Source organism: Bacillus rossius, chromosome 5, assembly GCF_032445375.1.
Source record: "Bacillus rossius redtenbacheri isolate Brsri chromosome 5, Brsri_v3, whole genome shotgun sequence".
Lineage (NCBI taxonomy): Eukaryota > Metazoa > Arthropoda > Insecta > Phasmatodea > Bacillidae > Bacillus > Bacillus rossius.
The window spans coordinates 59011194-59083282 of NC_086333.1; the positions used below are offsets into that span (position 1 = coordinate 59011194).

The 72089-nt window shown below is 38.5% G+C and overlaps 1 protein-coding gene across 1 annotated transcript; it reads left to right on the forward strand.

Annotated features, from left to right (window-relative positions):
* The first annotated feature begins 41282 nt into the window (after nucleotides 1-41282).
* LOC134531841 (uncharacterized) lies at nucleotides 41283-53041 on the forward strand. The gene is made up of 3 exons (XM_063367822.1): nucleotides 41283-41430; nucleotides 44193-44332; nucleotides 48101-53041. Exons 1-3 carry the CDS (start codon nucleotides 41367-41369, stop codon nucleotides 48431-48433), a joined length of 537 nt encoding a protein of 178 aa, XP_063223892.1. The 5' UTR covers nucleotides 41283-41366; the 3' UTR covers nucleotides 48434-53041.
* Nucleotides 53042-72089: the final 19048 nt, after the last annotated feature.

A 72089-nucleotide genomic window follows, 5' to 3' on the forward strand; every position in this document is an offset into this window, starting at 1 on the left:
TCCCCGCTTGTTTTGTGAAACAGAAACTAGTTGAAATACACGACTTTTTCCGGGCTAGACCACTCTTGGGAGCTGATTTTCTGTCAATCACGTTCTCAGTTGATGTCTTTGTAATATAAGACACATCCCTGCCGACTTTTAAGTCTTGAAAACTTGAAAAACGGGAAATTTTGATATTTAACGCCTCCACCCTCAACCTCCCAGCCCCCCTCCCTTCCACAAAAAAAAATATTTAATTAACGTAGACGAAGAAAGTATCAACATTGCAATAGTCGTTGCCATGGAGACGATGGAAGCATCAACTTGTCATGGAGATTTTCGACCGAAAACGGTTATTTTGATTCTTAACGCACCCGCAACGTCCTTGGAAGCTGATTTTCGTAAAATCCTTTCTTAGCGGATGTCTACATAGCAAAAGGAATATACGTACCATATTCCAAGTCTGTAGGTATTATAGTTCCTGATAATCCGTTATGAATGAGTCAGTGAATGGTATTTCGATATATATAATATTTTTTAAAATAATAAAACTTGCTATTTTATTTCTTTTGTAGAGTATATTTACCAAATGTCTTCATCATCGTAACTTAAAAATGTTTCATTTACAAAAAAAAAACTTTACCACCCTTTTTCATCTCTTTTATGGATGAGCTTTAAAAAATGTATTTCTTAGTGCTCATCTACGTTACTCAAGAAAAATTTCCTCCAAATTTCAAATTGTTATATGTCCACCGGTTTAGGCTGTACGTTGTCTATCAGTCAGTCAGTGATGAGAGTTTTATTAAGTAGATGTGTTGCGACAGAAGTGGCTTTTCTAACGGTAAGTTTTGTCTCAAGTCTCTCTGCATGAAATATATACAGAAAAATTATCATATTCCATACCGTACTTTTCGAATTTTATGACATCACTGATTCAATAATCGCCAGCGGTTTCTTTCATGTAATTTACGGCTGTCTGCAAGAGAAGCCATGCCTTATTTGGCCGGGCCATTCAGCGCTCTTTTTCGTCCGTAATGAACTCTTGTCAGTACCGATCACATAGAATAAAAAAATCTATAGCCTCAACAAACCAACAGCTTGATGACAGAAAAATCTTATATGTATCTGTGATTTGATTCAGTGAAATGATATAAACATTTCTGTGAACGTGTTGTTACCAATTGTTAAATCAAAGGATTCCCCAAGAATCGGTGCTTAAATGAATGAATGCACTAAAAAATAACCACGATTAAACTAAAGAAAGATTTTTTTTCTGAAATAATATTTAGAAATCCACTTACTAAATTAGAGAAATTTTTACATATTTGTGTTCAAATCTTACTTACTTACTTAGAGCATTTTCTACTATTTATAATTTAAATTGAATCCACTTTTGTGGAAATTTATAATGTTTTTTTTTCGGTCACAAAATATTTGTTGGATTCTATATTGACAAGAATATTTTGTATCTAGTTTTTTTTTTTTTTTTTTTTTTCAGTGAAAAAATTCGTCATTGTACAATTACTCCACAGAGACCACAAAGCTGTCTCTTCGGCGTATCTGGAATCAATTATTTATCTGCAACACTTTCAACGGCATTTGGTCGTTTTATAGTTTCTGTCCCGTTACTCGACACGAATCCGACGGTTCTCCACGGTAGTACCAACGGTATATGTACCGTTCAACCACTGTTTTTATATCAACGGGTTTGTAAGCAACTTCATGTTGTTGCCAGTATTCGTAAACAAGTAATGCGTTGAACTTTGGAAGAAAGGAGTGGTCGTGACACTGCGTGAAGCCGCTGTTTGTCCAGCTGATGGTCCCCGCCATTTCTGCGGAATGTCCAAAAGATGGGTTGAAGTGTAGTGATTGCAATCCGTGAGAGGTTTCAGAGGACTGTATTTCACACCAGTCACTGCGTTTAACGACGGTAATTTCAATTCAAACTTATCAACTATCAGCGTGCGTGATCAAGCACCATTTCCACAATGTTTTGGGCGTTGCAGTAAAATTGATTTCATCTACGTTAAAACATGTCATCATCTGACAATCACTAACTCGATGCTTGCAATAACGATTGATAAATTGATACCGCTGGTGCAGTTGTCGTTCTGAAATCCAGCATTCTTCGGTGCGACGCACTCTGCAGTTCGCCACTGATCGAACCGTTCGTGCCCAGACTCTTTCGAGTGGATTCAGGAGTCTGTTGACCACGGTTGTAACGTTCTTTAAGAGGCCACTCCAGTGTTTCAGGGGCACTACGCAACCCGCGTTAACCTCATAAGATTCAATGCTATTTTCATTTTGCTTATAACGTATTAACTAATATAGATTTCGAAATGATGCTTGCTTTATATGTAAGACACCGATGCTCTTATCAAAGCCCCTTTCTTCAAAAATGTGCATAAATTATGGTTTAAACCTAGACAATACACTTATGCATATTAGTAAAGATTAGTATAAAACCATAATTTATGCACGTTTTTGAAGAAAGGGGCTTTGATAAGAGCATCGTTGTCTTACATATCAAGCAAGCATCATTTCGAAATCTATATTAGTTAATAAGTTATAAGCAAAATGAAAATAGCATTGAATCTTATGAGGTTAACGCGGGTTGCGTAGTGCCCCTGAAACACTGGAGTGGCCTCTTAAGGGGCCCGTCTAGTCAGGGGTGTATCTGTGTTAGTGAGGTGGCATGATAAGCGCGACGCTCGCAAGGCTTGAACTGGCGCGCTGTCTTCTCGTCGTGCAGACGACAGCTATGGATTTTGAGCGGTGACCGTAACATTATATGGCGGAGAAATTAAGTTAAAGGTGTAATGCAAGTTCCTTAAATGCTCTCATGAATCTGTACCGGTTGTTTTATGCCTAAAAATTACTCTGAAAAAAAGCCTTTTACCCATTTTAACTATTCTAAAAATACAGTTTAAAATATTAATCCGGAATCAAAACTACTTTTCGGCCCTCAGTGAATTCTCAAATGATTTTCGTAAAGAGACCCCCACTCGGATATCTTGAGCAGTTTTCAAATCGCGTTATTTTTCCTGGAGCTCTGCACCCCGTGTGTGTTCCCGGGTAGGCGAGGGCCTTAACATTAATGCTCGTGTGTATATTTTTCTTTCCAAGGAACAGCTAATTATACAACTTGTGTTAAATGTCATAGTGAGTGAAAAATTTTTCTTGGGTATTCACATTAATACTATCTTGACGTTCGATAATCCGGCAAAACCGCTAATTCGGCACAATCATGGTTCCGAATGTCCCAGATTGAATTATTTAATACAGGAATTTTTTTTCGGAAGGAGTTTGAAAAGAAAATAAGAACTCCTGTATTTAAAAAAATTACGTCAACAAGGACAGTTACATTATCAAAATGCATCACCGCCTTTGTGGTTTGTGATTCCAGGTATTGTAACAGCTCACCTTGCATCGCTCAAAATAAAACACCACCATAACAGAGATCTCGCATTATATTTTATATTCATAAATCACCCCCTCCCCTCCCTTGCGACCGTCAATGTTACTGTACTTCTTTCTATAACTGTCCAAGTGCCTTAAAACGGAGTGAATAGTATCAGAGGGGTAAATAGAATCGATTAAAATATTTTTAATAAATATTCCCCAATGCAAGAATCATTCAAAGAACGTTTGATCATCGGTATTGTAAATGAATAACAACGCCAACAAATAAATATTGTAAAAATAAAATACAAATTTTAATTTGTTTCTTACTGATGACCTAAAAATTAAAAAATTACAATAAAAAAGTTTATATATTTAAACATAATATAGCAGAAAAGAATTAGGTATACATGGGAACTATGTATTAGAACTATCATTATAACTGTTAGAAAAATTTATAATTGTTATGTTATACTAGCTGCCCGACCCGGCTGCGCACGGTTGTATTAATTGTGGGGAGGGGGGGGGGGGGAATTAGACCAACTCTCTTATTTACAATTATAATAGATGAAATAAAATGAAAATTAATTAATTTCGACAAAAACTTAATACAATGCTTTGTAATGTACCGAAGAAAAAACGAATAGCACCGATGGTTTCCCGACTCTCGAGCACGCAACGTTGTCATGGAGACGAAGTGCCCACTGTTTCCCGGGCTTAAACACCAATCAACATTGATGATCAGTTTATTATTAATAATAAATTATTAAGACCATTAATAGAAATAAAAACTATCTTTCTCTCAAGTTGGAAAAAATTACACATAAATGCCAATTTTCATCGAAATCGGTTGATTTGGTGAAGAGTTCACTGGAAACAAACATCAGGACACTGGATTTATATATATTTAGATTATGTTTTAAAAATGTTGAACCTGGTCGCCCCTCTGAGCCCGTTCACCCCGTGTCGCGGTAGTCACGAGGCACGGACTATACGCAGGCCGGCCGGGATCTCGCTGCGTCGCGCGGGGCGCGGGGTGTCTGCGGGGGTCCACGCGCGCGAAGGTCGACCGGAGGAGCGGGCGACGAGCGAGATATATCGCCGGCGACACGGGCAGCGCTCGGCCTTTTTTTACTTTCTTCGTCCGTGTCGTTCGCGCCGGGACAGATGCTTGGACCGGTGCTGGTGGGTCGAGGGGCGAGGCGGCGGGCGAGTGTTGGCCAATCGTCTGCCGGGGTTACGGCCCTCCCGGGTTCTGCCCGGACCGGCGAGTATAGCGTGTCGTCGAAGGCTTCAGGAGACCAGCTACCTATATTATTTTGCTTCTATAAAATTTGATCAACTTTCTCGTGATTTTATTAAAATTCACAACACAATCTTCATTTTTAAACATTTTAATTTTAGGACATTCGTCATAGCTGGTTTTTACTGTATGTTACAGAGAAACCACAAGAACGGACCAATAAGATGAAAACTCAGAAAGATAAGCCAAAATAAGCCGATGTCAAGTGTCAAATTAATAGAGAGCAGGGAGGAGATATCCGTAGGTGTTTAATCTTTTTTTTTTTTACAACTGTGGTCGTCTTCTTCTTTCCTCATACTTTTTGCGCTGTCTTTTCATTTGAAATTTTAGCTTGTTTCTTCTGTGTGTTTCTGTATTCATCTTTCTTTTCCATTCTTACTGTTTCTCTGTGACATTCGGTGGAAACAAGCAATAGTGTATGTCCCTTAAAATGTTTTTTTTTTTTTTTTTTTTTTAAATAAATATTACCTTTTGCAAGAATCAATCAAACAATCGGTATTGTAAGTGAATATCAACGCCAACAAATAATTTTAGAAAAATAAAATACAAATATTTATTTATTTCTTAACGATGTCCTCAGAAACATTTTTTATGATAACAGTTGTATATGTACAGACTAACGATTAATTCAAAACACTGTATCACATTCTCTCAGTACAAATAAGTGTTTTAAATGTAATTATACTTAATAATAATACACACGGTTCTGGTATTGTTTTAAAAAAACGCTCATTAACAACTAAACATAGTCGTACGTACTATAAATTAATATAAAATCGTAAATAATTACTCAATTAAAAGCGCCTATTAATTTAGGAAAATACTTTTCTTAAAAGTTGTGGCTTCGTATCGTGCGGTTTTTCACGGAGGCTTTTGGACATTTCACAAGAAAAAAATTTCCTTCAAATAAAATTAGAATTTTTTATTGAAGCCATCTTGTCGCTCAAGGGATTAAATGTTCCGATTGTGTCAAAGATTTTCCTTTCGAATACATTCTAAAAATTTCAAGGAAGCTATTATTTTTAGTCTCCGTTTTTTAATGGCTTTAGTGTCTACGCGCTGATCATATGTGAATGTGTGGGTGCAACAAGGTATAGAGGTCTGTGAGGTATTATGTATGTCTTGACATGCCAAAAATTGAGATTAATAGTCCAAAATTATAATTATAGCTAAAAGGTGTAACCTTCCAAGATGGCGGGACCTACTGCCGCTTAACGCGTCACTTCACAAGCGGAAACAAATTTGTAGCAGCCATTAAATATCCACTTTAGGCATTCCATTACATAAATAACATGTAAAATGCTTTAACGAAACAAAAAATTGTAAAATAAAATTATATAAAATGGCTATTGAATGAAAAATTGTCGAAACGAAGATGAAGTCGTTCGGTTCGTTCATCTCCTCGATACGGCTCTTTCTAACACCTTACGTTGGAAATTTCATTTCCGTGGCATTAATATCCTCTTTTTTGAATTTTTCTGTCAATTTTTTCCGATAGTCATTTCACATTACTTTTTTAGGGTAAAATTGTACAACCAGATATCTACTAACGTCATTTTCAAGCTCAAGGGCACACATACGATGCGCAGAGCTTTAGAAAAAGAACACACGATTTTGAAAACTGTTTGAATACATCCGAGTGGTGTCTGTTTACGAAAATCATTTAATAATACGCTGAGGGTGGATGAGCTGTTCTTTTTCCGTATTTCGTTTTTGAACTGAATATTTAGGAGGGTAAAAAAAGTCTAAAAGGCGTTTTTTCAGAATAATTTTTAGGCAGTATAAATTCTTGAAAGAAATCTGATTATTATTAAGTAGGGGATACCGGGGTAAGTTGGCGAACGGGGTAAGATGACGAATCGTATGTAACTAATCCAGAAACACAGATAGACGGTTGGCGCACCTGTGACCTTGTGTGTCACCATCTGCACCTACTAGGCAGGTGCAGCGGAATTTTCCAGTCAGTTTGAATGTGGCAGTTTTGAGAGGCAGTCTGTTTCGTGAGCCATTGTTGTAATATTGAAGGTACGTATGTTAAGCTATTACGAGAAAAGAGTCCATTTGTTTTAAATGTTTATATATGTAAAATGAAATGCTGACTTTTGGGAGTATTTTAGTGTATAGATTGTTGAAGAAAATTTGTTAATGTTGTTCGTGATTTTGGTAAAGAAAAAATACGGCTGCTGGGGCAAGTTGACGGGGGCAAGATGACGAATTCGTCATCTTGCCCCTGCAATCGTCAACTTGCCATAGGTAATGACAGTGTGAGCATTATTTTGTATTATATGTGTTATTTAAACCAATGATGTACAGATATGACGAACATTTAAGTAAAATAAAAATAATAATGAAATTATAAAATATTATAAATATTTCCTGTGTTAATAGTCGTAACAATTTTGTTTGATTTTTTTGTAAATGCCTAGGCATATTATAAGCGGAAAACGGAAAGGAGGCGTTGGAGTGACGAAGAGATAGATAGACGAAGCAGAATGAAGAGAAGAAAAATGAAAGAAAAACTAATAAAACTGAAAAACAAAGCTCTGATCATTCTGTAGTAAAACCATAAAGCCTAAATAGCGTTTCTTGCCCTGCATGTGAAGAAGTTTACGTGGAACCTCCAAATGAAGACTGGATTCAGTGTTCCACATGTTCTGAGTGGTGGCACGAAAACTTTTCCAATTATGAAGTCAAGGAATTATATCAAAGTCGTTCAAATATGTTACAATATATCTTCTTTACATCCTGCACGTTGTTTAGTGTAGGATATCTATAAAACTATTGTTTACTTTGTCCATAAATATATATATTTTGGTTTCGTCATCTTACCCCAATAGGTTCGTCAACTTACCCCACTCCTGGGGCAAGATGACGAATGTGCTAACTAATTGGTTTCTTGTCAATAACTTCGGAACTACGCAAAGTAGTACAACCTTTTTACATATTTAGGTAGAAATTAGTATGTACTTCGTATTGGTACCAAATTAGATATTATATATGCTTATTTATCTGTTAAAGGCCATTTCAAAGCTTAACATCGTCAACTTGCCCCGGTCTCCCCTATTTACTTAGTGAGTAGATCAGAGATTTCTGTAAAAGGTTAGATAGCTTCATCGTAGGGAAAAAATTATTCTTACGCTTATTTTTTTTTAAATTTGTTTTTTTTGATGTGATAACGTCTTATAAATCAATGAAAACTGGCTGCACGCACGAAAAATTGTCACGTTCCAACTGAGCCGAGCGTGCAAGAACCGTGCGAGAAAATCTTCTTTAATATCAAACAAGTTAAGGCGGTTTTTTTATTTAAAAGCAGCAATTTAAAAAAATTGATTTATTTGTCCAATTTCGTCATTTCAAATTAACAATTTATTGACATTGATTTGATTTCAGTTTTTATCTATAACTAATTGTTCGTGATTATATTTAAATAAATTATTTAAATTAAATTTGCAAAAACTGTAAATAATATTTGAAAATTAAAAAGTAGATATGCAATTTTTCATCAATGTTTTCTTATGACGTTATCACGTAAAATTACCGTCCGTAAACCGACTTTACAGACAGCCCCCTTTTGTATTTTTTTTAAGGTATCTACTGCTGCCGATATGCCTCGCAAGAGTAAATCTAATCTAGCACGTAGCTCTAGCCAAGCGTGAGCTGCGAAAGTAGCTAGAACCCAAGACTCTGAGGAGCAGACTCGGACCCAGCAGATTTTAGATGCCGAGCGACATGCGTCATCGGTAGCTGCAGAGACGCCTGAAGAATCCCAAAGACGACGTATTTGAAATGCTGAACGGCAGCCAGGAAGGAGAAATGCGTTTACAATGAGTAAATGGGAGTCGTTTGACGATGCCGCTTTTGATTATGACCCATTGATTGATTGATTAAAATAACCATCGATTAGTTCTCATAGGGAGAATGGATGAAAAATGTATACATTGGGAAGCACCAAGTGGAAAGAAGAAACTCCGGGTATGAGTTGTTCTGGTATGTGTGTGTGTGTATATATAAATGCATGTTAGTATATATGGGATTGATGAACTCCGACACCGTTTGACCGATTATCATGAAGGTTGGCACATCAAAGTGTTTTTTTTTCATGGAGAAGGTTTTTATTCTATCCATTTTTTTTTGTAACTCGCTTCTATATGGCGCTGCAACGCATTAACTTCTAAACCAATCAACCGATCGCCATGTGTAAACAGAAAAATCACAGGTCTTAGACATACAAGCAGCAATTGTGTGTCATTTCTCTATGTACACCACACTGTCATATAGCACTATCCATTTTGCTTTAACTCGCAGAAAATATGTCATCCTGTGTTCAGCCCTGGCAATGTCGGGTACTGCAGCTAGTTTTATGTATCCAGATATTCTTTTGGATTCATGTTCAAAGTAAGTTGACTCAGTGTCCGTACATTTATGAAGATAGCCGTAATATTTTATAACCAGCTTACCAGCCTCATTGGTACATTGAAGGTGAACATATTTAAAAGTGTATCGGAATACATTTACGAGGGTTGGAAAAAAAAAATTTAAGCCTGGTTTTTTTTTTAGTCCAAACAGCTTTTTTTTTTAAGGTTTCAACCAGTTTCTTTAATTACGTTGGTTATTTTGGTTTTTAGAATCTTCAAATGAAAGCCATACATCATCCCGCTTCCTGCCACTCTATTGACGAACCAGAAAAGTTATAACATCAAATAAATGAAGTCCAGCATATCTGCACTACTGTCTGGGATTCAACCACACATAAATGGTATTTCTCCACAGGAAGAGGATTCTACAAAGAATGAGGATTAACAGTATAGATGGTAATTCCCCACAGAACAAGAATTAACTATTTAATATATATAGGTATATATATTAATTTTAGAGGAGTATTTAGCCGGGTATGATTTATACCTTATTCAAATAATAACTAGGTTAAAAAAAAAAATTTGTTCGTGTGAATCAAAAAGGGCATTAATGAAAAAACGTTTGTTGTTATTAGGGTTGAATTAGATTTTCAATAAAAAATTAAGATATTCCATTTTTAAAATACTTCTTTTTTTAAAAAAAAACACGGTTCAAACCACTGTGGTTCAAATGAGCCAAAATTTACACAGCAAAATGACGATAGAAACGAAGCAACCGACTTGGCGTGTGGAACCGGGCCCGGGGAGAGAGTCGAGAATCTGCGGGGCCGGCGTCGCAGCTGGGACGGAATGGCCGTCTAGGAAACCCATCCATTGCGACGGCAGTTGAGCAGAGCGGGTCTTCCGCCCGCACACGCCCTCTACGCCCCCCCCCCCCCCCCCCTTCTCAACAAGTTCCCGCCGCGGGAATTGGCAGCGAGTCAAGTCGCCGTCGCAATGCCGAATTCCCCGCAGCCAGGAGCATGGAGGACCCGGGGCCCGGGCGCAGGCGGTATGCGTTGTTGGAATCCGGAGGGGGTTTGACGACATGTTACCGTAGCCAGTCGAGAAAAGCGACATTCAAACGTCCTCATCTAGAAATTTAAAACCTTTTTAAAACCTCGGTTACATGCTCGATGTGATCCTGAAAACCATTGCTATAAATAATTACCTGCCAACCTTGCTTCAACTTAAAAAAAAACTCACTGTCCCGGATTCAGAGTGTTCCGGCAAAAACTTATGCACTGTTTAAAAAAAAAATTACCCCTTAAATTTACAAAAGAAACGCTGGCTTAAAATTGTCCCGGAATCTTCGTAAATGTGTAACATCCTAGCTCTCGGTGTAGACCATTTGGTAGGAGTGATTTAGCGAATGGGACGGAAAGTCGCATGGGACGGAAATGCGTAACCACGGCGCTGCTATCTGCGGCTGATGGCGCGAACCAGAGTTCAAAAAGCCAAAGTAAAACTTGATTGTATTAACTGTTTATTGGGGTTTAACAAGATGAGCAATATTTTGATAGATTTACTTGTCGAAAATCATTGCTATTCTGGCAACGAATTCTACCGGCGGTTGCGGAAACTACGTGTGATTCGGGTCCAGAAATGTAGCTGAAAACACAATAATCACTCTCGGTATTATTTTTAAGAACATTAGGTTATATTTCGTGTTCGAGTTTCGTATTATGGTTATATTTTCAGCATGCAAACATACGAATTTGCTTCTTACCGGGTTTAAATGTTACACATCTCTGGCGAGTAATGAAATACTCGCTCACATATTTTTTTTTTTTCCCACGTACCTTTTGCCTACCATTTGGTTTTCAAGTATTACGCAAATTTCATACACTTACATTAAAAATGTTCTACTATAACAAATTTATCTTATACGTTATATTGGAAAAATAATTACAAAACATTTAAAAAACTACAATTACATTACAGTAGTTAACCTAATTTTCTTTGCATTGCTTTTCTGAAACAATACTCTCCATGGAATTTTGGTTTTGGCTTAATTTTGGGTAAGTATTTCCACAGTTACTTGCTTTGGTTGAAGATAAACTCGCTAGAGTCATGTTAGAATAATAACTAAAATTATCCAGCAACAAAACTCTCATTAATTCGACCACCATGTTTATCTTGTTTACAACAGAACATAAATATAGTAAGAGGTAATCTGGCTTAAGTTCTACGAATATCTAGTTATCGTGGATAACGAAGAATTCTTTGTTGAAAACGTTCGTAATTTTACTGTACAGATCCCACCACAAGTTTAAGAACATGAGTAGATTTAAGATGAAAATAAGTATGATATTCTGCTAAAAAAAATACTTATCAATTTTTATAATAAATAACATTTCCAATTGAAGTATTTTAAAAAAATAATTAATAATTTCTAAATTTACTTATTATGTGTTTAACAAAACTTAATTTAAAGTTTGGAAAAATCATTACCGCTGTAAATTGTTTTAATGTTGTTTTAATACTAAGGTTTGTATGAATTTTTGTATATTTGGGCAAACTTTTATCTCGTAAAAACATACCTCTCACGAGAATACTGTGATTTTTTTTCCTTTAAATCGTAATTAGTAAAGAAAATTCACGTAAACTAATTTCGGTTCATTGAACATTTATTATTGCGTTGATTTTCCTTCTTTTTATGGAAAATCAATTTAATAGTAGTTTTTATTACTAAGCAATCTCTACCAAAACTGAAGAGCGAAATATCTGTGGGTGTTAAAACGTTTGGTGGAACCTGGAAATTCTAACAAGATCCCAAGGAAACCTGTTGGAATGAAGAAAATGAAGAAACGGGTACTCTGAAGAGAATGGTCCCGGGTGACTGTTCTCTGAGGCGACATGTGCGCGTCGTGTGGCTCCGTGGTTCGAATCCACTTCCAGCTGAGATCCGAGTTCTGAGCACTGATTGCATATCCAAGTGGTTCAAGATTCCAGTAGCACCTGCACCTTAGGTCTCTACTTAAACCCAATCTCTGCAATGATCTCAAACATAAGTTAAAAAAATATATATAAGAAAGCTTTTTTCGGGTCCGCGCCGTAGATTTTTCGTGAAAACGTCGAGATAAAATCGTAACAAGTGTTTCGCATTAATATGTAACTTAATTATCAATCGTCACTATCGCGATACTGGTGCGTTGACGTCTCAGAAAAAAACAAATAATGAGCGACAAACACGTACAGATTTGATCTATCCGTTGTGGGCTCAACCATTGCTGACACATTATTAGTCACGTAGTTAGCGATTCAAATCTTGACGGCCATTTTGTCACACAAGAAAGTTCGACTGACTATCACTGTAACGAGCGAATACACGTTTTCGAAACAAAACTTGAAGTAAACAGCTAAGTACTTATAAAAATAAGCGTAACAATATAAAAAAGTAACAGTTCGAAATGTTAGAGTTACAAGTGAAAAAAAAATCTTCCTAATAAATTTTCGAAAGTGAGTGGCCACAAGAAAATTAAATTATACCATCAAATAGTGCATTTATTTTTCTCTCTTTATGATGTAAGATTTGTCATTAACAAAAACGTATGTAATGACTACTAAACCAGTGTACTTAATACGTTAGCATTTCGTTGTTTTTTTTTTGTGATCACACAATTTGCATGCAAAAGCAGTAAAAAAAAGGCTGATTGCTAATTTTGTTAAATGTCCAAGGTGGTGTTGCCTTTAAAGTGCTCGGGCAATAATCTTTCTCAAAAACAGGAAAACTCTTCTCGAATTGTAAATGACCTAAAATCAAACAAAATACCTCATACATACCTGTATGTATATATGTATATATATTCAAAAATATAAAATATAAATGTAATTTTTTATTAATCAGAGTTTTTGTTTTACTGATAAAAAGCTCAGTTGCTTGCACTAAAAAATGTTCTGTCACAAAATAAAATGGCACGCATCGAGTGAGGTGATATGGTTTTCGTTGTTGTAGTTGCTGTTGTGGTTGTCGTAGTTTCCATAGTTGTTTTTGTCTTTGTTTCTGTAGTTGCTGTATAGTTTTTCTATGTTGTTGTGGTTGTCGTTGCCGTCGTTTTTTGTTTTCTTTTTTGTCTTGTTTGTCGTTGTTGTTGCCATCGTTGTCATCGTAGTTGTCATTGTTGTGGCACTAAAAAAAAATCGTACGAAAAACACATTGACGCGCAGGATTTTAAAATTGTTGTAACCGGCCAATCAGTTGGCCGCTTCTTGAATGGAGCCTCCTGGTTGGCTGGCGGCTGACTTGCGCACGAGCCGATTGGTCCACAGCCGGCGCAGGGCAAGTCGAGCGCCTTTCGTGCGGCAGGACGGCACGAGAGCCGGTTTCCCAGGAGAGCCATCAATGGCCAGTTGTGGAGGACTTGCAGAAACTCCCCGACCACGCTTTCTTTTTTTTCTTTTTATTTAATTTATGTTGGTGTTTTTCTCCGCCGACTGGAGGCTCGCGGCCTCGCTCCCGAAGCGCCCGCGCGCGCGGGGCTGGCGAAACGGCGAGCGAGATGGCGACACTGTCACCCCGGGGTCGCGGCTTCGCAGCCGGCGCCGCGCGGCGAGAGCTGCGGGCTGGCCGGTCGCCAGGTGTCGCGTCGCGCGACACTCGCGGGTTTACAGTTGAGTAGATATAAGCGATTTGTAAATTAGTAATTAGTCCTAGCTACTAAGTAATAGTCATCAAAAATATACATTTCTAAAATAATAATAATAAAAATTAAAAAAATAATGTTTATAGTTATTATTTTTGTTTTATCTTAAGCACTGCACGTCCATCCCTGAGTTGGGTGTTTGCATATTTCGTAACGAAATGCCTAGTTTGTAAGTCATTTATCTTCTTTTTTTTCTGTCTTAGTTTCTTAGTTTTTTTAGGTGCTGATTGGCGGCGGAGTGAGTGGTCAGTGAAACCACTCACCACCACCAAGGGCGCTTGCGTCCCTGGTCAAATATTCCAGATACAAATAAAATTCAAAGCGGACGACGAGTCCAAGTGCCCAACCCCCGCATGGTAGACTCTTTTCTACTCTGTCCAACACTTCATCCAGACCATCCTCATCTGTCTCCTGTAAATTCCTACACGTAATGCATGCCAATTTGCATCCCGCATGAATGTGCCCAGGGTTTTCCCTGTGTCTATGCAGGTTTTACCTGGGCCCAACCATGATGCATGCGAGACTCTCCCTGCATGGCTAATCCCAGCATGACTAGGCGTATAAGGCTTCGGCCTGAGACGCACCTAGGTCCCTCCCTAACCCGGACCCCTTCTACATATGCACTTAGTTTTAGTTAGGTTAGAAAAAAAAATCTCTTTCCTCCTCTCTGTGGCGCCTGGGCCACCCATCGGACACGGATCGCCCGGAACGATCCACGATCGCGTCTGATCTTACACAATGCCCGGAAACGTAAAAAAAAAAATTCTGCCAATGAGGTTGCAATTAAAGATTACAAAGTAGCCTATTAATTTAATTTATATTAATATATCAATCTTGGAAATCATAACACTTGTAGAATTTACTTTACTAAGAAAAAAAATTGACAAAGTTATAATAGAACAGTAGGTATTCTTGAATTTGAAACGATTTTTAACGTATTTAGAACACAATAAAAACATGGCTACCACCGCAGCCAAGTACTCGACTTCTGTCGGTCGCACGGAGCGACGTAAACGGACGATGCGCGGCATCGCCGAGCTGATCCGCACGGGTCAGCGTGGCCGTTGTAGACACACTGACTGTTCCGTGGGATCCGTCTGCGTTTACGTGATCCGTCTCTGTTCCCGCGTCACTGTCGGAAGGGCCTCGAGGATGCCGGGCGGGCGCTACTCCTCCAGGTCGCTGCGCTCTGACCCCGGACAGTAGAATTTAAAAAGAAAAATTTCAATTACTGACTAATATGGTCGGTTGTTTCAGCAGTAAATTTGCAACTGAAGAGTTGAAATCACTGGGGGGAAAAACCAGCCAAAACAACAGTTAAACAAGTGAAATTCGGTCACTCCCTTAGAATGTAAAATCCGCTGATTCAAGCAGAGCAGCCTTAACATAATTGTAATAAAATGCCACTGAGGTAGAGCAAATTCAACTTTTTTTAAATTTAGACTGTGTGGCAACCGATAGACGTGTCGATTTTTTGCGACAAAATAATCAGCAAGAGAGTGTAAATTTATTTTACTTAAAAGATCTTCAAATTATAACCGAAACATACATGTTTCACGATATTAATTTGGACCATATCATTCTGTATCGTCGCAAAAAACTGTCTTTCCTTATCACATACAGTGAGCTTACGAATGCCTTGAGTTCACTTCGCGGGTGAGCAGGGGGTTTTGGTTTGAGGAGGATGGGGTGGGGGGGTGTGAGAGGAAAGACGGAGCGTCAAACAATCAAAACTGACTCTCTTTGGCCTTTTCCGTCACGTGATGACTCTGGTGTCTACATATAGAGTTTGTCGAGTTCGATCCACGTTAAGTGATAATTAGTTTCCTTTTCGACAGTGAATCTTTTTGAAAACTTGCAAGTGTGCAAAACAACTGTTAATGAGATCAGTATATCGACCTCAGCCGGGTGCAAGTGCGGGTGACGCCCGTCGTCGGGAAGAAGAGGCCTCTGTGTCCGGCGCCGAGCGAGCGAGACGGTGTGGGGGCGACGCAGAGTTGGCGCAGCTGGGCGAGGGACCACACCAGTAGGCCTACGTCTGCTCCACCGCCTTCCTTACACTCCAGCGACTCTCTGCCGTCGACTCTTCACGTTCAATCAACGGCCGTGTGCGCCAGATCCTAACGTCATAACGAGAACAGTCAATATATTACGGTTCTGAATAAGATTTTTAAAAAATAAAAAAGTGGTTTATGTTTTTTAGTTACAGGATAGTTTTTTTTAGCGTTAAAATCCATACCCTACACCAAATTATTATATTCGGTGACTACAAATGTTTGTAACGCAATCATGAATTGCCAATTTAATAATAAAAATTTAAGATAGATTTTAAAATATTTTACTTTCAGGGGGAAAAAAAATTTTCCGCGATTTAGGCTATGCGTTATAATAATAATTTTTTACTTTTACAATTAGTATAGTCCGATTAAATATTTGCCACAAAAGTCGTATTTATATATATATATTTATTCACAAAAGTAGAGCCCGTTTGATTTTATTTTGGATCGTTATCAATGGTAGGGTTATTCGTGATTGCGTAAAAGTAATTTGTAGTCACAGTATCAAATAATTTGGTGCAGGTTGGAGATGTTGAAACTTTGGTCAAAAAGGCCTATTACTCACAAACCACCAAAATTTAATTTTAACTTTGTTATTTTTTTTTATTCAGAGCCTCTATTAACTGGCCTATCACCTGTTCTTGGCTTGACGTTCAGTTCTAGGATATCTGTACATATTTTCATTCGTATGATTGCTGATTGGGTGAAATTGTTTTAACGTGTTGATTTAAGGTTTCTGTCGAAATACAGACGTTCTATAACTTATCTATTTTTTTGTCCTTGGTCAGCCAAGGGCAGAAAGAGCTTCCTTGCTGGGCGGAGCTAGTAAGAAATGAAATCACGCAGACACGAACAAAGTGTTTTTTTTTTTTTAAAAACTACTTGGTTTTCGAGTTTGAAACGCGTCGAAGTGGTAAATCACGCCGATGACGCTTCGTTCTGCATTGCAGAAGGCAACTCCAGAGTTGAAAAATCTACGTGCCTAGCCCACAGGAATGTATTTTTAATCAACGAATGTATTATAGTTTGAAAACAAATATCTTTAAGGGGCCCACCTAGTCAGGGGTGTATTTGTGTTAATGAGGTCGGATGGTAGCTGCGACGCTCGCTGGTACTTCTACCGCGGTAGCGCTTCTAAGCACAAGGCTCTGAACTGGCGCGCAGTCTTCTCGTCGTGCATATGCAAAATATGAGATTTGAGAGATAACAATAACATTATATGGTGGAGAAACAAAGATAAAGGTGTTGTGCAAGTCCCTTGAGTGCTTTCAAGAATCTTTGCTGGGTTTTTCATGCCTAAAATTTATTCTGAAAACACACGTTTTAGCCATTATCCCTCTTCTAAAAAAGTATACTTAATATACTAAATACAGAAACAGAACTTATCATCCGCCCTCAGCGTATTATTAATAGATTTTCGTAAACAGTTTGAACTGTTCAGTTTTCAAATCACGTAGTTTTTTCTGACGTTCTGCTCACCGTACGTATACTCAGGTAGACTGTGAGGGTGGGGGGGGGGGGGGGGGCCTTAAATGAAAAATGTTGGTTCTTGGATATTAGTTACAAAACATTGAGTCATCTAACATTACAAATTACCTGTATCTTTTTTCCGGTTGCTATATTTAATCCGTCATTTCTAAATATTTCTCAAATTTCTCCCTGAATATATTCAAGTTTCCTTCAATTTGCCTGGTATGGGCTTATTCTATAATTCTCCTGAAATTTCCTATTTCTCACGTGAAAGTATAATTTTTCCTGAACGTTTTCGAATGCTTTGAAGCCTTGCAGAAAACTCGGGAAGCTTTAAAAAAAAATTATTTGAAAAAATATTTCAATATTCGCAAACGTTTTCTCACAGAATTGTGCTATGAGAAGAGTTAAATGACAATTTGTTTTTAATTTGTTCATTCAGATTTGTAAATTTTTGAATAAAACGAGCTTGTTTAGTTTTATAGACCAAATATGCAATATTTTTATTATCTTTGCCATCGCCACAGACTCTGAATTGGAACTTAACGTCAAAAGTAATATCATCGTCCTTATTTAAATATTTCTTGAACAGTTACAGATACATTTTGAAAATAAATGAGGGAGGATATTTTTTTTCAGGCCATGCTTGCCATTGCACAGAATTGCACATTAAAAAAATATTCAAACTTAAAAAAATCCCTTTCGGCATAGCCTACAGGCATAATAGATTTCGAAGTACATATTTATTCTAGAAATAATTTGGAAACTTCTATAAACTCCTGAACTCCTGGAACTTAATGTAGCCTACATAACATCCTTTATATTCACCAATATTTAAAAAAATATATATTTAACACTTTCTTATATTCCATGCCACGAAAATATTTTGAATGTTTTTAACTTAATGCATCCAGCATTAAATGTCTTAACGAATTTTATATTATGCCTTCTAAGGTACTTATGCAATTATTTTTGACCTCAAAACACTATTTCTCATCCCTTGCACTAATACATGATGGTATAATTTTTTTTGTACAAAGGTTAAAGATAATATTAAGATGTTTATTAATAAATTCAAACGAATTTGATAATAAGTAAGTTTTATTTTTTTTAATTTGAACCCCTGTTTTACGGTTATAGTTCGTTTCATTAAAGATTGTTTCACCCAAATGTTTTAGATAATGTTTAGGAATTATACAATAAAAATCATAGTGGATTTGATAGTATATTTTTTTTAAAATGACATCTTGTCTTTCAAGCCTTATTTCCACTCCTTGCAGTAATGATTTTTGATATAAAATTTATGTTAGACAAAAGTTTTTAATAATATTTAAAATGTAAAAAAAAAAAAAAATTTGATAGACTACATGGTTTGGAAGTTTTCTTTTATTATTTCAACTCCAGGTTTTTTCAACCCCATGCAGTAATGGTTTATTTTATCAAAATTGTTTTAGGTAAAATTATAAGATTTACAAATAATTTGGACAGATTTGATAGTGGACCTACTAAGGGAGTTATGATTTTTATTTTTATTCCATCCCTTTTCCAACCCCTTGCAGCAACGATTCATCTAATCAAAAATTGTTTCAGATATAATTTTTAGATAAAAATTATAAGATTAATAAAAAATATCTACGAATTTGATGTTACGCCTAAGAAGGGAGTTATGATTTTTTTTCTCCTCCAGCTCTTGTATTTTCAATCCCTTGCAGTTATGGTTGGTCGTATCAAAAACTTATGCAGACAAAATATTTTGGTATTACTCCTATAAATTATAATACGTTCAAACCGATGGATGTGATATTTTCTATATCATGGGAGTGAGAGCGACTATTCGGTTTTTCAAAAAACCTTCACAATTTCTACCCCTTTGTTCAGATATTGTACATTAACACACTCGACCGAGATTTTACACTAATGGATTTTATGTATCAGTTTGGAAGTGATTTGTTAAAAATTACAAAAGCTATCAACTCCACAAAATATTATTAACCTTTTGAGTTGGCTATGTTTTTTTGGGGTCTATGGATCTTGAAATGAAAAACTTCATATAAAATTTCCGAAAGTCACACCTTGGTAATCATGGTTAGTATTACTTTGAAATCTACCTAAATATGTGCGTGGAGTCCACGCGCGACAGAAGTGAAACTTCTTGCCTATTATATTATTAGGTTATAGAAAACATGATTCTGTTTGCCTGAGGTTGCAGATCAATAAAATATATGCAAGTATACGAGCGCTAAATTATTCCATTGCGAAAGTATGCAAGTGTATAAATCTGCAAGTGTATGAGTATGAAAGTGTGCAAGTGTATAAGTATGCAAGGTTGCAAGAATGCAATTGTGTAAGTATGCAAGTGTGTAAGTGTGCAAGTGTGCAAGTATGCGGCGTCGTTTGTACCTCTCCTCTGCCGTCTCCTCCTATACCGGTTCCCCCACCAAGTACCTAACTATTCCCCTCATGCGATCGGGATTTTCGTAACGATCGAGAATTGTAGCACGTCAGCAAAGAAGTTTCACTTCAAAAGCTCGTAAAGTTCCGCATAAGGATGCCACTCGCCGCGATCGACTCGGAAGCCTCCCTAGCGACTTCAGCACAATGGTAAACATGTTGACGACCAAACGGCTGCTTCTCTCGCGCGCCGCTCTTGGCATTTAACCCCCACCCCCTTTCCCCTCCCCCCCCCCCCCGCCCCAAATCAAAACCAACCATCGCACAACTGACGTTACCAGAGGGCGCTGTCCCTCGTCACATCGTAATTTTTTTTTTTGTAAATGGAACAAAAATATTTATGTAAAATCACAGATATTTGCACATTTATGCTTTTACTTTAAAACAACTGTATCACTACAAAACAGTTTTCGCAGTGATACTGGGTATTAGTAAACCGTTCGCTGAATAACTTCCCAGTATTAACAACACAATGCATGATACAACATAATAAATAACAATTTTTGAAATTCGATTATTTTTTTCCATTGTTTGAAAAAAAATTATACTTGACTGAAACATCACTCTAGATAAATAAATATATAAATATTTGTTTGCACGAAATAGCTGATCTCCGAAAGTTCTTCACCGATTGCTTTGAAATTTCGACACAATGTTGCATTCGTTTACGCACGTTATTTTTTATATAATAAAAAAGTATTATTAAAAAATTTATAAGAAACTAGATAATGCCCGGCATGCGTTGCAATGCCTCAATCAATTTTTTTTTTTTTGTAATTTTTTAAACGTATACTAAGCATCTCTCTTTATCTCTCTAATTCTCTATCTCTCTATGTATATCTCTATAACTCTCTCTATCTTTCTATTTATATCTATATCTCTCTATATATCTTTCTAGCGGACCCGACAGACATTGTCCTGCCCAAATGTACTTTTTGTGAGATATGGATATGGCGGTAAGTATTTCTACGCTGGACATTTTGTATCTTCTCATTATACATGCACCATGGAGCGTCAAACTTATCACTACGCCTCACTAACAAAAATACATCCCAGACTAGGCGAGAATCTCAAATAAAAATTTGCTGAAATTTTAATATTGTTTATAGAATATTAAAGATAAATATGTGATGAATTTATTTAAGATCTTAAGCAAAACCCTGAAATTACGTAATAAAAACAATTACATAAGATTACTACCTTAAGTGAGAACATTGGAACATGCTCACGGGTTGGTAAAAGTTCAGTTAAGTTGGCCAAATATAAAGAATATAAATATTTTTTTTTCACACAAATACTTATTTTAAATATTCTGCAGTAGATTTGGGAACAGTGGCCTTATTCGGAGATTTCCTGGCGATCAGGGCGTCTACACGTGTTTTTCCCCCCTGCCCGAATTAGTTTAGTCCTTCAACGTCTCAAACGTCTCATTCAAGAGAGCTTCTTTCTGTTTGCCAGGATATCGATCTAAGCTGCTGAGATTGCAGAGTTTCGAGTAAAAATTACATCTGTGAGAACGTCGATCCTATAAGTACTTCTGTAAGACTTGCAGAACAATATTCTCAAATAATTGTTCTCGCAAGTTTAAAGTGAGCTACGACTTTCTTCAAACATTATGTTTGAGCAAACAACAAATTTTTTGTTTGGCGAGTTTATTAGAAGATAAAACTTGCTTTGTGATTAAAATATTGCAAAAACTTTCTTAATGATAAATGTAAGCTACTTTTTCCATTTTCTATTTAAAAGTAAAAGTTTGCAACTATCAACGAAATGTTAAGTGTCCAAAAACAATAAAATAAATCAAACTAAAACATTACTGGCTATTATGACAAAACTTTTGATTTATTTAGTTTGAACAAAATATTTGTTTGGATTTTTTTTTCCTTTGCTATAAAAAAATGCTTTTACAGTGCTGGGTTCTTTCCAAGCGTTGGCGAAACACCGCCAAGAAACCTGTCTAAATGGAAGAAGCAGAGGAAAACCAAACAAAACAAAAAAGTTAACTTGAACACTTGCGCAGCACAGCAACTTTATAGGCTGGGATCTCCAGAGTATAAAAGGTATATGTTGTCCCACCTTCGCGGTTGTGATTTTAGCATGCCCACCGCCTGGTAAAGATGCAGCGTGTAAAGGCCTTCACGAAATAAAAATATATCTTTGGACAGTTGACTTTACAGTTTAACTTTACATTTTTTTCACCTTCCTCATATTTCCTTCCTGAACACCACGCAACGCCACACAATTGACCTCGGAAAGGTAAAGTTGAAAACTCTTGACTTTACGGTTTCGAAAAAGTTGAAACGTAATATGTAGGTGTCAACGTGATATTTATAAACCAATCAAGATCATCTGAAAGTGTCTGGATATGAAAAGCTTCTAAAAAACCATTGCATGGTTTCATACAAAGAAAAAAAAATTTGTACTTTTACAAAAAATTCCCTTGGAAACCATTTGTCGAGAAAACGTTTGTGACACTACAAGAAATATACCGTTAATTTGTTCAACACGCGGCTATGGTTATTTTGCATATCTGAAATATCTTTTCCGAAATAATGCTGATTATACATTATAAAAATTGGCACATCATTTAATATTTTAATTGATGTTCAGTTAAGCATAAGTGTTTTAAAACATGGAAAAGATAATCAAATATTCAGTAATAGGACTTTGTTTTGTTTCATTATGCTTATTAACTTGCGCAGTTGATACTGGAAAGCTATTCAAGGAACTTTGTTCAAATACTTTTAACTATTGGAGGTGCTGGGACAACTCAGAGCACAAATGCCCGGGTGATAATCCGACCTGGAACGGGAACAAGCAGCCTTAAACCAATACCGCACTTCCCAGCGGCCTCTTCTTCGGCAAATCCTCCAGCTGACAAGGGTCGAACCGCAGGTGGGGAACTTGGCGGACGTCGCCTTGAGCAGGTTGAGTTTACCCGGGTGCTCCCTTGACACCCCCCATCCATTCATTCCGCAAGTTTTCCACTGTCACATCGTCGTCTCCTTACAGTCTGGTCCCGACGTCGACCAGACGTTCAGTCATAACTAGAGACCTGCAAAATTCGCGGATTGATTGACCTCTAGGATAGACTCCACAGTCCTTTAAATACTCGCGGAAATGACACCTGTTCATTGGCTACTGACGCGTGAGATGTCTCAACTAGGCTGTCCGTAATTCGGCACTTTCTTGGTTTAGTGTTTCCCATTGGCTCACAGTTCCCCAGATAAAATGTGGGCCAATCGCAGAAGCGGTACGAAGGTATATTTGTTTTGATGCTAGCCTATCGCGAAATGAATCCGCGAATTTTTCATGTCTCTAGTCATAACTCACTGATGGAACCATTCGGACTCACTTATTTCCGTGTTATATTTAAAGTGGCCATTTTTTTTTAATCACAGACGTAACGTTGCACAATTATCACGGTATAGTTGGTACGGTAAATAAAGATACTTATAGACACACTATACATTTTTTTTTTTGTAAAATGCAAATAAATATTCATGTAGAATTACAGAAGTCCAATGATTGAATGCTCGATTATATCTTTCCGTGGTTTTAAAAAATATATGCTTGAATGAAACGTGCATTAACGTATAAAATTATTCGCCACTTTTTTGTAAGAAATACTCGGTATTTCATGTATCGAAATACAACCATAGCCATGTGCTGTACAAAGTTACAGTATATCTCTTGTAGTACTTATTTCAAACTATTTCTCGGCAACTGGTTTGCAAAGGAATCCTTTTTAAAAAGTACTGAACGTTTTTAGTGTTTTTTTTGTAGTAGTAACGCCAGAAAAAAAAAAAGAACTTGCGCCTTGGTTACGATATTTTTCCGTTGCCTAAAAGTTTCCGTGCCATAAATCTAAAACTCTGTTTGATGAAGAAGCCGGCGAGAATGTTGAGGTAACGTTTAAGTAGCCAGACCGTATATTCTGGGTGGGCACCTCGTCGTTGTTTAAAACTGTCGCCCACCTTAAATCTTCGTCTCCTTCGCCGACGTGAAGAACAAACAAGATCGCGCCGTTACGTTCTTAACGAGGTAAGGGCCAATCGAATTCTATAGTCTTAAAATTCCATCGAGTATTAAAAATATTCCAAATATATTATATTCAAGGAAAATATTCGAAGCAGAATAATTCGAGGGAAATTCGTAAATTCTAACACCGACACCTGTGTAATTGACTGGAACCAGTTGCTACTTACCTCTGGAAATCTTTGTTTAGTACTTCAGTGAACATTTTTGACACAGAAAGAAATTCTTTACGCCCAAAGCATGTAAATATTCTTTTTTTTTAGTTAAAAATTTAATAGGTTCAATGTTTCTTCAAAACTTAAATTTTTGTATTTTTGCTCGTGTTTTATTTTGTTCCTAATTCTTGAGATCTTTACTCAGATTCGAAGCAGTATTTTAAGAATAGCATTTAAGATTCTGATTTAAGAAAAAAATAAAATTTGACGCAGAGAAAATTGCTGAAAACTTAAAATTCGTTAGGTTTTCACCAATTTTCTCACTTGTAACGTAATATTTTTTCAATGGTTTCACTTTTAATAATCAATTTACATTATTACCTCAATTGTTTGCTACAATCTTAATTATAAACGAAGTAGTAAAGACGTTAAGCGCTATTTCACATCCCAAAACGCTTGTCTAAACCAGGGGTAAATACAACCCCTTAAGTAAATGAAATTTTTGGACAATGAACAATTTATTTGAGTTTCGTTTAAAATTCATGTATTTTATAACCCAGTATGAAATTGCAATGCACTTTCATTACAAAGGAAAATAGTATAATATATTATACTAACTTTAAATTATATGACTGTTACGAACAACACAACGGTATCTGACAATCTTCGTTGATTTCACTTCAAGATCTGTCTGACGTGAGTTGAAACTTATATTCTTCGATTGTCTTCCTTCAGCAGTGCCATCTCTTTTAAGCATGAAGCAGTAGTCCACCACCATCTTTACATACCACCTTCCTTGGTATCTCTTTTCCATGTCCTTTATGTCCTGGTGAAAACGTTCCCCTTGTTCTTCACTGACATCGCCGAGATTCGCAGGAAAAAAAATCAATGTGTGAATGTAAGAAGTGACGTTTAACAATCATGTTACATATTAATTTCATGAAATCCTACAACATTTCTTTAGCCATTCTTTTGTACTCTGGATGTTTTTTGTTATCTAAAACATTGGTCACCACTTCTTGAAAAGAACCCCAGGCCTTTCTTTCTACAGGATTCATATTATTTTCAAGCATACGGTTTTTCATTAATTTTCTGATCTGCGGTCCCACACAGACCCCTTCTTTCAGTTTTGCATAAGCTATTTTCGGAATTTTTTTTTTTTACCAAATACTGGAAGCAATTACCTTCTTTTGGAATGCTTTAGTGAACTGCTTCATTAATCCGCATTAATTATGTTCTGTGAACCGGGTTGTAGGGTTTTTCTTTTGGGCCAGTCTGTCTGCTTCCAGTGTTTTCTTTGGTTCTGCTGTCCCATTTACAAATAAAACACAGTATTTTTGTAGCCATATTGTAGACCAAATAGCATACCAAAAACTTGAAATCGCCGCAAATTGTCCAAGTATATTTTTCATATTTCACATATTTTAGCATAACTTTGAGATTTTCATATGTTTCCTTGAGATGCGCTGAATGCGCAATGGGTAAAGAACCAAAGAAATTTCAATTATTTAAAATTACACCTTTGAGACTACTTTTGGACGAGTCTATAAATAACCTTCACTCACTTGAATTGTAATTAACGTTAAAGAAATACATTAAACTCTCAATATCACAACAATAAACCAGAGAGTCTTCTTCTTTAAAGAATTTTATTAATTCCTTCTCTCGAGTCCTATACCAAAAGAACGAAACTCCAGGTAGTAGGACATTTTTTTGCTTTCAATCTTGATTCCAAGCAATTATGCAGCATCCTTTGTCAGATTTAAGTCACGAGTTATCGTTAAGTTCATTTTGAGTGAATAATTTTGGCGCAGAATTTTCTTGGGACTTGTGATTATCAGCATTAACACATTCATTTTCTGAAATGTTCTCGTGTAGCACATCAAGAACGGGAGGTGGAACTGGGATAGGAAGAGATTCACAATGTATAACTGATCATGTGGCCGAAGGAATAATCGGATATTGTATGTCCTTCTAAGTTTTTGCGTTATGACCTTCAACGTTAACCATACAGAAATAACAGTGGTCAATATTATTCTGTGGCTCTCTCCAAACTAATGGAATTGCAAAGGGCATTATTTTTTTTGCACCATTTTTCCACAGCCTCAGTCCCTCGACACATGTACGACATACCTTGTGCGGTGCCCAGTTTTTGTCTTGATCAAGTTTTATGGCGAAGTAAGCATAATAGACATTTATCACGAAACTACTATGTCTTGTCTTTGTTTAGAAGTTACGTAACTACCAAAAATATAACAGAATACGTTTGGGTTATTAAAAAAATTACGGGAACTCATTTCTCAAATAAAACCTCACACTACAGCATTTAAACAATGAATTACTGTTTCCCTCCTAAATCCAGCTGGGTGTAACAAGTGCTTCCAACTATTCCCTCTTACCAAAATAAAATTTCCCCTTCGCAATGAAAATTCCTTTTGTAAAATTTACGTTTAAATAAAAAATGAGTTTCCTCAATTTGCAAAAAAAAACCGTACGTGATAGGAAAAAACGGATTGCAGGTCTGGAATCAGCACAAAAAAAACTTTAGGAACACCTAAGATCAGTGAATCATAGAAAATCATGTTGCACAGTGTAATGAGAGACTGTAAAAAATACCTTTACAGCTAGAAATACATAATTATAAAATATATTATCTCAGAGAGACTTCAGTAGTTATAAGGGGTCCGTGAAATTACTCGTTGGAATTGTTTTAAATTTTATATATATATATATATATATATACTAGCTGCCCGACCCGGCTTCGCACGGCTATACTAATGGAAAAAAATAAAGCCACATCTCCCATTTACAGTAATGGTAAATAAAAAAAATTCAGTGAAAATTTATTACAATGCTGTATAATGTACCGATGGTTTCCCGACTCGTGCACGCAACGTACAACTGATGTACCCGTACTTCGCTACGGCAGTCTACATGCAGATCACTCTTGCGCCGCTCATTATACATGCCCCTCCTTGAGGGTACGCCACTTCCGCGCGATGCCCGTTGCCATGGAGACGCAGAAGGCATGAACATGCAAAATCCTGTTCTCATGCAGACAAAGTACCCACTGTTGCCTGGTTTTAACATCCAATGGGATCTAATTTTCTGAAAATGTCATCCTGCGTAACATAAGGAACATTACTGTGAAGTTTCAAGTCTGTAAAATATATATACTTGAAAAAAAAGGGCAATTTTTGATATTTAAAGTACTTGCAAAATTTCAACGGTGATGAGGACTGCACTAACAATGAAATAGCCGTTGCCATAGAGACGAATGAAGCATCAACAAAGCAACAGCCGTTGCCATGGTGATTTCCTACCAAAAACTGGAAATTAAAAAAAATTTAGGGGTGGACTACCCCTAACATTTAGGGGGATGAAAAATAGATGTTGGCCGATTCTCATAGATACCGGATAAGCACAAAAAATTTCATCAAAATCGGTCAAGCCGTTTCGGAGGAGTATGGCAACGAAAACTGTGACACGAGAATTTTATATATATATATATATATATATATATATATATATATATATATAAACACAACTCAGCTGACAGATGGCCACTAGTTCTGCAAATTTGTTTCAGAAACAATACATTCAAACAATTTAAAATAAAGCCAAAGAATATTATTTTGATTAGTTTCAGATCTCGTCAGGAAGGACAAAGCCAGCATTGACCATGGAAATGAGGAAGGCCTGCTACGAGATAGGAAGGATCAGAAGGTGCTCACAGTAGTTCCTTTCACGGCCGCGAGGGAGGAAAAAGTGTTTACCCAGCTTCCTGGACGACCAAAATTAGCCTCTCCCGACCGCTCCTTGTTCGGGGTCGGACAGCCGAGTACGGGAGGCTCCCGGCGCCGAATGAGTCCGTGCGCAGCCGGGGAGGATGGCCTCGGCGGAGCTCCAAGGACACAAACACACACACGCACACATGTGGCCAAGTGCAGAGTCTCGAGATGGCATCGCGCGCTAATTGCAGCTTCTTGCTCGTGTAGTCATGCGGGGCTGGTGTGCCCGCGCAACCTCGGCCAGTCTAAGGCCCTTCCGCAAACTGCAACGTCCCAAAATGTTTGTCCAACGGACACTGATCACCGATTGGTCCACTTGAAATATCTGAGTTGCGGAAAATGTAAAAAAAAAAAAAAAAAAAAAAAAAAAAACATTCACAGCTAGAAATACATAAATAAAAAATATATTATCTCAGTGAGACTTCAGTAACTAAAAAGAGTCAAATGCAACGAGTAATCTCATGGTTTTCAATTTAGAAAGAAGAAAAAGATTTAGCCAACTCGTTCATCCGAAGTTTTATTTTAGGAAAACTGATATGCAACCACAATTTTCGCTATTTTAAATTTAAATTATTTAAAATAAAGCCAAAGGATATTATTTTAATTAGTTTAATTTCGTCAAGTAGGCCAAAGTAAGCACTAAACTTGAAAATTAGTAAGACCTGATTCGAACTTGAACATTTTTTCCCAAACCGTAAACTTTGATTGCAGCAAAGAAGAACACTCGTGATATTTGCTGTTTCATAATAGGTAAACAAAAAATAACGGACATTTTGTTGGGACAAAAATTTGATCAGTGCTGTTCGTTTGTGATTGGCGCTTTCCAAAGGCCAAACACACGAATTCATTTTTTAGCAGTGTGTTCAGAAATTCATTTTTTTTATATTTACGTTTTGCTTTACAAGAAAAATAAACTTTATTGGACTACCGCAACTTCCACAAGCTAAATGCACATTCAAAACTTAGCTGCGTTATTTATAAATCGGTAGATTCTGACATCGGACATCGCAACTGTAGACAGGGAAGTTTCCCGTGCGACAATGTGACGTCATTCTCATTAGGATAAGGACACGGGCCACCCACAGGTTCGGACTATCGTTGACGGGCTTTCACAGAGCTAGGTTTTTTTTTTCTTCGTTTTTCTTGAATCGTAACGGTCGGTCGAATATATATTTCAACGACTGCGCTTTCATTAGTAAGGACTGGAAAATATCGCGGGCTCAGTTACCTCTAGGATAGACTCCATGGTAAGCCCACGCTGCCTTTACTGACATTTGGAGATTTTTTTCCCAACATTCGGGGGGTAGATCTCCCTATCACTAGGGATTGAAAATACTCGCGGATTCATTTCGTGATAGGATAGAATTAAAACACGTATACCTATGTCTGCTTCCAGAAATTGAACAAATTTTATCGGGACGATTCTTGGACAGTAAGGAACTTCCACCCAAAGAAGTATCTAATCACAAGCTATCTAGTTGAGACTTCTCACCAGTCGGCAGCCAATGAACAAGTGGCATTTTTCCAAGTATACAGAGGACTGTGGAGTCTATCCTAGAGGTCACTGAAAACACGAATGTTTCCAGTCTATACCTATTCGCCCCCTCCCCAGTAGCATTCGCTACTGATCATAAGTTCATCATCCCCCGACTGTGTTGTGGTAACCTTGCTCCTAGCGCTAGGCTGCAAGGGTGTAGAATCGCGAGCATCTAGGGCGGAAGGATTCGGAATGATCCAAAAGTAGAGCCCAAACACGCATCAGGGAGCAGCGGCAGTAGACCTGAAATCGCTTGAGCGACAGGCAGTTCATATATGCACCGACAGTCTTTTCAATGGTATATACTAAGTAATAATTTATAGAATATCTTTCTTCATACATAAAACTCTTTTTTTTCTTTTGCGTTACACCTGACAGATAAACGTTGAGATGTCCCTGAACGTTACAATCCTTGGTCAGTGCGCTGTTAAAAAAATGTTTCCCTAAAATTACGAATAAATAGGGTCAATACAAAATTCTCCGAGACCTCCATGGAACTAAAAAAAAATTATGTATTTTAATTACTATTTTATAGTTATAGCTACGGAAAATTCGCGGATTCGTTTGGTCGCAAGTTAGAGTAAAATCCTGGACACTATCTCACTGCGTTCATGATTGGACCACAGTTACTTGGACACGCCCCTCTACGATCGAGAGCCAACGATGCCCATCTAGGAGGGAAGTAAGAAAACTAGTTCGTGCCAATTTAAAAGAGGCCGCCACTCCATTTCGTCTTCGAATGATTAGGTAAGGGTTCTGTGTTCCCAAAAAGGCCTTCCGAAAACTTTTCGTTGAAAAGGCACGCCGTCTGCATGTGGGCAGGGTTGGGATGAATGAGGGACCGTGGGTAGGGGGGGGGGGGGGAGAGAGAGAGAGACGCGCTAAAATGTGGGCGTGAGTGCCGAGCAGCCAGCCCGCATGCTATCACACACACACACACAGTTTAGTTCCCTCTGTCTGCACGGGGGTCGCGCGCCCGCATGCCGCGCGGCTGTGACGGTGGCGCTCCTGTGGGCGGGGCTCGCAAGCAGGAGATTTCGGGTGTCCGTTTAGCGTCAGGCTAACATTCAAATCTTTATTCCTGCCACACCAACTTTTTCTTTAACATCGGCTGATTTCTTAGCGAGAAAACTTTTTTTTACATTTTTTCTTGTAAGTTGGCACTACTTGATTAGTATAAGAAGACATTTTTTGTGAAAAGATCTGAGCGCCTATTAGACTGCAACGAGGTATACCTGCAGCAGCGGTCTCTTCCTTGTGATTGGCGGCCGTCTGTGAGAGAAGTCGTCGCCTTGTTTGACGGAACCACTCAGACGCGTTTGCTCCCGCAATGGATTACTGTGATTGGTGTTGTAACAAACGTCATGTACCTGTAAGAAAGTCACCCAATCACGAAACACAGATGATGCTACAGTGTTTTAACTTATAACTAGTCTCTGAATCTTTTCGCGAAATATGCATGGCCCTAGACATGACCATAATGATTAGCTTACTTCTCTCCTAGCTCGGCCCGGACATGAAAACTGTGCAATTGTGTATGCAGGTTCGCGTCCTAGCTTGCAACCAAAAGAATCCTTACCAGGTCAGTAGTGCCCCTTGCTCCGGGTTGTAACAGCGATTTGGCGGAGGATATCTTACAGAGCTAGCTTCTAACTAAACATTACAAGATATAAACCAAAAAAAACAGATTGGGTCTTAATTTGACCGAAAAACTTGGACTTGCGTGTTCATCGCGTCAAAATAAGCTGAAAACATGTACACGACTTATAGTTAGAGGCAGGAATTTTTTCGCGAAAAGAAACTGAACACCTATTAATACTGCGACACGGTATACCCGCACCAGTGGCTTCTTCCTTGTGATTGGCGACCGTCTGCAAGACAAGTCGTTGCCTTATTCGACCGAGCCACTCAGGACGAGTTTGCTTTCCCATTGAAATACTGTGATTGGTGTTGTAACAATCGACATGTACCTGAAATAGCGGAAGCAGCTTAAAGGTATACATATTTGAATTTAATCCTATCTCTAAATGAATCCACGAATGTTTCCGGTTCCTATCAATGAACTGCTACTTCCACTTTTCATTATTATTATTTTTAATCTCACTTGATATGGTCAGACGTTGTTCAAGTGTTTGTCATTGGTAGAGACCTGTAAAATTCGCGATTTCAAATCCCTAAAGGATATACTCCATGATCCTCTATGCACTCGTGCAAATTACAACTGCTGATTGGTTACCGACTCTTAACACCTGTTGACTGGAATGATCTTGATTCGCTAATTCTTCTGTTAAAAATTTTTCATTGGCCCAGAGTCCTTCAGATAAACTGTGGCCCAATCACTGAAGCAAAATAATGTCAAAAGTATTTGGACTCTATCCTATCGCGAAATGAATCCGCGAATTTTACAGGTCACTAGTCATTGGCTATAAAGTTAAAGGCTGGAAAATTTTGCAGACTCATTTTGCTAAAGGAAAAACTTCAAAAAATGTATATCTCTTTGCTATCCTTTTTCTAGCTTAACGTTTAGGCCTATAGGGTCTACTCCTGGCCAATTAGAAACCCTTAACTAAATAATTACCGAACCACGGGTTAGCAAGTTGAGACGTATCACCAGTGGCTCACAGTCCTCCAGATTAACAGCGAACCAATAGTAAATGCAGCAAAAAGGTATATTTATTTGAATTAATTTAATTTCAGCATATCACAACACGAATCCTAGAATTTTTCCAGTCTCTATCACTATCACATATAGTTGCTCGTGTTGTCGTTGTGGTGTACAGATTATCTGTATTTAGTATCATTGTTGAGTTCGTCTGTTTGTTTTACAAGGTTATTTGTTCTTTGTCTGTTTTTACTTCTGTTTTTTACTTTTCTTGTTTCAAATGTCTCGTCGTCAGCGCTATGATTTTTTTTTCTGAAAATTCCTTCCATGGAATTCTCTGTATAGGCTATGCATTTGACATGAGCTGACTATTACGGACTGTCGGAATTCGCGGTTTCTTTTAACTCTAGGATGGATTCCACAGTTATACGAAATTACGTATATTCGGGCAGATTTCACCCATTTCATTGGATGCGGTCTTGTAAGACGTCTCTACGTAGTATGTGATACGACTTTCGTTGGGTGTTTCTCATTGGCCCGGAGTCCTCCAGATGAATTAGACAAAAGCAGAAGCAGCACTAAAGTATAAATATTTGAATTTTGGCCTAGCGTGAAATTAATCAATGAAATTTTCCAGTTTCTACCAATTATAGCTTGTACTCCGTATGTTTTATGTATTTAACTCTGTTGTCGGTTCTTAAGGTTTCCCTGACACACCAGCGACGATGTTATGTCCATGGAATTGTTTTAAAAAGCACCATCAAGGGTGTTTTTCTCGTTCCAGGACATTATTTTGTATTTACGTTCCTCACAGTTAAACTTGCCAACGTTTTGAGTGGTTGATTTCACAAAATGAAATATATATCGCATACTTTTTGCATTATTATCTGAAAAAGTTGCATTGTTAACTTGTTTTGTGCAGTGTTGATAAGGAGATTGAAATAGAATATAAAACTGGAACTTTTAGGTTTCAAGTCAATTTAACTCGTTTAATTTCTGTTAGGAAAAAAATTACTTTATTTTACCTGACGTTTTAAAATCATCAGAATAATTATGATTTTGTATGGCTAAATAAAATTAAATATTATTATTTTTTTTTAAGAATGAAAACCTGTACCACGTAGTAGCCACCAACATTGCCTTTACAACAAAAACAAAAAATTCAATTATTTAGTTAGTTTGGTTCTCCTTATCCATACTGCACAAACATGTTAAAAATTCAACTTTGCCAGTTAATTATGAACAAGTATGAACTATATATATATATAATTTTGAAGTTCGGCCACTCAAAAAAGTCGACAATTTTAAGCGTGTTAAACGTAAAAATAAAATAATGACCCGGAACGAGACATACACCTTGCAACAGGTCTCTTGTGGGTGGTAGGTTGGTTGGACAATGTTGGCGTTGGGAAAAAGGAAACGGGGGTGGGGGAAGGAGCTACTAGTACTCCAATCAGCCCTGAGCAGGCATCCTCGTAAACACGCCTGGAGTCAGCAGCGTAATTCCCCCGCGCCACGACGGGGAAGCAAATTAACAAATTGGAAGTCTACCGCGCCGCTGAAGAGAAAGCGCCATCCAGGCAAAACTGTTGGTCGCCTTGCAGGACGAGGTTCGAGCCTCGATACTTGGCACCGAGTGGCAGTTCATGAGTTTTTACATTTATAAGTAGATACCGGAAAAAAAAATCTCGGATTCATTTCGTAAAAGGGTAAAATTCAAATAATAATATACCCCTCTTGTGTTGCTTCTGTTACTGGTTTGCTGCTCAACTGGAGAAATTCTGGCCAGTTAGAGGCCCTCAATCGAATACGTATCGAACTACATATTACCAAGTTAAGACGTCTCACAAGTCCGTACCCATCGAATGGGTGAATTTAAACTTATTACTAGGACACCGGAAAAAATTCGCGGATGCATATCGTGATTTCCCAAAATTCAAATAACTACACCTAAGTTCTGCTTCTCCTATCGGTTCATTGTTAATTGGAGGACTCTGGGACAATTAGAGAACCTCAATCGAAGAAGTATCAAATCAAATGTTACCCAGTAGAGATGCCACACAAGATAGCAGCCAATGGACAGGTCACGTTTGCCCAAGTATGTGACCTGAAGGTCACTGAAGCCACGAATTTTTTTTTCTAAATATTACCACTAATTGTGCTTCTCCAGATGTTTCTTCCTTGTAGTAATTGGCGGCACTCTGCGAAAAGAGGTTTTTGCCTTTCTTGAAAAGGCCATTCAGAACGCGTTTACTTCCAAAATAAACAGCTGTGATTCGTTTGTCAACGTATGACTAGAGACAGGAAAAATTCACGGATTCGTTTGGCGATAGGATAAAATTCAAATATACATACCGCTGAGCTGCTTTCGCTATTTGCTCACTATTTATCTGGAGGGCTCTGGGCCAGTGAGAAACCCTCAACCAAAGAAAAATCCAACTACCGACAACCCAGTTTCTTGCCCCTACAAAAAGATTAGAGACCGGAAAAATTCGCATATTCAGTTCAATATATGTTAAAATTCAAATAATTATACCTTTTTCCTGCATTTGCTATTGATTCACTAATGAACTGGAGGACTATAGGCAAATTAGAGACCCTCAGCAATAGACGCAACAAATTAAAAGTTACTCAAGTGACATGAATCACAAATTAGCATCCAATCAACAGGCGATATTTGCTCGCGTATGTAGAGGATCGTGGAGTCCAGCCTGGAGGTCATTGAACCCGCGAATTTTTCCAATTACTACAAATTATTTCATCAGAAGAGACCAAAAAAATTTGCGGATTCATTTCGCGATAGGGTAAAATTCCAACATTTAGACCTATTAGTAAGGGCAGGAAATTTTCGCGAAAAAATTTGAACGCCTACTAAACTGCAACAAGGTATACACACGCCAGCGGTTTCTTTCTTTTGATTGGCGGCCGTCTACGAGAGACGTCGTTGCCTTGTTTGCACGAGCCACTAAGGACGAGTTTGCTTCCACACTAAATAAATTAGTGTGATTGGTTGTTGTAACAATCGACATGCACCTCAAAGTAACTCACCCAATCACGAAACACAGACGATGCTACAGTGTTTTAACTTCCAGGTCCTCTCGGGATCTTTTCGCGAAATTTTCATGGCCCTACCTATTAGTTGCTTCCGCTATTGGCGCACAATTTATAGGGAATTCTCTTGGTAAATGAGAAACCTTCAAATAAATAGGTAAGAACCTAATCACAGGCTAACAAAATGAGACGTCTCACCAGTCGGCATACAATAAACAGGTGACATTTGCCCGAGTGTAGAGAGATCTGTGAAGTCTATCATGGTGATCATTGAAAATGTGTATTTTCCGGTCTCTATCAGAGATACACGAATGCCATACCATATAAAACTCTAACTAATCCCGCTTGAAAAAGAATGTCTTGTAGCTAAACAGATCCTGTAAATCCAAGTTATGGTTACGCAACAAACAAGTTTTCAGAGAGTTGTATGAGCGTGTGTCCAGCATAGTTTGATAATAAAAAAAAGAATCTGGCACGCCCTGAAAAAACTTGTGGCCTAGTTCGGTGTAGTGAGCCGAACAGTAAAACGGTTCCCAGCGAACCTGACAGCTAATAAATAAGAGACTCCCGCTCAGCTATGAAAATGACCGTTAATTCTGGCATGGTGCCCAATTAGGCTATAATGCGAAATGGAACGTTCTATTCATCTAGTAATAACCAAGGCTAGCAAGCCACCACGAGAGCTTTTATCAATATATGTTGCCTGAATATTTCGTATACATCTTGTAGATTCTGTTTCTCAATTTAGGAATATAGAAATAAATGAGAAGTAGTAGAGTGGCCAGACAAATTTTCCTTGTTTTATGAAAAAATTTCGTTAGCCTTTTTAGATGCAGAATGACTCGCCAGGAGCTACCAACACTCCGTGAAAGTATATAGTATACACGTGCGCCAGTTTATAAACATCTGACACAAGAAAACGTTTAACGTCAGGCTAAAATTAAAATGTTTTATGTTTATTCTACCGACGTTTGCTTTTAAATTGGCTGATTTCTTAGCGATAACAATTTTTTTCTTTAAAGTTGACACTTTAAATTCGCTTACTTCTCTTCTAGCTAGGCATAGTTGGCTCACGGTCGTAAAGAGGGCGTGACCAAATAATTGCAGTTCAATCATGAACACGGTTTAAGAGTATGCAGGTCTTCATTCTAGCCTGAGATCAAATGAATCCACGAAATTTCAGTACCTCTGGTCATGTGTAATTAATTCGAGCAGTTTTTATATGTGTTTTTTTGAGATAATACAGAGTGGTTCTTACGAAAATTGGTGCATAATTTTGAATTTTAATTGATGTTTCATTCAAACATAGGTTTTTTTAACCATTAAAAAGATAATCGAATATTCATTAATTTGACTTAATTTGGATGTGCTTATTAATGTAGGTACGCAGGTAATAATGGAAAATTATTCATGGAACGGTTTACAAATTACTTAAATTTTTGAAGGTATTGGGAGAGCACAAAGCATAAATGCAGATGTTTTCAACAAAATTCACAAATTTACGCATATATATATATATATATATATATATACACACACACACACACACACAGTGTTGTGGTTTATTTCGAGGATCATGTTAGCAGAGGGACTAACTTCGGACAAAACGTTTCGTATCCCCTGTCTAACGTCAGCCCTCAGATCGCCGACGACTGCTATGTCGGAGATGACGACTGGGGACTGGAGAAGAGGACGGGAAGGGGAAGCGTGGAGCTACAGGTAACAGCACCAAACACAACTGCAATAACAACTCCAGCGGCCCGGCAAATTACACCCGGGTACAGGAGGCGGGGTGAGGAGGAGAGGGGGGGGGGGAGGGGAGGGCGGAATGTTTGGTCAGTGTCAGTTTGCTAATTACGCCGCCAGGGGCGCGCGGTTGTCCCGGCGAGAAGAAGATGGCGATAGTTGTTTGAGTTGGGGGAGGGGGGAAGGGGGGCCGTACCCACGCGCGCTCCTGCCAACCGACTCTCGTTTCGCAGCGAAACAAAAAATATATATATATATACATACACACACATAAGTCCCGACGACTCGCTACGTCCGCGGAAACTCTGCGAGTGACAATAAAACGAAAACGCGACTGGCGATGGGAGTAAAATAATTAAGTCCCGACCGCCTGAACACACTTGGGCCCTCCTCGCCAGCGAGTTGAACTCATGACTATTTGAAAGACCGCGACCGTTTATTTCATTCCTTTCTTTTTTTATTATTCCGAGCAGCCGTAGTCCAAAAAAAAAAAGACACTCGTCGTTCGGCTTTCATTTGTCGCGTATTTTCGAGATGAGGAAGCCTTGAAATTACAATGCAAGCCAAATGTCTCGCCGTTTTTGTGCGCAAGTTACCCCACTGCAGCACAGGCATGCAGTAGAACAGCGAGCAGTTTTTTGACGTGATAACGTCTTACAAATTGATGAACTCCGGCTGCACGCACGAAAAAGCATGACTCATTGTCACGTTCCGCCTGAGCCGAGCGTGCAAGAACCGTGCAACCACCGTGCGAGAATATCTTCTATAATATAAAAAAGTTTAAGGCGAGCTTTTAAAAAGCAGTAATTTAAAAAAATTGATTTATTTGTCCAATTTCGTCATTTCAAATTAACAATTTATTGACATTGATTTGATTTCCGTTTATTTCTATATCTAATTGTTCGTGATTATATTTAAACAAATTATTTAAATTAAATTTGCGAAAACTTTAAATAATATTTTAAAATTAAAAAGCATGCTATTTTTCATCAATGTTTTCTTATGACGTTATCACGTAAAATTAGCGTCTGTAAACCGACTTTACAGACAATCCCCATATTATTATTTTTTTTAATGAAAGAGAGTGACAGAATTCACTGCAATTACTCTGCTGCTAAAATCAATTTTAGATCTAGTTACATACTAACAAATCAGTAGGGGCAGGCATTTTTCACGAAACAAACTGAGAGCTTGTTAGACTGCAGTAAATTATGCACTCTCCAACAGTTTTATTCGTTGTAACTGGCGGCCGTCTGCGAGAAAAGACTTCGCCACCTGTGGTCGGGCCAATAGGGACGAGTTTGTCTCGGCACGCCATTTCTACAATTCGTGTGCTGGCAGTAGAAATGCACCGGACAGAAAATCAACCAATCACGAAACACAAACGATGCGATAGTGTCTCAACACACGGATAGTCTCGAAATATTTTCGTGAAAAATAGGTGCCCATACATATCAGTTTTTAAAAAGCCATTTTTTTTGTCGTATAACTAAAGTTTTTAACCAAAACTGAGTGGCCTTAAATTGAATATTTTTTTTTAATCTCTGTTTGAAATGTAGTTCAGAATCCTTTAGCCTCGTGGCACGTAGATAGAGTGGAAACTGCCAAATTATCCAAACGTAAGCCTCTTGATCGTAAGCTTTATTGGCCACAGTTTCAACAAATATCGCAAATCGACAATATGGGAAACTGGCCAATTAGCATTGGCGAAGATCTAGACACTTTACTGCATTAATTTCAAGCTACTTTACACTCCAGCCGCTAGATGCCACTACTGTAACTAGTTTCACGCACTTAAAAAAGTAGGCACACTCCACGCCGCCAGGTTTGCTGACATCACTTGTCTCGCGTACTTATATCTTTACCAGTTTCCCATATTGTTCCTGTTACAACATTCGGTTTCAACTACTTCTTAACTTTGGGGGTTGATGTGCCTGACGTTTCGGCTTGCCTTGTTGCAGACATCTTAACAAAACGCTTGGCGTTCTGGCTTAGTATTTACACAGGGCTATTCGCAGCTAATCACAGCTCGGCTCTCAGCTAATCACAGATCGGCTGTGAAAGGCCCTATATAAATATTGTGCTGGAACAACAGGCCTTCAGTAGTTAATCTCCCCTAAATATGGCTGCAACATGGCAGGCCGAAACGTTGGGCACATCACCAGTGGCCTGAAAACAGAAGCCAATAAGTAGTTAATGTCATAAAGTTTACTTCTATAGTGCAATTTTTCAATTATTTCTTCATAAATATCTTAAAATGCTAAAAAATGTATATTTATTAAAAAAAACACCAGAAAAAGGCTTTGTTCGGGCCCACGCCGTAGATTTTTCTTGAAAACGTCGGGATAAAATCATATCAAGTGTTTCGCATTAATATGTCATTAATTATCAATCATGCACATGTGCCTACACTGGTACAGTGTCATATGAAGAACAAATACTGCGCGACAAAGACGTACAGACACGATCTATGCGTTGTGGGCTCAACTATTATTGATGCGTTATTAGTCTTATGGTTATAAGCGATTCAGATCTGACGATATTTTGTCATACAAGAAATTTCGACCGACTATCACTGTAACGAGCGAATAGACATTTTCACGTCAAAAAAAAAAACTAATGGTGCGTAACCACCACACGCGTTAGAAGTAAAACTTCGCAAATTGGTTGTAGGTCGTCAGCTCACAACGGCGCTTCAGGCACCGCTGTAGCTGCTGGCATCTGTGTTTTTGGCAAATAATATGATTTCTACAATATGATACATAAAATTAGCGATTTGAGGAGCTTTACTGATAATGCTAGAACAGTGACGTTTAGCTAAAGTTTGTGCGTTTGAAAAATTTATATAAAACTGAAGACTCAGTTTCCAGTAGTGTTAAGAGAGTTCAGAATAATGTGTGTGTGGTGAGCAATTGACGTACATATCTGCAGACACAAGGCCTTGCAACACCCGATTGCTCGGTTTCGCCATAGAAGTGCAGGTGGAACAAACGTGGAGCCAAATAGCCACGCAGTTACACCACTATCCCCAATCGTTACACTTCCCGTAACGCTCTGGGCGTTACACACAGTGGTTGGCCACGTCTGCATGATTAGCTACATGGTATCCGGATGAAACTTTTTGACGTGACAACGTCTAATAAATCGATGAACGCCGGCTGCACGCACGAAAAAGTGTCCCGTTACGCACATTGTCCCGTTTTGCTGTGTCCCGTTACGCTCATTTTATATTGCTCTTTGCTAACCTGAACCTCCTAGCGTTGCGACCGAGTCCGTGGCGTGATTCTGTTTTCATACGTTTCAATGTAACATTTTCATTGCTCTTTGCTAACCCGTTCCTCCTAGCATTGCTGCAGAATCCGTGGCGCAAATATATTATTTTTGACTGCATCTTGGTGTTGGGTAAGCCATTTTCCTTCACATCATCCTTGAAACACTCCCATTCGTTTCCTACTTTTCCTATCATCGTCCTATCCTTAACAGAATAACACAGATTGGAAGAAGTTAAATAGAAAACATGTGTAAAAGTTATAATTAAAATAATCTCTTCGTTAAAGTAATAAACATATTTGAATTAATGAGTGCAAATAAAAGTAAATTTATCAATTAAATTGTAGATTTGATTTCACTCCTTTGTATCCATACAAAATAGTGATAATTCAATAAAAATGATTCAATTTTATTCATAAAAGTATGCAATCATGTCATCAATGTTTTGTAATGACGTTGTCACGTTAAACTATCGTCCGTAAACCGACTTTCCAGACAAACCATTTTTTTTTTCAGCTCATGGTCTACGCCATGTTGGTTAGACACCCAAAACATTGGCTCAAGTATGGTGTTTGCATTGTGGAAACAGTTTTCAATGACTGTGACCTTGTTAAACGACGGAGATTCTAATTCATACTTACTAAACCTCACCAGACGTGGTCAAGCACCATTTCCTCCGGGTTTTGGGCTGACAGCATGGCGATGGCTACGTCAAAAGTGACTTCAACTACGTCACAGCATGCCGTCTACCGACAATTCCAAATTCCATTGTTACACATTTTTTTCGTTACGCTCTGATGACGTCATCGTCTCGACCCACCCTGCTGGCTCTGAAGAAGTTTCACTTTGAATGAATATGATAAGTAATAATTATTAGTGATGTATTCGTTTTATCGGGTCTATTCATCTGTTCTGCTCCAGTGGGTATCTTCAACTTCGAATTTTCTGTAATAATTATAACATTTTGTGTTTGTTAATTAGTTCAATTGTATGCGGTAAAATACGTTTTGTTGCATATCAAAAATACTTTTAATAAATAATTTTGTGACGGTACTGCCTTATTACTTGAAAATATTGAATTTCTGGATATAATTTCACGGTTTTGATATCTCTAATCGGATCTGTCAAAAAAAATGTGTCGGTAGTCATATCCAGTAGGTTTTTCATCCGTGTATCGCCCACGCTTGTTAAAATATCTTCACCGGTAATACTGGTTAAAAAATTTATTATCGAGGGGAACTTCGGAAAAAATTTCCAGCTAAATGTTCGCGCACTTCTGTTTCGAGGTTCGTCGATCGTTGAGAGAAGTCCGTGGATCGGAGTGCGTCGCTGCGAGGAACCCGGCACGGCGGACGGGGGGGAAGTCCCGCACAGTCGCGCCGCTGGAAGTGGTCGCCGCGGCACCGCGGGATGTCCTCGGCGGTCGCAGCGGCCGACGCGACGGGCACCGACAGTCGTCGCCCACCGCGCCGAAATGACGCTCCACCTGCCGCTGCTGCTGCTGCTGTTGTTGGTCCTCGGCGCGCCCTCCTGCCTGGGTGAGCGCCCTCGGCGGCGGACCTAGCTCAACTACCCCGCGGCGCGCTAAATGCTCGGAGAGAGATATTTTTTTTTTTGGGAGGGGGAAGGGAATACTTCCCGGTTAGGTGAATGCGAAGTCCGGAATTTCGTAAAAAAAAAAAAAATTGGTTGTCTGTAAAGTCGGTTTGCGGACGATAGTTTAACGTGACAACGTCATATAACAAAACATTGATGAAATGATTGCATACTTTTTATGAATAAAATTGAATTATCGCTATTTCGTATGGATGCAAAGAAGGAGTGAAATGAAATCTACAATTTAATTTGCTAAATTTACTTTTATTTGCACTCATTAATTCAAATATGTTTATGACTTTAACGAAGAGATTATTTTTAACTATAACTTTTATACATGTTTGCTATTTATCTTCTTCCAATCTGTGTTAATTATGTTAAGGATAAGACGATTATAGGAAAAGTAGGAAACGAATGGGAGTGTTTCAAGTTTAATGTGCCTCGAAAAAGTCAAATGGATGGTTGCTCCAATCGAGTTGAAGAGAGATAGTTGCGGCGCAAGCGTACAATGAGCGTAACGGGACAATGTGCGTAACGGGACAATGTGCATAACGGGACACTTTTTGTGCGTGCAGTTGGCGTTCATCGATTTATTAGACGTTGTCACGTCAAAAAAAAAACAGCCACTTGAAAGGGTATTTTAACTCGTTTCTGACGTGTTCAACTCGAAACTACACATACAACAGATAGAGACCAGATAAAAAATAAAATCGCGGATTCATTTCGTGATACGCTAGGATTCAAATAATTATACACTCATTGTGCTGAGATTCATAAGAAACCACGCGATTTGAAAGGGAAAAAAATGCTCAATATATCAGAGTGGCGTCCGTTTAAGAAAAGCATTTTAAGAATACCTCGAGGGCGGATAAATAGTTCTGTTTTACGTATTTCGTTTCCAAAATTGTATTTTTAAAAGAGTGAAAATGGCTGAACAGTGTGTTTTCAAACCAGTTTTAGGCCTTGAATTACACCAATAGCTTCATTTTCCCGCCATATAATGTTTTTTTTTTTTATACAATTACCACTCAGATCTCATAGCTGTCCCACAAACGACGAGAAGACTGCGCGCCAGTTCTTAACCTAGCACTTAGAGGCGATATCGCGCTAGAAGCACTAGCGAACTTCGCACTTATCACCTCGCCCCACTGACACAAAAAAAAAACCTTCACTAGGTGGACCCCTTAGCAGATATTTTGGTTTTATCTCTTTATTATTTTTACTCGTGATTTTAAAAAAATTCATAGCATAACTATCGTTATAGACGGTAAGTTGACGCAATAATGTAATCATACTGTGACCGAAAGTAGCGTTACGGAAAATGCAACGATCGGGAAGAGAATAGTGTAACTGCATTGCTATTTGGCACCATGTTTGTTACACTTGCACTTCTATGGCGGCACCGAGAAATTTAATGTGGCGAAGCCTTGAGGCTGCGGATACGTCAATTGTTTACTACAGACATTATTCTGAAGCCTCTTAACACTACCAGAAACTGCCTTAAATAAATTTTAAAATACAATTTAAAAAAAATTTACTGCACTAGCATTAACACTTACTAAGTCCCTCGTACCTTAAATTAATCAACCATGTTAGCTGTCAAGTTACTTGTCAAAAACACAGATAGCAGGAGCAGCGCCATTAGTGAGCTGACGTTGAACTTCAACCAGTGGGTGAAGTATCACTTGTAACGTACGTAGCAATCACGCACCAATAAGTTTATTATGAAGAATTTTATCAATTTAATACATTTATAGCCTCAAAATACCATTTAAACCATAGCATGAAATAAATAATGTGATTGCATTGTGTACATTAAATTTTTTTAAACTTTACTATATAACTCATTGACGGAAAACTGTTCATTTTAAGGATAATGTTTGAAGATCATAATTGTGGTGTTTTTAAGTCTTTAAAGAACCATGTGTTGCAGTTGCAATAGTTTTGCCTCTGACCTAGCTTATACTATATCTATGTATATCAACAATATAAATGGGGTTATCCCTAATTAAAAACATTTATATATATATATAAATAATTTTAACTCGTTACAGTAAATATTAATGTATTTTTATAGTAAGGTCAACGTTGCATTTTATTATGATGATATGTTTTTAAAAGTTGTTATTCTGCAACAGTTTCATGAAAAAAGAGGTCGTCTACATTTTATTATTTTATTTGATGCTGTAAATGTTAGACAATAAACTAAATATTTTCTTCCAAATGAACGCTGCATAAAAAATTTGCGACTAATACTGTAATTTTGTACACTATTTCTGATTCTTACCCGGGTATTTATGCTTTGTGTTTTCCCAGTACCTCGAATTGTTAAAGTTATTTGTAAACCCTTACCTGTGCAGACATAATATGCATGATAAAAATAAGTTAAGTCAAATTGTTAAATATGCAATTATCTTTTTTTTCACGTTCTAAAAAATATGTGCTCGAATGAAAATTAAATCAAAATATTTTTTCAAATGTGTAAACTTCCGTGAGAAATACTCATTATTATCTCGAAAAACATATCTCATATATGCAAAAATAACCATAGCCATGTAGAATTACAAAAATTTCTTAGCAACTGGTTTCCAAAGGAATCTTGATTGAAAGTACTGAAAAATTGTTTTTTTTTTTTTTTTTCCTGTGCATATTGGGGCTGTAAATCAAAATGACTTTTGGCCAAACCTGTAACTATTTCCCGCAGGAGTGTACCCCATCCAGAAGTCCGTGGTGTACGACCCGAGGGCCTTCGACGTGCTGTATCACTCGGCCAAGGGTGTCTTCCAGGAGACGTGGAGCTTCACCAAGGCGGTGAAGGTGACCGCCTTCATCCTGGCCAGCCAGGTGGGCGACATCTCCCCCCCCCCTTCCCAACACACACACTTCCCGAGGGATTGATGAGCAGGGACCGGACAAATTCGCCGATTCATTTCGCGGCACGATAGGATTCGACCATGTGTATACCACTAGCTTATTCCGATCTTGGCACACGTGTTTACAAGGGAATAGCAAAAAGCATTTCTTTTTCGCGGAAAAAAAAATAATTCTGGCCGCTTATTAGACTGCGATAAGTAGAGACCTGCAAAATTTGCGGTTTCGATGGCCTTCAGGATAGACTGCACATACCCCTGTGCACTCGGGCAAATAACGACAGTACATTGGCTGCCGACTTGTAAGTCGTCTCAGCTGGTTTGTCTGTGATTCGACCTTTCTTTGGTTGAGGGTTTATAACTGGTTGAGATTTGTCCAGATGAACAGTAAGCCAACAGCAAAATCATCTAAAAGGTATATGTGTTTGAATTCTAGCCTATCACAGAATGAATCCGCGAATTTTGCAGGTCTCTACCGATAAGGTATGCCCGTACCCTTGTAATTGGCGGGCCGTGTGCTAGAGAAGCCATTGTCTTATTTGACCGGGCCATTCAGGACGCGTTTGCTTCCGCGCTGGTCGGCTGTAATTGGTGTGCTGAAAGAAACCCGGACAACCACGATACGCACAAGACAATGCTGCAACGTTTTGACACACAACTCGTCTGGAAATATTTGCGCGAAAAATACATGTCCCTAGAAATAGCTCTAGGAACGAATTTCGAGACCACCTGCAAGTTAAAACAATGTAGTTTCGTTGTGTTTCGTGATTGGTTGAGTTTATTTCAGGTACACCAATCACAGCCAACCAGCGCGGAAGCAAACGTCTCTTGAATGGCCTGGTCATATAAGTAGAGACCGGAAAAATTCGCGAATTCACTTCGCGATAGGTTAAAATACAAATAGTTATACCTCAGTGCTGCCTCTGTTATTGGCTCACAACTCACCTGGATGACTCTGGGCCAATGAGAAACACCTAACCGAAGCTTTATCGAATCACAGGCTGCTATGTTGAGACGTTTCACAAGACAGCGACCAATGAGTGGGTGGCATTTGACCGAGTGTACGTAAAACTATGGAGTTCATCCTGGAGGTCATTGAACCCGCGAAATTTTCCGGTCCCTACGTATACGGCAATGGCTTTACTTGCAGACGGCTACAAGTTACAAGTGTACGGGCATACCTTATTGCAGTCTAATGACCGTTCAGATTTTTTTTTCTGCGAAAAATGCCTGCCCCTGTGTATTTACGTTTCCGTGACAGTGTGAGTAGGTAGTACATCGTCCTTAATTAACACGCCACGGTACTCCGATATTATCAGTTATTTATCATTTTTTACATTAAGTTCCTCGCATTTACTTACTGCACGTACTCTCCGAGTTTTATAATGGAGAAATCTTTTCTATGAAACACAATCCCGTTTTCAGTAAAACTCTTAACAAATGTAAAAGATTCATTTGAGTATTACTATTATTATTATTACAATAAGCATCATATATGTGTTTCCTTACCTTAGTATTATTAATAATCTCAGTGAAATGAAAAACTAGGTAGTTAAGAGGTAGCAATAAATACCACTCGTAGTTGGGATGGAGTGTCACGTTTTAGTTCTTTCTCTCTCCTGTAACATTATCACCCAGTGGGTTACTCACTGTGAGCGCCGGGGTCCACCATCTTAGATTGTAACATCACTGCCGCCATCTTGTATGACAAAAAAACTTGACGTTTGACCTTTATCTTCGCAATTCGCCCAAGTCGATACAGATTATCCCGGTTTTAAGAGGATAAAATCCGCCAAAAAAATTAAAAAATATAAATAAAATTCGAATTTTTCCTATTTTAAGGTGGAAAATTCCCGGTTTCAGAAAACGTTTCCCATATAAAAATCTAAAATTTCTAAAATTTGTAAAATCTAAGATCCTGAACATGTATGAAAACGTGCGTCCGGCGCTTGGCTTCTGGCTGAGGAGGAGGAGCCGAACCGCTATCTTGGATTGTGACGTCACTGCGTCCATCTTGGATGACCTTGACCTTTGACCTCGACATTGGTGGCCATCTTGGATCCGCCATTTTATTTCTCGGCATTTTTATTATGACATCGCCGTTGCAATTCCCATTACGGCTGACAGCTTGGAAATCCATGATTTTTATGCTAGAAATAAAAAAATAAAAAAATAAAAATTTTATTGACTCCTCAATGTCATATGACTACACTAAGAAAATTAGTTTATCGATAAATCTCAAGAATTTAGTAATTTGCTAGTTTTTTTGTACTTGTAGTAGTGTAGAATTTATGTGATAAATTTAATGTTTGTAAAAGTACTTGTGGTGTTTTATTTCTCGAATCTGTCACTTTTGCGATAGTTTAAATTAAATTACCTTTTTTTTTGCAGTGAACAAAAATCTAATATTAAGAATCGGTTTAATCAGTAAAATTATGAGTGATATTCTCGATGAATTTTGTAATTTTTTCCCGATTTCTAGCTAATTAATTACGGATTTTCAATATGGCGGACATAAGTATAGGCTTACTGGAGGCTGGTATATGAGGAACTTAAAGCCAATTTTAGAATTTTTAACGTGATTTATTGATATCGTTATTTTTACATAATTTTTTTGCATCACCAGGGATAGAACCAAGAACAGGACTCGATCGAATATAAACAGTAAATTAACAACTGATTTATTTAATGATTTTTGGAATTTTTTCCGAATTTGTAGGTTAATAATTACACAATTGCAAGATGGCACCCAAATTTCAAGATGGTGGGCATTTCAGTAATAATAAATTAATACTGCTCTCTAGTGGACAAAAATCAAACTAACAAGATGATAGAGCACTCTAGCAGACGAAAAAAAGATGGCGGGCATGACATCATACTAGCTGGCGATATATATATACACCTATATATATACACCTATATATATACACCTATATATATACACCTATATATATACACGTTGGCAATTGTGGCGGAAGGTTAGTGTGCCGGCGACTTCCATGAAGGAAGGAACGGTCGCCATTTTTTTTTTATTTTACCCTCACCAGGTTCGAACCGAGGACTCCGAGCTCCATGACGTAAGTGCGTTTTTTTATTAACATTGTTTTAAATTATTTTTATTATATTTTTATTGAATTGAATTACTTAAATGTTTTATGAATTTTAGAATTTTTCTAGCCTTAAAAATTACGGATTTCAAAGATGTCGGCCGTAACGGGAATAGCAACGGTGACGTCATAATTCAAAATGGCTAGGAAACAAAATGGCGGATCCAATATGGCCACCAAGGTCAAGTTCATCCAATATGGACGCCGTGACGTCACAATCCAAGATGGCGGTTCTACTCCTCCTCAGCCCGAAGCAAGGCGGCGGCCGCCCATTTACATATTACTATAGATAAAGACCTGACAAATTCGCGGATTCATTTCGTGAAATGCTACTATTCAAATAATTATACCTTAGTGCTGCTTCTGACATTGGTTCACTGTTAATCTGGAGTAATGAGGGCCAATTAGAGACCCCTCACTCATAGAAGTGTCGAATCACAGGCCACCCAGTTCAGCAGCCAATGAACAGTTGGCATTTGCCCGGGTGTGTAGAGTGCAGTGGAGTCTATCCCGGAGGTCATTGAACCCGCGAATTTTTCCGGTCTCTACCTATAGATGTTCCCTCCTACCGGCCACACAGCAAGACTCCGAGAGGGTCAGACGTGGTGTTGTGTGTGACTCCGGCGCGCGGGCAGGTGAACCTGTGCGGCGGCGGCGAAGGGTACCGCGAGAACGTCACCCTGACGATCAGCAAGGTGGACCGCGGCACGTGGACCTCGGTGGCCGAGGCTCAGTTGCTGGGGGACGTGGCCTACGGCCGCGAGCTGCGCGTGTCGCTGCTCAACTCCACGGCGGCCGGCTACCCGCTGCTGCAGCCCAGCGGCGTGTTCTACTACTCGGTGGGCGTGCTGTTCGGCGGCGAGGCGGGCGTGTACCCGTGGCACACGACGAGGAGCTTCTCCGGGGCGTGCGCCGCCGTCAGCGCCAACAACCCGGGCAACATCATCGGCATCGAGTACACCTGGTAGACGTCGCGTCGTCAGCGCCTTTTCCCGCGTGTTTGAGTTGTTTGAGTGACCTCCGGGATGGTCTCCGCAACACTCAACATGCACAGAGAAAAGGGTTTGTTTGAATCAAACAAATATTTCGTACACCAAGAATAATAGGGCCACATCTCAAAAAAAAAAAAATTTTTTTTTTTTTACATTTTTGGATATTTTTAATGTCTATGGCTACATCTATTCGGTATAACAAGGCCATATATGTAGTACAATAAATATTCACCTGAGATGAGATATGTACTTATTACATTTTAAAATTGTAAAACAGAAATCAGAATAATACAGCCACATGTTGACATGCGGCCTTATTATTCGTACAGCTGAGGGTGGGTTGGAATACACCATAGCCATATTTTGATTTGTGCCATAGAAACAGTGCCGACATTATGCACTTCCTGATTGCTGAGGCTAAGAATAAACTTTCAATTATTCACTCTCCTGTAAAATTTAGTTTTTTTGAGATGTGGCCCCATTATTCTCGGTGTGCGATTTGTTTGTATATGGTGAAACAAATATTTACTAGGTGGAAGAAAATATTTTGTTAGCTTAACCAAACTCGGAAAGAAACAAAAATTATTTGTTACACCTAACCAAATATACATTTGAGTTGACAAAACCATTTTATTGGGTTGACAGAATCTTTCCTGCTACAAAATATTTGTTTGAATTAACAAAATATATTTATTTCACCATATACAAACAAATATTTTGTTGAGGGCAAACAAACCTTTCTCTCAGTGTACGTGACAAAATATCCCCTGCTCGAGAGTTGTCCGTGACTCAACACTTCTTCGGCCCACAGTCTTCCAAATAAACCGTGTGCCAGCAGAAGAAGGATCACATAGGCACGATAGTTCGAATTTACGCCTATCGCGAACTGATACTCATAGCAGGAGACCGGAAAAATTCGCTATTTCATTTCGCGAAAGACCAGAATCCAAATGTTTTTACCTTTTCGCTGCTTCAGTGATTGGGCCACAGTTTGCCTGAAGGACTCTGAGCCAATGAACAACCCTCAATAAAAGCAGTATTGATTAACAAATCATTCCCAGTTAATAGATGTCACGAGTCAGTGAGCAGTGAGCAGGGTCACTAATTGACCCAGAGTCCTCCATATCAATAGCGGACCAATAGAAAATGTAGCAAAAAAGTATAATTATTTGAATTTTAACATATCACGAAATGAATCCGCGAATTTTCCCGGTCTCTACTCATTTGTAAGGGCAGGAATTTTTCGCGAAAAAATCTGAACGACCAATAGACTACAAAAAGTTGTACCCGCATCAGCGGTTTCTTACTTGTGATTGGCGGCCGTCTGCGAGAAAAGTCGTTGCCATATTTGACCGAGCCACTCAGGACGCGTTTGCTTCCGCATTGAATTACTGTGATCGGTTATGAAACAATCGATATAAATCGGAAAGAAACTCGCCCAATCACCACAGACGAAGCTACAGTGTTTAAACTTTCTCGGCATCTTTTCGCGAAATATGCATGCCCCTACGTATCAACATAATGGCGCCAGGATAGTTTTCAAAACTATGGAAACTTATTTTTTTCTCAAAAAGTAAAAAAAAAATAACATTGTACACTTAGAGACGGGAGAAATTCGTGTACTTATTTAGCGATTGGAGAAAATTAATATACGTACGCCTCTCAGTAGCTTCAGTCATTGGTAAGTCACGTATTTTTCGCGAAATGAAATGTGATTGCTCATTTGCTGCAATAAGGCATGCCTGGGCTAGCGATTGTTCCATCGTAATTGCCGGTCAACCACTAATTTTTGGCCGGGCGTTCCGCACTGGATGTCTATGTCTGGCGTGGTAGAATTAGTACCTGAAATAAACCCAGCCGACCATTAAACATAGACTACGCTACACAGCTGATTTGAAATTTTTTTCTCGTAAAATACGTGTCCCGAACAATAATTTTATTCGAAAGACTACAACCCGGTGAGAACCCTTGATCAAATACGTATCGAACCACAGGCTACCAAGTTGAGACGTTTCATCAGTCGGCAGCCAATGAACACGTGACATTCACCCGAGTGTGCGCAGGACCGTGGCATCAATCCTGGAGGTCACAGGAAACGCGAATTATTCCAGTCCTTGGGTATAACTACTTAGTTTCAGGTAAACCGTGGATTATCACAAAGAGTAGTCTCGAAGAATACAATCACTCGTTCGGTAACGCCTTTTCACTGCTTGTGACATCTCCCTCGTGGCTCTGAATGGAGGCGTCACAGCTGCCACGTGACACAACGCTAAAACAATTTTTTTTAAATATATTTTCTTCGGGTTATTTTTTGAATATTAGCAACAAAGTAATTCCTGATTCACGATGAGTAGGAACATATGGTTTTTGTTTTTCAAGAAATAATGTGATCGCTCATTAGACTGCAATATGTAACGACTGGTCTAACGATTGTTTCCTTGTAATTGGTGGCCCTCTTCAAGAGAAGCCATTGCCCTATTTTGCCTTCTGCCGGGCCGTAAATGACGCACCTGTTTCCGCACTGGATGGCTAAGATAGGTGTGCTGACAGTAGAAATGCAACTTAAATAAACCCAGACAAACAAGAAAAATAGACATTGCTACGAAGTTTTAACACGCAGCTGGTCTGGAAAATTTTTTTCGCGAAAAGCACGTGACACTAACGATGTGTTAGCGCTTCTCACGGAGCGTATTTTTCATTACGTCATTTTGAAGCAGATCAGTCACGTGAATGTGGGTCCTATCCCCAACACTGACGAAGTACGTCCGCGCATTGGGAACTACTTACAGCGGGAAGCTTGCGTCATGCGGGGATGAATGAGTGAACTTGTTCACCCAAGGACTGCACAACATGTGTCATGCATGCCGCAGCGGTAATCACAGACAGCCGTGTGTGGCCACATAGAGCGTCACGTGAGGTACACGAGCGTGCGACCAAGCGTGTAACAGTATAGACGGAAATGTTTTTGAAAGTCCTTTGTAATCTTTATACATGCAATTGCGATGGGTGCTCAACTTTAAACATTGCAGTCCGATAAATACATCTCTGTATATTTACGTATTGATGGGTTCTTATTGGATTCGTAATTATCTCGTGATTTGAATCACTCCATCAATATTTGGCATAGTTATACCGGAAAAAATTCGCGGAATCATTTCGCGATTGTTTAAAATTAAAATGTTTTTACTTATAAGCTGCATCTTCTATTGGCACACAATTTAGGGTGAATATTTTGGCCAATGCATTGTAATTACTTTTGTAAATGGAACAGAAATATTTATGTAAAATTAAAAATAATAATTATTATTTGTACATTTGCTTGAAAAGAACTGTATCACTACAAAATAGTGTTCGCAGTAATACTGTGTTCGGATTCTTACCTGAGCATTTTTGCTTTGTTTTGTCCTAATACCTCCAACAATAAAAATTATTTGTAAACTGTTCCCTTATTATCTTTCCAGTATTAACCGCGTACATAATAAACATGATAAAACTAAAGTCAAAATGAATAAATGTTCGATCATATTTTCCATTGTTTAAAATATATATATGCCTGAGTGAAACAGCAATTAAAATATAAAATTATGCTTAAATTTTCGTAAGATATACTTAATGTTATCTCGAAAAAAAAATGTACTTCATATATGCAAAAAAATGACTGTAGCCATGTGTTGTACAAAGGTCCAATATGTCATATGTAGTCTTACAAACTATTTCTTGGCAACTGGTTTCGAAAGAAATCATTTGTAAAAGTACAGAAATTTTTATTTTCTGTGTGGGAAACCCCCAGCCAAAGAATCGCTGAATCACAAGCCACCCTGGCTGAAGAAGTTCCCGCCAGTCGGCAATCAATGAACACGTGGGGCACCTGACCGAGATTGCAGAGTTTCAGAGGACTGTGAAGTCCATCGTGGAGGTAGCAGAAAACGCGGATATTCATCAGTCCCTGTAGGAATAAGGACCCACACATTTATACGACACGTCTGGGCTTGTACGTAAGTGGCGGCGGCTCCTCGTCAATCATCATGTATTCGTGAACGGACGCCTCCTAGATCTAGAGCAGTTTCTAGTCGAGCGTCGTCAACGCCCACTTTCTGCCTGCCCAGGCCGCTCCAGGCGGGCAACGTGCCTGGTTAATCATCGCCCGGATCAAAATAAAGGTGTTTATTGAGCCCCCCCGCCCTTGGTTGGTCATTGACCGCGAACCGAGACACACAAGACAGCTTGTTAATAATTTTAATGATTGATTCATGAGCACGTTCTTTGTTCCAAGGACGCGGTGACGTCATCTCGGGTAATAGACGTAGAAAAAAGTAGCACTCTTAAAATGCCCCGCGGTGTTTGGTAACAGGAAGGGAGGTCACAAGGCCAAGGCTGCAGTTGAGAAAGTTTTTTGGTACCCCGTCCCGCCCCCGACACTACAATCGTGAGTGTTTTATTTTTCCCAATAGATTTGCAGCATGTGATTGAGAAATGATTTTTTTTTTCTAGGCTACGCATAAAACTCAATTTTGTATTGCCACTGTACTTTCACAGATGAAAGGTTTGCTTGCACTGATACGAATAAAATATGTCATGGTCTTATGTTTGTTGTTATTATTAACAGTTTCTGCTTGTCAATCGTTATTGTATAATAACTGTGTTTACATGCTTGGGTAAATAGCTCAAGTGGATATTTTACGGTTTATCCACCAACAGCAAGGTGTTTTGTGTTCATTGAAACCAGTGTATTCCATTATGACATTTGTATATACATCAAAGTCCAGGTAGAGTCATATAGGCTACCTGAACTACCAACAGCTGATTGCAATCTGTTATGATAATCCTATAAGCGGATACCGCAGCCGTTGCGCACAGCTGTAAACTTAGCTATTAATTATATATATATATATATATATATATATATATATATATATATAGCCAGTCATGGGGAATGCCAACAGAAGTGAAAACTTAAAACTTTGTTTTTAAATGTTTAATATGACATAATTTCTACGTCAAATGTACGTAGGAAAATGATTTTGGTATTATATCAGTACGATATCAGCATGATATCATTTATCCTTACATCATTTTTTAGTCACAACAGATGTCAGTGGTATGTAAAAATTACGTAAAAATGCATTACCTAGCTATGACTTACCAGTGATGTCAGACCTAGGTCATGTATTCTCGTGGTCAAATTAACTTCACTTACTGCTACTACAGCGTGTCGGTGATGCGAATTCACAAGATTTCACCCATCCAAAAAAGTGTCCAACACGCACATTATACAGTCGAGTATATACAATGTATTAGTGTATATATGCGTATACATGTACACAGGCCGCTGCGATTCGCCAGTCTGGCGCAACACGTCACTAGCATGTCGGTGACGCGAACCCATAAGTTTTGCCCCTACCACAAATCGTTCAACGCGGCTAAAGAAGTTTTCACTTCAAAAATACTCATTTCTATGCCACAGGGGATTTATTTGCCAATGAAAATAACATCTATAATACTAAATGTTGGAAACAAGAAAGTGTTGATTGGATAAAATACTGGGGTAATTTTATAGTTCAATTATTCGTGTGGCTGTAAAGAAAAGTACGTTCATTGAACAGTTTTCTTTATTTCACAGAGAAGGTTTGCTGTTTTGTTGCAATATTATGTGTGCCCAATAAGCAAAGTTATAAATATAACACACTCGCCATCATTTTGTTTAAAAAATGAGAGCGAGTCTTTCAAACTCGCAAGTAATGTGTAAACAACTAACCTCGGTAACGAGCAAATTAATGTGTTCTCATGTTGCAAATGAACTTATACGAAAATCGGACACCAACTTTAACGTATAATTATTTAAAATAATGCTAAGTTTGATAAACGTGCGAAAAGTTTTCATTCTAGGGAAAAAGGTACAAAAATTTCCCCTCTTTATAAACAGAACTATAATTTTGCTTAACAAGATGGTACTATTGATTTTTTCAGTGGCTAGCCGAACAAAAGGAGCAACGAACGAGTCGCATGTGAATATCTCAACACTAAACTTGTGACGTTTCCCCCAAAACCGGAATTATCATCGCCTGCTTTTTTGGGGTTATACTTCTTTAGGGACGTTGAGGGTGGAATTTTAGTATGCACCAGAAATTCATTGAAATAAGCGCGCATTACACAACGTAAATTAAACAGGTTGAAAGTCCAATGTGCATGCCTGCTGTAACTGTTATCCTTAACCTTAGTGAGCTGATTCAGCATTTAAGATTTAAATAAATAATTTCTAAGACCCGCCTTTGTACTTGATTTTTTGAAAGAAATTTTATTGAAATACTGCCTTATTTTTTTAAAAATGCACTAAACAGTTAATACTTTGAAGTTTCTGCACACGGAAACAGTTATATTTATTTGGCATTACAAAAAATATGAACCTGAAACATTTTAACAGATACAAATGTAGCCTTGTAACCTGTATACAAATGAAGCTTTGAAGCCTGGCTACAAATGTAGCGTTGTATCCTGGTTACAAATGTAGCCAGTTGCTCCATATGTCTACAGTGTAGCCTTGTAGCCTGGCTACACTGTAGCCTTGTAGCTTGGCAACAAATGTAGTCAATAGCTCCATATGACCACAATTTAGTCTTGTAACCTGGCTACCATGTAACATTGTAGCCTGGTTACAAATGTAGCTTTGAAGCCTGGTAACAAATATAGCGTTGTATTCTGGCTACAAATGTAGCCAAATGCTATATATGGCTACAACGTAGTGTTGTAGACAGTCTACAAATGTAGTCTTGTAGCCTGGCTATAAATGTTACCATATATAGCCAAAGGCTCCATTTGCCAAAAATATAGTATTTTGCTATATGATAAACCACCTTATTAACACGTTTACTACCACTATGTTAATGAAATAACATCTTACTCAGACCAAATTTTTTTCTGATATCATATCCCACATAAATTATATGTGACAGTCGGTAGCAAACGTGGGACCACACGAAACAAAAAAAAATATTTACAACAATAACATGGAAGGCACGGAAAAACCAACACGAAATATTGCCAGGAATATACAGGAGCACACGGATAAAACCATCGGAAGTCTTGCGAATTCAAGCCCCGTGAATACATACACATATATGCTTGCATATATATATACTATATGCCATAAGTAATGCATATGCATATTATATTACATATGCTTATCGTATCTATTTAAGATTTATCTATAAGTTTTACCATTGCGCCTCACTAACACAAGTACACCTCCGACGAGGCAGGAACTTGGCGTGTGAGACCAAGCATGAATACGGGAAACAAATACTGCTGTAAAGCTACGCCTGGGCGAGCGGGCAGCTGGTAACAAGGATGCAGATCCTGAAATCAAAAAGTTACCGAAGACGCAAAAAACCAGTGGCCCGCAGATTCCGTCCCTTTCCCCTTCGCCAGTGCCCTTGCCAACTGCCCTGTTTGCCCGGTCCTGCGGACGAACAAGCTGTGTCCAGCTGAATGACGCTTGAGAGGGGGGCGGGGAGGTTAAATAAGTAGGCTGTTCGGTGGAGGAGTGTGGGAGAGAAGAGAAAGGGGGGGGGGAGGAGCAGGCGGTGCAGCGCGGGTTGAATCAACGTCGATTCACGCGCGGGCATGCGTGGTGCAACCTGCGAGTTGGGAAAGAGCAGGAATGACGTCTCTGGGAGGACAGACCCCGAAAGAGAGAGAGAGAGAGAGAGAGAGAGAGAGAGAGAGAATCTCATTCGTCTGGGACAACTTCGGTCGTCGACTTCACGCTTCGGACTTGAGGGGTCGTTTTCGCCCCAAGAAGACGGCGAGAGAGCTTGTCAGCTAATTCTTTTTTTTTTTCTTTTTTTTACTTTCAAGAGCAGAGGACCGTGCTATTGGGGGTCGTGTTTGACTAAGGGGGGAGGGGGGGTGAATGGGGTAGGGGTTGATGCAACAAGTCCTCGCTGCGGGGGTTTCCTTCGCGAGTGGGATCCGTCCTGGCGGAAGGAAAACCTTTCCTCCGGTCGAAGTACGAAAGTTTGGTCGTTTGGAAAGTCCTCGTTAAAATCCTTCCCTCGAGCAAAGCACGCTTCCGTGACTCCTTGTTTACATTAACTTAGTTTAAAAATGGCAAGCATTTAAGAATGTAGGCCTACCTTCATGAACACAGTGCGAGAATGTAACAGTTTGCATTCTAACTTGCGACTCAATGAATGTGCGAAATTTCCGTATCTCTAATCATTAGAGACCTGCAAAATTCGCGGATTCATTGACATCTAGGATAGACTCCACAGTCCTTTAAATACTCGCGGAAATGACACCTGTTCATTGGCTACTGACGCGTGAGACGTCTCAACTAGGCTGTCCGTAATTCGGCACTTTCTTGGTTTAGTGTTTCCCATTGGCTCACAGTTGCCCGGATAAAATGTGGGCCAATCGCAGAAGCGGTACAAACGTATAGTTGTTTTAATGCTAGCCTATCGCGAAATGAATCCGCGAATTTTGCATGTCTCTACTAATCATGGATTTCGAACAACGTGTTGACATTAACGTTTAGTTTGCGAAACGGAGACTTTACCAATGAGAGACCCTCAATAAGTGTTGAATCACAGACTGCCAAGTTGACAAGTCTCACAAGTCTGCAGTCAATGAGCAGGTGACATTTTCTCGAATATGTAGAGGAAATTGGAGTATACTCTGGTCACTGAAACAGCGAATTTTTCCCGTGTCTATAAATAAGCATTATATTTTGTGTCTTGTAGAAAGTATTACCACAAATTAGAATACTTATTAAGCTACTTTTTTTTTTTGCAATTTGTAAAAATGTCAGGTAAATATTAAAAATTTCAATTTTTTCCTGAATAACTACGTTTGGTTCACGATATAGAAGTCAGTTCCTGAGTTTCCATTAGCCTCTTTGTTGTTGTTGTTGTTTAGTCTCATTTTTTAAAATGAGTCAACATTAAATTCATCATTGTTAGAACCACGGGTATTTCACGATTTCATATTACCTACATATACTCGAAAGTGTTTAGGACACCAAAGGTAGATAACCAGGTCGATAAACTCTGGCGGGTTACACGTGATTGTATAACCACTTCTCCTTGTTCATAACTGGCTCAGAGTCGTAAAGTTATTTTCAAGAGCACTGTAGTCCAATCATTAACATGAAGCACGCGTGTTATGTGTTTGCCATCCGAGGACTATGTGAAATGATCACGACTCTATTAATTAACATTAGCAAAAAAAATTTTATAAGGTGATTTAAGACGAAACTTACGTCTTAAGGTGCAACCTTAACTTTAACTAGAGACCGGCAAACCTCGCGGATTCATTTCTCCACAGGCTAAAATTCAAATACCTATATATATATATATATATATATATATATATATATATATATATATATATATATACATGTGTGTGTAGGTGTGTAGGTGTGTGTGTGTGTGTATGTGTGTGGTGTTCTTCCGCCATTGGCACGCGGTTTACCTGGAAGACTCTGGGCCAATGAGGTGCCCTGGGCCAAAGAAGTGTTTAATCATGGACAACTCAGTTCACAAAACTCTGGAGTCGTTAGCCCAATAGCGGGTGGTATTTGCCCGAGTGTACAGAGGACGTGGAGACCTAGAGGTCGCTGAAACCGCGAATTTATCCGGTCCCTTCAAATTTGCCACAAAATTGTTGGCCCATAAATTTTTAACACTGAACTGCTGTCAGTCCAAGATGGTGGTTGACAATCCACTTTGAAAAACACTCGCGCCGCTGCGCCTTGGAAAGAGAAAATTCGGAGACGGGACAAAAGGGCCAAATCCGTTACGACCGAAACAAGCCAAGCGCTTCGGCTTAACACTGGAGCATCGAAGTGGCGAGGGTAAGAAACAAAAAAAAAAAAAAAAGAAAAAAGGAGGGAAGCAGGGCCGCAGTTTAAAGAGCTGGCACAATCAAATCTCGCGCCCAAGTGATTACCGAGGTAAGGGAATTAGGGACGAGGCTTCCAGGAGCGGCTGAAGCACAGAAGAAACAAAAAGAGAAAAGAAAAAAAAGCCGGCATTGTCTTTCTGATCGAAACACAGTTCTGTCCCAAGCACTTCGCGCCACGCTTGCCCGAGCCAATAGCCGCTCGAAACAAAAGACTGGCGTGTGAGGGGAGGAGGTGAGGGAATTTACCACACTCGCGAAAGACAGGAAAATTCAATTACCTCCTTTGTACTCTCTTAGTTCATTCCGGATAAAGGTGGTCTTAAAGCTCCGGTTATGTGTACTTTCGGTAAAATCAAAACCGGTAACGAAGACGTAACTAGTGATGTTTTTTTTTATTATCAAATTTGATCGTTGGTTATTCTTAGAGCAACTATTATTTCGCGGGCTAATTTCATTTCAAGAGGGACTTACTTTTCCTGTATGTAATAAAACCTTTTTAGAAGATCTTCTGCCGATAACAAGATCACGTTCTCGGCGGGTTACATGTGATTGAGTAACCACTTCTTCTCCTTGCTTATAACTGGGTCAGGGTTGTCAAAGGCACGAAAATATCACTGAAGTCCAGTCTTCGTTTCTACCCAATGAACCAGCGGAACAATCGTGCTTTATGCTACAATGCGTAATATTTGTCACCTTATTGGCTCCGTCACGGCTGAAGAAGCTTTCATGGCTCTTGAAATGGCCGATGAAAACACAGCTACTACAATGCAAAAGTCTATGATACGTCGTAAAATAATAATGTCTTGTCAAAAAAAATGTTTCTTCCAACTGATCTAGAAGAAATCACCGAGTATGATCTGGCAAACGCTCCGGTTCAACCGCAAATTGTGACACTGGTCTATAGCTACGTGTAGGATTGTTTTTTTTTTTTTTTTTTAAGGTTGGTTCCACGGGGTTAAGAACCACGCGACTACACTGTACAGGCGGCAGTCTTCGGTAGAGACCGAAAATAATTCTCGGATTCATTCCGTGATGTGCTGAAATTCAAATAATAATTATACTCTTTTCCTGCTTCTCCCATTGGTTCAATGTTTATCTGGAGGAATCTTGGCCAATCAGAGACTATGAATCGAAGACGGATCGAATCACAAGGTACCCAGTTGGTTCGCGTCACAAGCTAGCAGTCAATTAACCGGCTGCTATTGCCCGAGTACGCAGAGTATCATAGAGTCTATCCTAGAGGTCATTGAACTCGCTAATTTTTTCCAGTCCCTATTCTTCGGGCCTGGCCGGAGAGGTTTCTGGCCGGACGCTAGCCACGGGAAGCGCCGTGATCTATTTCAGCTCGGCAGGGAAGGGGAAAAGGGGAAGGGGGAGTGTTACGGCGATATTCCGAACCTCTCGCGAGCGCTCGGTGGCCTACTGACCCCTGTTGAACAATAGGAACCTACTATCCATTGATCCAGAGGCCACAACCCGAATAATTCGCGTTCGTACATCTTCAGATATTTCTCCCCTCCCCCCACTATTGTTAAAGTAAAAGGCAGGTAAAGCGTGTTACTTAAATAAAAAGAACTCTCATTAAATCGTTCTTGATTACTTTTTATTACCAAGGTGAATAATTTTGCACGTCTAGGTGACTGTGACTAAGATAAAGGTTGGTTTGGTTTCGTTAGGGATATTTAAATTATTCTAAAATCGTTTAAAAAGGTATGAATTCTCGCGTAACGAAGGCCAATCTATATAAATAAAAATGTATATATTCGTTTGTTCAAAATCTTAAATCTCCGAAAGTTCTCCACCGTATGCTTTGAAATTTTGATACAACATTGCATTATAATAAGCGCGTGTATATACTTATGTCACACCTATGACAGATTAAAAGATAGATAAAAATATATAAAGGTAAATATATATAAATTAATTTTTGTAAAGATAAAGATATATACAAAGAGAGATAGATATATAGAGGGAGATATACAAATATATAGAGAGATATAGAGATAGCGCGAGGGATGTAGAGATATATAGATAGGGAGATATATTGAGATATATATATAATTAGAAACACAGATACATAGGGGGATCTAGAAATATATATGGACATATAGATATAGATACAGAGATATATAGACATAAAGATTTTTATAGAGAGAGCACTATAGTGAGAATTATAGAGAGGCATATATATAGAGAGAAATATATGATTTGTATATGTGTACTTTCTTCAAACAAATTTTTAAAAAATTGAAAGAGGCCTTGAAACACATGTCGGGCATTAGCTAGTTTTCAATATAAAACAAATATTTACCGTACGAAAACTATCGAAACCAATATCGCGTCTTTTTGTTCCGATTTGGTCATTTCGTTTTCTTTTCATTAGTAAACAAGAACTGGTTTGTGTAAATTTATTCCTATGGTTCGCTTTCATTTATTTATTGGTTTACAATTGACGCCAAAATATTTGTGTCCAGAGTTATGTTTGAGCTGCAAGATGTGACGCAAGTGATTAAAATTATGAACACTCACTTTCGTAAATTCTTACATGTAAAAGATAACATTAAGTGAATACCTGTTGAGAAAAAATTTCAGATGAATGACAATAAAGAGAAATATTGATTGATTTTTTTTTTCGTTTTTTCGTCATTACTTCTACATGAGAGCTATTTCTAAAATTTTATTTCGATACCTCCCTTGCATGTTTTGTTCCGCCACAAATATTTTCAACAGATAGTCTTCTAGTGTAATACCATGGGTGGAAAGTAAAACACGCATTTCTTCTTTATTATAATTACTTACGCGACTTTTTACACCCATGATTAGAAACCTGTAAAAAGCGTGGATTCATTCCGCGATAGGATGAAACTCAAATATGCATACCTCTAAGCTCATTCCGCTACTGGCTCGCAGTGTATAGAGAACACTCCTGACCAATGAGAAACCCTCAAACTAAAGAACCACCGAATCGCAGGCTACTCAGTTGAGACGTCTCGCCAGTCGGCAGCCAATGAACAGGTGACATTTTTTGTCCGAGTTTGCAGAGGACGGTGGAGTCTATCCTGAATGTCTGTGAGAATTTTTTCCGGCCCCTGCACATGTTGATACAATAAGTGAATATTTGTTGAAAACATTTGTGGCAGAAAAAAACAAACGTAACGGAGGCATCGAGTTAAAATAGTATAAATAGCCCTTAAATAAAAGTAATGAAGAATAAACTAAAAAAAACCAACATAGTGTGTTACCGAGCCTTAAAAGCTTCGCTGCGGAAACGACATACGTGAAAGGGGATTATCGTGGAACGGACGCTAGGCACATAGAGGCACGCGGTTGAGACTGAAACTGCAACTGCACCTTAATTCACAGAGTAGCCGAGACGAGGAGAGAAGCAATGAGGCGGCGCCTTTCATGCAGGCGCGCCGAACTGCTAATCGCCCCGCAATAACCCACCATGTTTGTGCGTAAACACGGGACCTTATCTTCTGAGCAGCGATAATGTGATTAGGTTCTGCCACCTCGGATTATTTTTCTTCCAGATATTAAGCCACAGTTTGCGCTACAGTTCCCGAAATTTAATTTGATATAGACAGGGCATATGACTAGGGTCATGAGCATAGATCCAAAAGGTGTGCTCCACTCCCCCAACCCCTTTTCCGGGAATGAAGAAGGCATCACTGAGGGGACCCGCTTGCACTTGCAAAATAGTGACTTTGAAACGGAGTTGATAAAAATGTGAACGTCAAAACTATTCTTGATGGAAAATTTTCTGTATATTTTCAAAAATTTTCTGCTTATTGCATGCATATTGGCCAACATATGGGCAATATACAACATACAAGCACCTGTACAGAGATGACTGGTGTCGAGTAAAACCCACGAGCAAAACTTTTGGGCTCCGCAACCCCCCCCCCCCCCCCATTTTTCCCCTTCGAATTTCCGCCCCATTACCCCTAGGGTCATCTACTTTTCGCGAAAGCTTTCCAGATCAGCTGTGTGTTAAATCTTTGTAGCATTGTCTGAGTTTCGCGATTTGCTGGGTTTGCTTCAGGTGCATGTCTATGTACTGTCAGCACACCAATCATAGCCTTCCAGTACGGAAAAAGGCGCGTCATTTACGGCCCGACAAAATAGGGCAATGGCTTCTCTTGCGGAAGGCCGCCAATACAAGGAAACAATCGCTAGCAGCAGGCATAACTTATTGCAGACTAATGAGCGATCACATTATTTCGCGAAAAATACATGCCCCTTAACATAACCCAGCTTTAGGCAGATGAAAAAAAAAAAAACATTTTTGGCCTGTCTTAATTATTATTACTGACGCCTGCAAAATTTCTCGTTGTTTTCTGCGGCTACAGGATGGACTTCACAAACTTATGCATAATAAAGACGTGTGTTTATTGACTGCTGAAAAATTTTTCACCTTCTCTCCGTTTCGCACATGATTTCGTCAACCGTTTTTAATAGGAGTTTTTTTTATTTTTCATTGGCTCTATTCCTTCAATGTGGGTAAAATAACTCGAGTCCAATGACAAATATCTAGGGCCATGTATTTTTCTCGAAAAAATTCTGAACACTCATTATACTGCAACACAATATGCCCACGACAGCGGTTTCTTTCTTGTAATTGGTGACGGTCTGCAAGAGAAAGTTTTGCATTATTTGACCAGACCATTCACGAGAGCGTGTGCTTTCACACTGACTGGTAGTGATTCGTGTACCAACAGTAAACACGAACCTGAAAGAAACTCAACCAATCACGAAACACAGAGAGTATAGTTTTTTGTTTTTTTTTTAGCTCTCAGGTAGTCTCTAAATCTTTTCCCGAAAAATGCATGGCCTTACAAATACCATTTTATTGAGCAATCCTTCGCGTTCTATACTGTCACCAAATGACTACGCGGTACCTGCAGGTCTCCAACAGTTATGGGGTTATGGTTTCCGGCGTCAAATAATCGACTATTTTTACCGAATTTCTCCTGATTGAAGCTTTAATTAATGACTGTAGACTTTTAAAAGCATCAGAATTTTTATTATTTTAAAAGACTAAATAAAATTAAATATATTTTTTCTTGTATGAATTCTTAACCATGCCACGCAGTAGCTACCAGAATTGCCCTCAAACCCAAAAATGTTACGTTATTTATTGTATTTGGTTCTCCTTATCCATACTGCACAAACTGTTAACAATTCAAATTCATCAGCTGAGCATGCAAAAAGTATGCACTATATAAATATATTTTCAATTTGTTGAAGTTCGGCCACTCAAAACGTGTTAAAAGTCAAATAAAATGATTACCTGGAACGGGACGCATACCCGAGCAATTTTTAGGCATGTAGAGACCCGGAAAATTCGCGGGGTCAATGACCTCCAGGATAGACTCCAATATCCTCTACACACTCGGGCAAATGCCAACTGTTCATTGGCTGCTGACTTGTGAGTCGTCTCAACTGGGTGGACTGTGATTCGACACTTCTATGAGTGAGGGTCTCTAATTGGCCCTCAGTCCTCCAGATTAACAGTGAACCAATGACAGAAGCAGCACTAAGGTATAATTATTCGAATTTTAGCGTAACACGAAATGAACCCGTGAATTTCTCGGGTCTCTAGGAATGAAATACCCGGTACAGATTGCTGAAAACACTCAAGGTACTTGCATTACTCCTTTATCCCCATTTCTTCACCATATAATGTTACGGTTACCACACAAATCTCACGGGAAGACTGCGCTCCAGTTCAGGGCCTTGCGCTTAGAGGCGATAGCGCACTGGAAGCGCCAGTGAGCCTCGCCTCTCAGACACCAGGCGAGTGCTTGCGCGCCACGCCCGGCTGGGACAGGCTGCAGATGCTAATCGCCGGGAAAAAGGTTTTTAACGCCGATGTCGTTTCCGGTGTGCGGCACGTCTCAAGAGCACGGGAGCTGTTTCAAGCGGCTGCTCGCGAGAGATAATATTCAAATTCTTTTCCTCCTTCCAGCCTTTTCGCGAAATTAAATGGCAAGATAACAGACACTATGTTTAAAGTCATGCGGGATGGCCAGATTGCAGCAATCCTCCCCATCTTTACCTCAGCCAATTCCCCTGAGTTTTCCCTCTATCCCCTGTCCCATTTAACTTTTCCTAACGCCTTCCCCCCTCCCCCACTTTCCCGTCTCCCATTTCATCGGTCTGCCTGGCCAGATGGCAGATCTACAACAGTGCTAATTACCATCAAAACGCTTTTCAACAGGATACACTTTACATGCAAATTTTACTACAAATTGTTATCCTGCATTGTTAGCTATCATTTTCATCAACACAGTCAGTCTTATAAAGAAAACTAGTAAGTTTGTTTGTTCAAACTTTGAAACGATATATTATTAATTGTGCCCAGGCGAATTGCTATGCATATTATGACTGCGGTACAAATTAATACAGGGTTGTCTTAATTCATAACTTTTATTAACGTTAAGGAAAAAAAAACAGATATGGATTATTGACGGCACACGAATGTATAATAAAAATCTATGTATTTGGAAACATTACGATACTACATAATTCGAAAAAAATTACTGATACTGTTGTGTATTTGGCTATTGTCAAGTCCCTGTTTTTTTTTTTTCAAATTTTGAAAACACATTTTCAATTCCCTGGGTTTTACCGATTTTTCCCTGACCGTGGAAATCACGCATTGTTACAGCCGACACCTAAAATTCAAGATAGTTTCCTTGTGGGCTTAAATTCTCGCTGAAAGCGAGGTCATCAGAGTCGATTACACACAACAACACAGAGCGATCCGGTATATTGGGGGAGGAATCAGCCATATGACCTACAGTAAGGCCCTCTCACACTGTCAAATTTTCGCTTCCAGCACCTTCCAAATATGTTGTGTGAAATAAAGTTGGAAGGTTATGACGTCACTGTAAAACGTCACTAGCGCAGCCACAATTGTTTGCCAAGTTGGACCACTTCAGATTTCATCAAATATTTTGCACATATGACAGGCTCTAAAATATGTTGGATGTTGGATGCAATCAGCCAATCAAAATCGTGCCCATAGAAAACGGAAATGATATTCGTTTCTGTTCACACCGAATCTTTAAAATGGCGAAGAACACATGGGCGATTTAAGAGGTTATAAAAGTTAAGTAACTAAAATAAAGATAATATGAATAATGCATGCAAATTAGTATTATGATTAAAAACTAAATTATGACTTTATAAAAAAATCACTGAACATCCATTTTTATTATGTAATCAATATTATTGTGAGTTTAATTAATATATGTATGTTTAAAAACTTTATAAATGCACAAATAGCATAAAAGTTCAAAAATTCCATCCACCACTGTGATTTGTTATTTTTATTTCAAAATGAGATTATTTTGGTAAGTTTGAGATAGCTCAGTTCAAAAATAAACTTTGATAGTGTGGAATTATATAAAATATATCTTAGATTACCTGTCCAAAAATATTTTATGCAGAAAATTGTAAGTCATAGTATATCCAAATCAATAACTTATTATTTAGTATTAAATACTGCAAAAATAATTAACCTATATAAAGTTAAAAGGAAAAAAAATGTATATATTCATAAAAAATAATATAAGTAATCAGAATCAAACTACCAATCATAAAACACAACAATAAATATCAGAACTATTAAAAAAATTAAACATAAAATATAAACACAAATTTAAATACATTTACCTCTGTCTAATACTACCTTTCAAACTCTATTGTCAAATATAGTTGAAGAAAAATATTTTACTGTGTGACAGTGCCTTAGGGAAGCAACCCAGTATTTTCCTGGAGAGATTTAAAGAAACCATTGAAAATCTGAAATCAGGATTATCGGAACGGTACTCAAACCCTGATTCTCTGAAATATGAGTCCATTATCTTACTCACTGCGCCAATTCGATCCGCGCGTAAGAATTTAAATCGATCCACAAAACTGAAATTTGACCGAAAATCAGTAGATTCCAACAGTTTATTTCAGCGTCAAAATTTTCACAGATCAAGAAGTGATTTTTCACCATTTATCCAGCTAATTTCACTCTTTCGGCATACAGTAAAGTTTCTAGTCATCGAAAAAATAAATTTTGGATCCACTGATTCTAAAACAGGAGTTTAAACAATTTCAGTTAGATGTCACTGATTGGAAGCTATTAAAACTATTTTCGAATTAATAGTGCAAGTTCTAGCCACTTTCACTTAACTGAAGTGTCGGTGGGGCAGTGGAGTCTATCTTGGTGGTCAAATATACCACGGGATTGTTAGGTTTTTTAACACACGACCCACACAAGCGCGATCCAGGACACAGAAGACCTTCCGAAAATAACTAGCACACGTTTAAAAACTGACACCTTAAAATTACGAAGACCACATGTTTCGAATTATCCATGGATATTCGTATATTCACGGATATCTACGTAAGATGGCCAGTACTGAATTCACTCAAATCGAAAATGAACTCAATAGTATTATCTAGAAGTGTTTATAAAAACATTTAATAACATTGTAGAAGTATACCTACAACAAAAAAAAAGTGCGCGTGCTTATAAACGCGCGTTAAAATGTGTACTTATTTCGATTTAATACACTTAAAAAATTGGACATTTAGAGTGACCAAAATATCCAAATTTGGTTACATAATTCGTGTAAGAGAAAAAAATATATTTACATCATAATGAATATAGAGTAAATTATATATATAAATAAGCTTAAGTACCCGATAGTACCCTAGCTTTACGCAGTCTAAAGTATCTTATTTTTTTAAGAGAGTACTTCAAATACAAAAATGTAATGTTTTATTTCAGAAGTTTTTAAACTGGTGGCTAAGAGAAGGGAGTAGTTAATATTTTTTTCAGAATCAAATGTAGACATTAATTTGCGTCTTACTTTGAATTTCAAGTGTGAAAGATATTATACATATGTACCAGAATTCATTTTTAAGAGGATAGGACAGGTTTCACCGTGCATGAATGACGAGAATATAAAAACAATATGGCTGATCGAATCTAAGTGACTTGACAGAATTTATTTGGTTGTTTAGTCGGCTGGATATTTTCATTGAATGTATAAAAAAATCATTGTAAAGTTTGAAAAAAAAATCCAACTGTTTTTTTCATAAAACAAAGGCTTCAAAAAAATTAAAACAATTCGGCTGTAAAATTATTAACACATAACAAAAAACTCTATAGTAACCAAATCTGAAAACAAAATTTGTTTCAATGATTTTCTTTTACAATTGCACAATAGAATGTTTCAATAAGTTAAAAATAACTTAAAATTAAGATATATTTGAGTTCTAAAATCTGGTATTATTGAGGTTTTTTCTTATATGATTTTAATTTTTTGCAGCCAAATTGTTTTGGTATTTGTTTATTTTTTTAATTCAAACCCTTATTTTATGAAAAACTGTTTGCAATTTTTTTTTTAACTATACACTGTATTGACTATTTCTGTACAGTCAGGTCTCCCTAATGAAAATATCCAGCCGACGAAACCAACCTTAATGAATTCTGTCAACGCCGTACAGATTCTATTATTGTTTTTATATTCTCGTCATTCACGCACGACGGGACCTTAATGGGAATGTGTGAAAAGATGGTTATTCGAAATCTTGTGCAGACAGCTGTCTGGACGACTTCGGCTCGTAGGTAGGCACAGCAGATACGCGCCCGCGCGTTAGAAGTCAACCTGTTAGAAATCCCGTGGCGTTGCGCGCGCGCAGTTCGTCGCATTCCAGTCGCGTATCAAAATGTCACCCTCGACGTGCCTGAAGAAGTATAAATTCAATAAAAAAAAATTGCTTGTCTGTAAAGTCAGTTTACGGACGATAGTTTAACGTGACAACGTCATAACAAAACATTGATGAAATGATTGCATACTTATATGAATAAAATTGAATCATTTTTATTGAATTATCACTATTTTGTACGGATACAAAGAAGGAGTGAAATGAAATCTACAATTTAATTGATAAATTTACTTTTATTTGCACTCATTAATTATAATATATTTATTACTTTAACGAACAGATTATTTTAACTATAACATTTATACACCTCTGCTATTTAAATTCTTCCAATCTGTGTTATTCTGTTAAGGATAGGACGATGATAGGAAAAGTAGGAAACGAATGGGAGTGTTTCAAGTTTAATGTTCCTCGAAAAGGTCAAATCGATGGTTGTTCCAATCGAGTGGAAGATAGATAGATGCGGCGCAAGCGTACAATGAGCGTAACGGGACAATGTGAGTAACGGGACACTTTTTCGTGCGTGCAGCCGGCGTTCATCGATTTATTAGACGTTGTCACGTCATAAACATTTTATCTTCCTTTCGCGGGCCTGTGTACAACGTGAGCACAGAACCCGTGAGTCGGAATCGTGCGTAGTTTTTTTTTTATCACAGACCATGAACACCACTTCGTTTATTTCTGGTGTTTTCTCTTAGAAAAGTCCTCGAATCTGATGTAATTTCTAGCAGCGTAGCGGCCCCTGGTGGAAGGGCTGAAACACTTTTAACCATAAATCCCCGTCAATATTTCTTCTCGGTGGGAAGGGGGGGGGGAAGAAAGAGGATGGCGGAGTTAATTACCGTGGGGAGGAGGGGGAGGAGAAAGATCTCGAGTGGATTTAACGAACTACGCGTCGAACGTCGGTCCGCCTGACCTATTTCTGTGTCCTATCATCCCCTCGCAATCTGCGTCTATTTCTAAACCCGCTCGGACAAGTTTCTGAAGGGTGGTTGGTGGGGGGAAGAAGGAATAACCTCGCGAGGCTCTGGAGGGATATCCCTCCGGACACAATGACGGCGTCTCCGGTGGAGTAGAGGGGAGGCTGATCCTCCCCTCTGGAGATGAGCAGGCCGGGTCCAATAATTCGTCGGCCGGCCCCACGTTGGGTGGCTTCGATCTTCCAGGGACGCCCACAGGGTCTCCCGTCGAGGTTCCGCGACTTACAGGTGGCAAACGGGCCAGCCGGACAGGGCAGCTTTCCACAGAGGATTCGAACCCAACCTCACTTATATGTAGAGACTGGGAAAATTCGCGCTTTCGATGACCTCTAGGATAATCTCCACAACCCCCTACATACTCAGTCAAATGCCACCTGCCCATTGGCTACTGACTCGTGACACCTGTGAACTGGGACGCTTGCGATTCGATACTTTTTTGGTTGAAGGTTTTCCATTGGCTCAAAGTCCTTCAGATAAACTGTAAGCCAATCACAGAAGCAATATAAAGGTACAGTTGTTTTGATTCTAGCGTATCGTGAAATGAATCCGTGAATTTTTCCGGTCTCTACTTATATGTCATTCATCTAACTTCCTTCCCATTTTTCGACAATCCACAGTCAAACATGAGGACCGTGTATTTTTCGCTAAAAGATTTCGAGACTAGCTGAGAGTTAAAACGCTGCAGCATCGGCTGCTTTTTGTGATTGGCTGAGTTTATTTCTGGCACATGTTTACTGTTGGTACACGAATCACTAGGGCCTGGTAAAAATTTCGCGTTTTTACAAGTGCCAATACAGGATAGACTCCACAGTCCTCTTGTACACTCGAGCAAACGTCACCTGTTCATTTGCTGCCGACTGGTGAGATGCCAGTGTTTTGGTGATTCTCTAAACTGTGTGCCAATAACGAAATTAGCTTAAAGATATGCATGTTTGAATTTTATCATATTGCGAAACGAATCTGCAAATTTTTTCTGGTCCCTACGAATCACAGCAATTCATTGCGGAAGCAAACGCTTCCTGAATGGCCTGGACAAATGAAGCAATTTTTTCTTTTGCAGACGATCACCAATACATTGAAGATACCGCTGGCGCGGTTATGTCTTATTGCAGTCTAACAAGCGTTTAATTACTTTTGCCCAAGTGATATACTTCCACAATACATAAGAGCGGTTTGGAGCCCAAGAGTACTACTACCCCACTAAATGAAACAGAAATCAATATCTCTCATTAATTAATACCGAAAATTTTCACGATTTCAATGGCCCACAGGATATACTCCATGATCCTCTATGCACTCGGGCAAATTACACATGCTCATTGGCTACTGACGCATGTTAACTGGGATGACCGTGATCGATACTTCTTTTGCGCTGAAGATTTTTTTTCGTTTGCCCAGAGTCCTTGGATAAACTTTGGCACAATCACTAAAGAAGCAAAAATGTATTTTGATTCTAGCCTATCGTGAAATGAATTAGCAAATTTTTCAGGTATCTGCTCATAAACGCCTTTCCTTTCAACCACAATGATAACCTAAATACTGTACTCCGTAAACAGAAGCAAAAGCGGCATTTCATCACCCGTGATTCTAGGCGAGCTCGTTGTTAGACGCCCGGTCTTGGCAGTCCTGGCCAATAGGCCCGCAACTGCTATAATGGCAATACAGTTTACGTTCTTTGAATGGTTATTACATTGATAGAAGATTGATTTTAAAAAAAAATGTCATACACCATTGCTAGTTACAATGTAGTCATAAAACACTCAATAACGGTCATCATAGATGAATATACAAAAATTAAGAATACGCAAAAGCAAAAAAAAAAAGCAAATATCAGCCGTTGTAAAAAAAAAATAAAAATATAGACAGCACAGAAAATTACTCGAAAGGAATTAGTCAAAAATTGATTACAGCTCAGATGCCACAGTAGGCTAACAACTACGAGACAGTATCAACAAGAGGACAAGGAGAGAAAACTACTTAACAGCGACAAATAGATGAACTCAACGATGTCACTTAACAGATAACGTGGACAACACAAAGACGCACAGGCAAACCCAGCGATGTGACAACAGATATTCTGGACACCCCGCCGACTTCAGCACAGGCGAACACAGTAGGCTTCCTAAGACAAGAGTTGCGTCGTTGCGAGAACTGAGATCTGTTACCGTCCTCAGGCACAAACAGACTGACGTTAAGTTATGGAACATCCTATAAACACTGTTCCAGCACAAAGGGTCTTCAGTTTATTAAACGCCCTTTAAGATAGCTGCAACAACGCGTACCGAAACGACAGGCGCACCATTAGTTCCACGGATGCAGCCTCGTCAAAAGTGAGAGTGTGAAATATAATCTAGCGGCAAGAGGTGTAACTGAAAATATATATATATATATGTATATGTATATATTGTAAAGATTAGTTGTTCAAGACTAAGAAAGCATCACCATTGAAATGTGGTTTTATAGATAGATCTCCGGCTCCCGTCATCGTACCGAGATAATAATACACCAGTACACCAGTTTTGAAGTCAGATCATAAGGTTTTAAACAAAAAAAAAAGTTTTAACTAAATCAGTCCAGTAGTTTTTGCATCAACCTCGAAAAAAACAGGCAAACTCAGTTTTATAATAGTATAGATTATCTTATGAAAAATATAATTAACTTCTTCTTAAGAAATTTAAATACGGGAGGTTTATTTCCCCTTATGAAAAAATAATCTTAAGCATGTGTTGTAAAATTAAATATATTTCTTGTAGTATTAACAAACTATTTCTTGGCAACTGGTTTCCAAAGGAATCATTTTGTAAAAGTACAGAAAAAAAATTCTCAGTAGATAGAAGAGATTTACTTTGGCCGGGAACAAGTTTTCCTTTCAGCAGATTTGAAAAAGAAGGGAGGAAAGGAAGTGAGAGGTTTCGGAGGAAGTGAGAGGTTTCGGAGGAAGTGAGAGGTTTCTCTTTGTTCCTCCCAAACGCCGTAGATATCGCTTCCGCTAATAAAGCCCCCACCCCCTTTTCCCC

What these genes read in the sequence shown, in the direction of transcription:
- LOC134531841 (XM_063367822.1), top strand. Translation starts at nt 41,367, where the DNA reads ATGACGCTCCACCTGCCGCTGCTGCTGCTGCTGTTGTTGGTCCTCGGC. An exon ending in CGGCGCGCCCTCCTGCCTGG is followed by an intron (nt 41,431 to 44,192) that starts GTGAGCGCCCTC and finishes TATTTCCCGCAG; the next exon opens with GAGTGTACCCCATCCAGAAG. An exon ending in CCTTCATCCTGGCCAGCCAG is followed by an intron (nt 44,333 to 48,100) that starts GTGGGCGACATC and finishes GCGCGCGGGCAG; the next exon opens with GTGAACCTGTGCGGCGGCGG.